This window comes from Malania oleifera, chromosome 7 (assembly GCF_029873635.1).
Source record: "Malania oleifera isolate guangnan ecotype guangnan chromosome 7, ASM2987363v1, whole genome shotgun sequence".
NCBI classification, from domain to species: Eukaryota; Viridiplantae; Streptophyta; class Magnoliopsida; order Santalales; family Ximeniaceae; genus Malania; species Malania oleifera.
Genome location: NC_080423.1, coordinates 94,760,782 through 94,832,870, shown reverse-complemented (window position 1 = coordinate 94,832,870; position 72,089 = coordinate 94,760,782). Strand labels below are relative to the sequence as shown.

At 36.0% G+C, this 72,089-nt stretch overlaps 1 protein-coding gene across 6 annotated transcripts; it reads left to right on the top strand.

Annotated features, from left to right (window-relative positions):
• Nucleotides 1-20,465: 20,465 nt before the first annotated feature.
• On the top strand, nucleotides 20,466-69,169 carry LOC131159923 (large ribosomal subunit protein bL17c). 6 transcript variants are annotated; one of them, XR_009137888.1, is made up of 4 exons: nucleotides 20,466-20,881; nucleotides 21,547-21,956; nucleotides 47,850-48,136; nucleotides 67,453-67,804. XR_009137888.1 is itself a non-coding variant. In XM_058115168.1 (4 exons), exons 1-2 carry the CDS (start codon nucleotides 20,614-20,616, stop codon nucleotides 21,954-21,956), a joined length of 678 nt encoding a protein of 225 aa, XP_057971151.1. In that variant the 5' UTR covers nucleotides 20,482-20,613; the 3' UTR covers nucleotides 48,099-48,136; nucleotides 67,453-67,804. The 6 variants fall into 6 exon arrangements, 5 of the variants coding, with proteins under 5 accessions (XP_057971151.1, XP_057971152.1, XP_057971148.1 ...); XM_058115168.1 differs by having other exon boundaries at nucleotides 20,482-20,881; nucleotides 48,099-48,136; XM_058115169.1 differs by lacking the exons at nucleotides 47,850-48,136; nucleotides 67,453-67,804 and adding an exon at nucleotides 67,825-67,872 and having other exon boundaries at nucleotides 20,482-20,881.
• The last annotated feature ends 2,920 nt before the right edge of the window (nucleotides 69,170-72,089 follow it).

Below are 72,089 nucleotides of genomic sequence, written 5' to 3'. Positions count from 1 at the left end.
ATTTTCTTCATCCAAAGCTTATACTCTTACTTGTTCTTTGTTTGTGAAAACTTATTTTTGAGAGTTAGCTTCTTGGATCTCCCATATATTTTATTGATAAATTTTATTGGAAGAAAATTTATATTAGTTATTTTTGAAAGACTTGAGCGCATATAATTTGTACTAGGAAAGTCTTATTGCAATCGTGCCTACACTCACACATACTATTTTTGCAAGTTCATTTGTAAGCAAAAACCCTAGATTCTCCTGCACTTTATTTGGGAAAAATATTTTTGGAGAAATATTTTGTTAGGGTTTAAATCCTTGAGCATCCATTATATATATTTTTATTTAAGGATTATTTTAGTGAGAAAATCATCATACTCACATTGAGCTTCATTTCATATCATACGTGAGGGCATTGTGCATATTGTGTACACATCTACTTAGTATAAAAACATTCATTGTTGTACGAAAAATATTTCATTTGAATATTGTTGTATTCCCGACGGGTTGTGGGAAGAGGAAGACTAGCCCTGTTGTAAACGGTGTCACTTCACCCGCAAGTGAGCAACTTAGTGGAATCTTCTTGCTTGTGAGCTTGAGGCGAGGACGTAGGCAGTATTTGACGAACCCCAATAACATATCGTTTGTATGTTTTTAATTTCCTGCACTTTATATTCCTGCGCATATATGTTATATTCAATAGATTGTGAATGTTGCTCATGATTTAATTTTTGCATATTATATTTATCTGTGCAATTAATATTTGCTTAAAAAGACTCTAGGTTGTATATTACTGCTGCTGGTTAAATTGAATCTTGGACAAAAATTTTAAATACCCAATTCATCCCCCCTCTTGAGAATACACCAATTCCAACATTTATTTGGAAAAAAAAAAACTTATTTAAAAGTAGGTTGAAATTACTTATAATTAATACTTTTTTCAGATAAATACTTTTAAAAATATATATTTTTTAAGAAAATATTTACTTTTAAAATACTTTTTTAAAACAAGTACTTATTTAAATGTAAATCAAACACCACTTATTAATACAAATGCTTATAAAAGGTTCTTCTATAAAATAAAATTAAAAAAATACTTTTTTTAAGACGTTCCAAATGGAGGCTTAGTCTTTCATTAGTCTACAACTAGTTGTTTCTCACACATCATAATATAATAAAACTTCTAAAATTAATTTCCTTTACCTTTTGTAAATTAGTTTGCATTTTAATTCAAATAATTAGAATATTTCACAATAATTCTAGCATCACTTTCCTTAAAGAATGTTAGAAAATATTGAATACATGTTGAGCCTTTATCGGAAATGTTTATTATAATTTTTTTAAAAAATAATGTACCATGATTGTGAAATATAAAGAGATATATGCATTATGCTATTATTATTATTATTATTATTGTCTGTCACTTGTATTGCACATGATTATATATGAATAACATTGTGCAAAATAATTTTATAGTTTTTAATCAATTTTAGATATATTTTTAAAATGAATTAATAACGTATTGCTAATTTAGTTTACAATTATTAAACTGTGAATAATTAAAGTTATTTATAAAAATTAATAATTTGTTTAATAATTACAAAATACAAATATTAACGTGAGATACTATTATGATACCATAAAAAAAAATATGAAGATGCAAAATCTTAAACGATATGACAAGAATACTCTAATCAAAATTATGGCATACATGAAATTTTAATTTATTTACATAAAACTACACATAAAAAATTAATAAGCAGATTTTATTTTATTTTTATTTTATAAAAAAATTTTAATATATGACTTCTTTCCATAAAAATATTAATAACTTTATATTATAGTTTCCTTAATGTGATTTGATATCTAAAATTTTAATTATTGTTATTTTTTTTGTTTATTTAACATTCAATTAATAAGTATTTTAATTTTAAATCAATTTAAATTTTATTGTTTGAAAGATACTTCTAGATTTACAGTTTCATTTTTAAACTTTATTCTTTAGAAATTATATTATTGTCTATCTAAATGATATTAGAAACTTCACAATAATTTTAGAAACATAAGAGGAATTTACCTAATTTATTTTGAGATGTAAATTTTATTTAACATTTATAGTATTATTGATTTATTTTATTTTTTAAATGAAATGAATTTTTTCAGGTCCAATCTTGACCAATTCAAAATAAAAAAAGTTAAAATGTAGATTTATCTAATGTTATTGAATTTAATTTTTTTCTAGAAATACTCGTCTTCCTTATAAAAAAAAATGATATTTTGTCTACAAAATTATTTACACTGTTTGTACTTCAAATATGATAACGTATATACACTACTTTTTTTGTTTAGGTTCAAATTTTAACATATCTAAATTAGATTTTATATGTAACAACCTGAATAATAATATTATTTGAATAATAAAGACGAAGAGAATTTTTCAAGGACCTCATCGACGAACACAGGGGATTCGTCGACGAGAAGATACCGAAAGGGGTTTTGGGCAGTCTGAATTTTGTCGACGAGGAGGTAAGGTTTGTCGACGAAATTACTTAAGGACTCGTCAATGAGGTGATGTGTCTCATCGATGAATCTGACCCTATAAATAGTGAAAATTCGGATTTTTATCCAATTTCAGTGCTTCTCTCTTTCTCTCTCTCCTACGGTCTCTCCCACTTCTCTCTTCATTTTCGGCTCCGTCAGTTGTCGGATCAGCGATCTGAAGCCACCACGACGTTCCTGGCGGACTTCTCTTCAAGTTTGCTGGAGCGGATTGTTGGTGAAACGAAGTTGGAATTCATCCCAAATCCAAGGTAAGGTCTTTTATTTAGTTTTTGGCTTTCTGGCAATTATAGGAAATGATGTAGGCAAAGAAATACTGATATTTTGTTCTGACAAATGTTGTTTTCAGGGTGTTGTGTAGGAAGCCCTGCTGGTGTTAGGCCAGTATACCATAGGGGCTTTCTAGTAGTCAGGTAAGGGAAATATGCTATGCTAGGTAATTTTACTATATTTCAGTATAAATTATAGGTTTTTATCTGATGATTATTCACAATGAAAATTTATTCAGTTTATTATTTATGTATAATATGTTTAAAAGTTATGTGTGGCTTGAGGATATAAGTATAGTAAAAAAACATGTTTTATAGTATTTTCAGAATATAATTTACAGAATATACAGCCAGTGGTTATGTTTTATAATAATTACAAAATATCATGATTATGTAGTTTTCAGTACCATGATTATACAGTTTTCAATACCATGATTATACAGTTTACAGTATCATGATTATACAGTTCTCGGTACCATGACATACGGATTACAGTTCAATTCAAAAATACAGTTGATACATTTATAGTTTATTAAGTGTCATGGTTTATACAGTTCTTTCAGAATCATGGTAAATCAACTAGTTGTATATAGAAATATATTATATAATATCAGACCCTGTTGGACCATACAGTTACAGAGCACGGTACCGTAGCTACAGATATTTCAGTTATGAGTGCAACTACCTATTTAGATAATACGTGGTAGTAGGTCGATTGTATAGTGCCCTAGACGTGGACAGACTCCCCATCAGATATGGGTTGAGGAGGGTAGATCAGACAGAGGGAGTATAATGGTTTACCCTGGTTGGCTAGCCAGGGTAGATCTTGCCTACGGGCCGCACAACCCTATCATGAGGGGTTAAATCATGACACACAATTATCCACAAGGAAGTTTTCAGTTACTACTACGTATATACAAATTTACAGAGACAGAAAATATACTTATGTACATTAGAAGTATTTTAAATAGTACCTAAAATATTGATATGTTAAGTAACATGGTAATGGTAGTGGTTTCTATTACTTGTACTGTATTTAGAGATCCAGTTATACATGACTTTACAAAAACAGATTTTCATAATATTGTAACTCATCTGCCACACACTAATAATAACATATTTCGTCTTACTGAGCATTGACTCATCCCAATTACTTTAACATTTTTCAGGTGATCCAGGTAAGCGAGCAGATCAGGCTCGCAGATAGAGGGGCTTCAGTATTACCATGGTATTAGAGTGAGTATTTTTGGGAATATTTTTGTATAGCCCTAGTCAGTTGAGGATATTTCTGGGGAACAGTTATATATGTATATTTTGGGAAACAACTTAGCACTCTAGTATTGTATGTAATTACGTATGGTTATGTTTATTTGATTTTCGCTTCTCGTTGTTTAAGTGAATGGTTGGGTTTAATCTAGTATGATATCAAAGCATGTTAAATGTCATAGTATAAAAAAAAAATTTAAATAGCAGGTCGTTACATTATAGATATAATTTTATCTAATTTTGGTAAAATTTATTTTATCTGAAAAATATTTTGCAAAGCAAACATAGGATATTTTTACTACAAAATGATTTACCTTATTCATACTTTTATTAACTAAACAGAAGTTTTTTCTTTAAGCTCAAACGTTAACTTTTAGATATTATAAATGTAATTTTATCTAATTTTAGTTAAATTTACTTTACATATATATATATATATATATACATATATATATATATTATATAAATTTACTTCTTTGAAGATGGACCTTGCCTTAGAAATATAAGAATATTTTTTTGATAAAATATTTTACATTATTCATATATCTATATATAATACATAATTTTTTAAGAATGTTAATCTTTAAAAATTTATTTTTAAAAATTAGTTTACTTTTTTCCCCAAATTGAATCGTTGTTATATCTTTTATAAATTTTTAATCCTTCTTTTAAGAAATATGGATATTTTTATTCATAAAATTGTACAAAAATTTGTCTAAATCCATTTAAATTCAAATTCAAGATCTGAAATTGATACTTCTAAACGTAGTATATGTATTTTTATCTATAGTATAGATATACACGCACGTATAAGAAAGTTTTGGTACCAATTCTTGGTATCTAACACTTCATTTTTCTCATTTTACCCTTGTATGATTTAACTATTTACTAGTAATTAAAGTATTATAAATTTGATTTCCCATGTGGCCATGGGTTGTCTTGTATCATTGCATAGGTGCTAGTGTTGCTATCTAACAAAAACAACTATTATGATAATGACAACTCCTCTGCTTTTATTATTTATTAGCTCTAATGGCAACATCAAAAGCTCCAACTCATGTAAAAGATCAAAATGTTTGGTCAGATCATATTGTACATCCTTCCATATTTCATATTAATTTTTATAATTTTTTTTAAATATATAATTATTTTTCCCATTGTGGCAAGTGGGTTTCACTTATAATAAGCATGATGCTAAAAGAGGTAAAGCCCACTCGCTATATGTCTTGTGTCTGAGAGAGGTAAAACCCACTCACTATACGTCTTGCGTATGAGCAATAATCACACGAGCATGTGTAGGGGCAAGCATATTTCATAATTTCCACTCTCAGTGGCACAAAAAGATCGGAATAGAAACATGTGATTGCTTCAAGAAGGGAAATACGACCATCATGTCCTACACGCAAGGTCCACTCAAGATGGCACAACTATTCACAATGAATAATCCATCATAATGATTCAGAATGAATGCATTATGAAAGGCCTAATCTTTTGCTTGTAAGCTTATCATTAGAACTTTAAAATTGATCGTACAACATGTGCTTTGTTATGTAAATTGTTACCGAACAAGATTTTGCATCTCGTAAAAAGTAAAATATGTCGATGTTCTCTGCAATAATGGTACTCATGAATTATTACATAAATCTCGAATCATGAGTATTTAACAAATATTGATGCTTTTATTCATATTGTCAATGAGAAAGAAGAAATGTGTTTTTAACTTTTGATATATAGCTTGGGTGGATTTTTTAAAAGCTCTTTTTGTTAAGTCAAAAAAGTTTTTTTCTTTTTTGAACTTCTTAGTTGAAAGTTTAACTAGTAAAAGAAAAATGAAAATGTTCGATCACATCACATGTTTTTTGTTATTGCTATTTTTATAATAGAATGAAATTAATGGTAATAACGCGTGGTTAGTTACTTATTTTAATTAAGGAGAAAATATAATAAGAACTTGCATTATAAAGTCTAGTATGACATAATTTAACCTCTATAAAATTGGAACAATAATGGGTAGTTAAGATTCTATAAAATAAAGATGTGATAAGTCATGCTCAATGAATGAATTATTAAATAAATATGAGGGAAATTTAAAATGAAAAGGGTCATGGACTTTTAGAATAACTTAATTGAAAAAAAAATTCACTCATATAATCAATACTTTAAAAAACAAATATGTAGGTGTATCAAAACATAGATGACAAAAAATATCTCATCATTATTGGAATAAGGGATTGACGAATTGTATTGTTCAATATAATATGGAAGTAGGAATTGAGCACATGCTATGTGTATATATTAAAAAAAAATTGAAATTTATTACTTATAGACACCCCATTTTGTCCGGGCATTTATATAGTAAAATTTAATTTTTTTTAAATTTAATTTTAGTGCCTTTTGGGGTCTTTTATTAGGTGTAATTTCTCATTCAATTTTGAATTTAGCATATGGTTTTGTAAATATTCATTACAATAAAAATGGAAAATATAGGGAAAATGGAAATAAGAAAAATTGAGTGCATGGAAAATGAAAAAAAAATGTAATACATTGAAAATGAAAGAAAAAAACAAAAACATAAAAGAAAAAAAATGAAACTAAAAATTCAATGGGCCAGCATATCCAAACTTACACCTGAAGGCACACAAGAGAATTTCAGTTAAGAAATCAGATTAAAAACTAATTAGTTTTTTTTTTTTAATTTGATTGAACTATTAAAATTTGATTAACGAAATTACTTAATAAATTAATTTTAAGTTTGATAGACCAAATCAAAAACTAATTGATCAAATAAATGTAAATGAGGGTTCTTCCCTTGGACTATAAATAAAGAGATTCAGAGAGTTGTGGGAGAGAAGAGAAATTGCTAATTGGGAAAATAAATTTAAAGAAAGAATTGTGAAAGAAAGGAGAATTTTGAGAAAGAATTGTGAAAAAAAAAAAAAATTTGAGTGATTGAGTGAAAGCTTTTGAAAAAAAAAACTAAAGATTGAAAGGCTTGAGTTGCTAAGATTGGGAAAAAAACTTGACAAGTGGAGATCTAAAAGAGTTCATTGGAAAATTGGTGAATTCAAAAAAAAAAAAAAGCCTAAAGAAAGAATTGTGAAGAAGAGAGAATTTTGATAAAGAATTATGAAAAAAAAAATTGAGTGATTGAGTGAAGGCTTGGAAGAAAAACTAAAGATTGAAAGACTTGAGTTGCTGAAACTAGGAAAAGCTTGACAAGTGGAGATTTAAAAGAGTTCATTGGAAAATTGGGGAATTTTTTTTTTTTTTTTTTAATGTTGGTTCTTTAAATCTAGTATCTAAGTTTAGGTTTGTGTAATTTGAGTTTGAATTTGAACAAAACTTTTAATCAGAAATCAATTTTAATAAACTTAGTGATTCCTCCTGAATACTCCAAACAAGTCCAGGTATTTGGCCAAACTTGAGAACCCGAATGCCTATAACCCAAGTTTGAGTACCCATATTTGAAAACCTAGACTCGGGGTACTTAACTCATATCTAACTATCCGCATCTAATATGTTGACTATATGGGTCATATCCTGTTTTGATTATGACAAATACTCATGTATTTAATGTCTATCAAGTTTGTGTGCAAGTTCATTTTAGCAAAGATCATTTGATGGCACATGTTAACTTGAAGCAAAAGAAGACCCAGAAGATTTATTGTTGTAATTTTATAAGTTTAATATTGGGTCTGTAATAGTAATATAGGAACGGTTTGTAATAATTAATGCATGACATGCATATAGGAACTAAGCTCAAGACCGTAGTTTGACTTTAGGGATCACCCTTCGGTCAACCGATGTCGAATTTTTTTGGTGTCCTAAAGAAGACCTAGACTAACCTTAGGACTCCTTATAATTTATAAAAATATGTTCTATCTTCTTAAATTTAATCATCATTTGAATAGGGTTTATATACAAAGGAATTAGAACTGAAATGCATTAAAAATGCATGTTCGGTCGACCGAACTTTCACAGTGTAAATCACTCGGTCGACCAAACCAGTTAGTGGTCAACATTTTGACCATAGCTCAGTCGACCGTACCTTGCCAAGTTCACACAACTTGGTCGACCGAACTCCCATCGGGTTAACCTTTGACTCCTCGGTCGACTGACCAAATTTATACAGGCAACGCCCTGGTCGACCAAACCCCCACGTGGGAGAATCCAACTTCCCGATCGACCGAACTTCATAGTTCAAAATCACTTAATCGACCGAACCGCGCGGAAATGGAAAAATCGCCCTTGGGACACTTAGTACGGTCAACCGAACTCTCAGTTCAAATTTCTTTCAGTCGACCGAACTTTGTCACTTGGTCAACTGAACCTCGCATCTAGTTGACTATTGCTCTTGGGTGGACATTATTTTTACTACGGTTAAATTTTTTAAATAGGGTTAATTATGCTTAAATGTTTTAAAACAATCCTAATAATACCCTACATGTCCTAAACAGTCATAATTTGCCCAACTTCTATATATAGGGGCTCATTTGTGAAAATTAGAAGCAATATTAGCAAGATCATTAACGAAAAATCTTCTTAAATTTAAAAAGCCTATTTTGCCAAATACTATCCCAAATACTCATCTATTTCATTTTCTTTGATCATCCAAGCCTAGAGAGAGTATTTAGATTATTAGTGTTCCATTCTAAATAACCCTATACTCTCATTGATATTTGTATTGTTTGATTTTTGTTGAGAGTTTGGCTAGGGTTCTTCTCACGGATTTAACTTCATAAATCTTGTGCTTGGAAAATTCTTTAGCTTGAGGATCTTTGCTTTGTCATTGCAAGATTCCTGTAATTATTTTTATGTGCTTGATACAATTTGAGAAAATATTTTTGAGTTCATTTGAATAATATTGCTAGCATCTTTGAAACTCTAATATGATATTGAGATTTGATATACTTTGCTTTCAAAGATTAGCTTATTTGAACACTCTTGTGCTTGACTGAGTATAATTATTATATTGAGTGTAGATTGCACATATATACCACTGAGCTTATAGTTCTTACATGTTTGGTGTGGATTGATTGTTACTTGTGCATATTGTAGTACTTATCTGCTTAGTGTGAGAAGCATATTTCCGTGTAAGCAAAATTTTATACACATTTGTTGTATTTCAGGCACGGGCCTGAAGAAAGAGACTAGCCCTGTTGAATAGTTCCGGATTAGCTTAGGCCTAGTTAGTAAAATTAGGTGCACCATCCTGGTAAGGTGTAGGTTGAGGTCAACCCCGCTAATTGACCTAGTTGTAAACAGTACCGCTCTATCCGTTAAGTGAGTTTTAGTGGAATCTTTGGGCTTGTAAGCTAGAGGTGGGGACGTAGGCAGTATTGGTTGAACCCCGATAATATATCGTGTGTGCATTTTATTTTTTCGTAATTTATTTATCGCATGTGTATGTTATATTGTGAATGTCACGTATGATTTAATTTCCACACATTTTATTTATCTGCGCATTTGGAACTGTATAAACAGACCCTAGATTGTGAATATACTGCTATTAGATTAGCTAATCCTAGGAATAAATTTTAAAATTCCAATTCACCCCCCTCTTGAGAATACACCAAAGCTAACAATTGGTATCAGAGCCTTGTTGCACTAGACCTAAACGTTTTTGCAAAAAGATGGCAATGGCTCAATTTGGTGTATCCCCATTCAAAGAGGGATGATCACCTTCCAGTCCTCCATTATTTTGTGGTATTGATTACACCGCCTGGAAACTTAGAATGAGCGTATTTATAAAATTAATGGACTAGAGGGCCTAACAGGAAATTGTCAAAGGAATTTGTATGCTTGTAGAAAATAATATTAATTTAATGCATACAAATTCACATGCCATGGACTTATTGTACTGTGCTTTAGATACCAATATTCTTCATGAGATTATGGCATGTAGTAGTACACAGGAGATCTGGGTTGAGCTGGAAAAGAGATATGGAGAGTCCTAGGAGAATGAGACCACCACTCAGGAAGTGATAAATAATAGGGCAATTGCATTAACAGATAGAAAGGTATATGTTCCCATTTCAGCCTCTGTAGATGATTCTGTTGCTGAATGTTATGATAAGTCAAATGATGAATCATCTATTGAATTTCATGATAGTTCTGTTGTTGATGCATGCGATGATTCTTATGAAAAATCTTGTGATATATCTTATAATGAGTCATCGACTGTTTCTGATAATGATATTGTACGCATTGATTCATATGATAGTTATAGAGATAAATCTTGTATTGAATCATGCTATGAGTTTTATGATGAAAGCATGTCATTGAATAGACAACTAGAAAATGATTCATTTACAATTCATAAGTCTCTAGTTTGAATGTCTTATCATAAAACATTTCTGAAAATTCTAAACAAAAGGTTGGCTAAACAATTAGAGGAATTAAAAGATCATCATGCCACCTTAGAGAAGAAAAAGTTGAAGAAAATATTAAAAATAATTTGCCAAGAGGGAGAAATGAGAGTTGATAAACCCTTAGGAATTAAAAGAAATAAATCTTCGAAAAAGGGTTCATACTTTAAGTCCCACAATCATAAAAATGTCTTAATGAGTAAAACTAGAATAAATAAGCACAATCTTTCACGAGCATATAAAACTTACTTATACATTGGAAAGATAGGGCACACGAAATATAATTATCCACCTAAAGGTGCTAAGGGCTTAGACAAAGAAATGAAATGGATAATCAGCAAGGCAAACCCCGTAAGACCTTTGGAAAAATGGATCTAAATTAATATTATATAATCATCTAATCCATCCTTAGTTCCTAGGTTTAAGGGTTAGTAATGTCAATAGGCTTGAGAAGTGGCTTAGGTTTAAAATATAGAAGCTTTATATACACATCCACTTCCAAATGGACAAGGCTTCTATGCCTGGTATATAATTCAAAATGCTTAACTCACACTTAAATATGAAAATCTTAAGGTTAAGTATACATTGTCCATAGCTCAAGCTTGTGGTTGAGGGGATCCATATATATCATTTAATCCTAAACCCATCCTTGAACTTAAAAGCCTTGAACAAGTAGCAGTCATTACTCTAGGCTTAAAGTACTATTGATCATAAATGACTAATATATATTGAGTGCTTATCATAAGACATCCCTTCTACTCACCAGCTATGTCGTTGCTTCATAATTATAATTATATCTAAATGATACATGCCACTGTTCAAAGAGCTATTTTTTCAAAATTCATACTCTCGTAGACGCTCTTTGCACATACTTGGACATTATTACTAGCAAAATTTTTTTTTGAAAATGTCCACTCATAATGAACACTCTTCGAACTTAACTTAAATTTTAATCCTTGAGAGTATTTTATCATATGTCTCTCACAAGTATTGAGATTCATAAGAAAAGATGCAAGGTTGGCTTATGACCTTGGAAAATACTCATTGTGACTTTTTGGTCCAATGAACCTAAAGCATTCACGCTAAGATTAAATCATTGAAAATAGTATAACATAGTATAACTATTGGTTATTGAACTTGAAGATAAAAGAAAAGGCATAAAATGATTAAGTGCGTAACTCAGGGGGAGCTTTTATCTTTCATATCAATATAAATTAAAATGCTCTCATATTCTTATATTATTTATGTCTTTATGCCTATATGTGTATAGCATTGCAGCATTATCCATGATTCAATGAATGGTCATAATCTCTTTAATGGATAATTTATGTTTTTTTCTCCTAGCACGAACCACTATTGAGCTATATTGAATATCTTGAGTTGATTATACCACTGGATAACATGTTTGTGTTGAAAGCCTCCTGCATGGCGGATGCAGTTGATGTGTATTGCATGCTAGTAGTAGATATAGGTTCTCGTGTGCCTTGAACTAAATTATAAATTTCTTATTTGAACCTATTGAGTACAAATTTTATGGGAAAACGGCCAATTTATAGACAGCATGCTGCCGAAATTTTGGTGGATTTTTCCCAAAAGTAAAACCTTGTACAAAAATGATTATGATAAAATAAAATTTAAAATCTTTTTGAAAAGATGAGTGAAAACTTAAATAGAAATATCAAACTCTCATCCTTGCATAATCATCACATATTTAGAGGAGCTCAGCTCCATACCTTGAGAAAGAGGATAAAGATCTCATATGCATCAATTCACTTTTTGAATATCGAGGCTCTTCTAAGAACCTTGAACATCATATCCCATTTTTAAAGCTTTATGTTTTGATATGGAGTATTCTCGATTATGTGCTTTATTTCATGTCTTAATATCACTTTTCTGATGCATGTGTGAATTATAGGGACAGTTATACTGGTTGCAATTTTCCAAAATGAATTAATCAATATCTAGTATAGTTGTCTTTTTGGAAATGACTTATACTACTGAGCATAATGAAATTAATCTTTGGTTAGTATAAGTAGATAAAAAATCTAAGCACGTACTCAAATTGATAGGGGGAGCATTTAAAATTAAAATGTCTATCATATTATGCTCTCAAATACTTTTAACTTAAATTTGTTATTGAATCAAGTGTGACATGTGTTTGAATGAAATGCGCTTTATTGAAAATCTTAAGCTGAAATATGTTAATTTACCACAATCATTTGATTTGCCATATGATCTTGCATGTGATTGTTAAATTGTTTAGGATCATTATGGTTGTGGTTTTCTAGTTATATTATGAATGTTCTTAATAGACAAACCAAAAAAATGTTGCTTGCTTGTTTTAAAATTAAAGTGTCTTTTTCAGCAAGCACCCTCGGTATTTATTGAAAATTTTAAGGAGATATATTTTTATACATATATATATATATATATATATATATTATGAAAGTAAGAATTGAACTTATATATAGAATATATTTTATGTCTTGCTTGTGTGCTTAAATGCCTTCATGACTTGTGCTTTCCTTGTATTAAAATTATAGGTCATGAAGTTATATTTTTTTGTTTGTCTAAAAAAAAATTTACTAAGGGTTTTGCATTGCATAATTGGTTCATTGATAATACATGAAATGCATGTGAACTAGTTAGATCGTTTTTATGCTTAAACCTTATATTTGGTATCAATATGCCGTGTGCTTTTAACTCAAATCTTTCATGGATCTTATGATATGATTTAAATTGCTATGGTTTGTGGATAATTCTGATTTAATTATGTTTGTTATGTCCTTGAACTTTTTAAATGACCAGTTATACAGTTTGTGTGCTTAATTGCTATATTTCATACCTTATGAGGTTATCTCTGTCATTCATTTCGTATTGTATGACTATTCATATCTCTTGGATGATTGAGTATTATACCTCTGCTTATTATATTGATCATACTAAACTATTTGAGTTGAGTCAATTATTGTAAATCATTTTTTGAACTTAATCAGGTCATTTCTATACAGATATTTTTTTGAGAAATGTTCTATTTTCAAACGGCATGCTACCGAAATTTTTAACTATTTCCCAAAACCATATTTGTATTTGAATGATAATTATCTTTTATTTGCCTATATATACTTAAATATTTATTTAGACCCATTTTCCTAATTCCAAAAAAGGGAAAAGTAGACAAGTATTTGTTATCATAAAAAATGGAGAGATTGTTGACCATATAGGTCATACCCTGTTTTGATTATGACAAATACTCAGGTATTTAATGTCTATTAAGTTTGTGTGCAGGTTCATTTTAGCAAAGATCATTTGATGGCACATGTTAACTTAAAGTAAAAGAAGACCCAGAAGATTCATTGTTGTAATTTTATAAGTTTAATATTGGGTCTATAATAGTAATATAGGAACGGTCTGTAATAATTAATGCATGACATACATGTAGGAACTAAAACTCAAGATCGTAGTTTGACTTTAGGGATCACCCTTTGGTCAACCGATACTGGATTTTTTCGGTATTCTAAAGATGTCCTAGACTGACCTTAGGACTCCCTATAATTAATAAAAATATATCCTATCTTCTTAAATTTGATCATCATTTGAATAGGGTTTATATACAAAGGAATTTGAACTGAAATGCATTAAAAATGCATTTTCGGTCGACCGAACTTTCATAGTGTAAATCACTCGATCGACCGAACCGGTTAGCGGTCAACATTTTGACCATAGCTCGGTCGACCGTACCTTGCCAAGTTCACACAACTTGGTTGACCGAACTCCCACGGGGCCAACCTTTGACTCCTCGGTCAACCAACCAAATTTATACGGGCAACGCCCTAGTCGACCTAACTCCCACGTGGGAGAATCCAACTTCTCGGTTGATCGAATTTCATAGTTCAAAATCACCTGGTCGACTGAACTGCATGAAAATGGAAAAATCGCCCTTAGGACACTCAATCCGGTTGACCGAACTCTCAGTTCAAATTTCTCCCGGTCGACCGAACTTTGTCACTTGATCAACCGAACCTCGCATTCAGTCGACCGATGCTCTCGGGTTGGACATTGTTTTTACCGCAGTTAAATTTTTTAAGTAAAGTTAATTATACTTAAATGTTTTAAAACGATCCTAATAATACCCTAGATGTCCTAAATGGTTATAATTTGCCCAACTTCTATCTATAGGGGCTCATTTGTGAAAATTAGAAGCAATATTAGCAAGATCATTAACGAAAAATCCTCTCAAATTTAAAAAGCCTATTTTGCCAAATACTATCCCAAACATTCATTTACTTTATTTTCTTTGATCATCCAAGCCTAGAGAGAGTGTTTAGATTATTAGTGCTCCATTCTAAATAACCCCATACTCTCATTGATTTTGTATTGTTTGATTTTTGTTGAGAGTTTGGCTAGGATTCTTCCCACGGATTTAACTTGATAAATCTTGTGCTGGGAAAACTCTTTAACTTGAGGATCTTTTCATTGTCATTGCAAGATTCCTTAAGTAATTATTTTTGTGTGCAAAATATTTTACAAAACTTGTTTTCAAACAACTCTTGTGTTTGATACAATTTGAGAAAATATTTTTGAGTTCGTTTGAATAATATTGCTAGCATCTTTGAAACACTAATCTGATATTGAGATTTGATATACTTTGCTTTCAAAGATTAGCTTGTTTAAATACTCTTGTGCTTGACTGAGTATAATCATTATATTGAGTGTAGATTGCACATATACACCACTGAGCTTATAGTTCTTACATATTTGGTGTGGATTGATTGTTACTTGTGCATATTATAGTACATATTTGCTTAGTTTGAGAAGCATATTTTTGTGTACACAAAATTTTACACACATTTGTTGTATTCCAGGCATGAGCCTGAAGAGGGAGACTAGCCCTGTTGAATAGTCCCGGATTGGCTTAGACCCGGTTAGGAAAGCTAGGTGCACTATCTTGGCAAGGAATAGATTGAGGTCAGCCCCGCTAATTGACCTAGTTGTAAACGGTGCTGCTCCACCCGTTAAGTGAGTTTTAGTGGAATCCTCGGGCTTGCGAGCTAGAGGCGGGGACTTAGGCAGTATTGGCTGAACCCTAATAACATATCGTGTGTGCATTTTATTTTTCTATAATTTATTTATCGCATGTGTATGTTATATTGTGAATGTCACACATGATTTAATTTTCGCATGTTTTATTTATCTGCGCATTTGGAACTGTATAAACAGACCCTAGGTGCGAATATACTGCTATTAGATTAGCTAAACCTAAGAATAAATTTTAAAATTCCAATTCACCTCCCCTCTTGGGAATACACCAAGGCTAACATAATAACTTAGATCAGAATAATCATATTTAACTTGGGTTAACTTGACCCAGATCCAAGAATATGGACTTGACTCAGGGTCCAAGTCAACTTAACTCGGACCCCTTGACTTGCTAACTTGAGCCCATTCTCAAATTGAACCTTGTTAGGCTGTTTGGCCAAGCCTCATCTGATTTAAATAACCTTGGCCTAATTGTCTTAACTCAATCCATAAGAGCAGCGACTGTTTTTGCTATGAACAAGAACAATGAAGCTTACAAACCTAAACCCTTCTAGGCTTACATAATAATCATTATATAATGATATAATCCGTACAACAAACCTATAGTTGATCTAAAACACTTCTGTAACAATCCCCCAGAGGAAATCCCTCCGATAGCCCAATTTATTGATCTCATATTTGAAAATCCATAACGTCTGTGAGTGAAACCACCGACGGTTTAAGCTAAACAGTTGACAGTTTGAAGTAGAAAAGAACACCATTTACAGCACAGCCTAAAACCATCAATGGTTACCCTAAACCATCGACGGTTTGCCCTCAAGGTTGCACCCTGCACCTCTCTCTTTCTCCCTCGCTTCATGATACTTTCTCGCAATACATGCGTTCCACTCAAAATATAAGTCACATCCCCAATAATCTCCACCTTGCGTATATTCACCACCTGGAGACATAAAGCATGTCCAAGCCATGCTTGAAATTGACCGTGGTAATAGGATTAGTCCAATTTACAAGAATATTCACCACCTGGAGACGTAAAGCATGTCCACTCAACAATGAGAATCAATGAAAACAACAATCAAAATACAAGAATTTACGTGGTTCGGTAATTTGCCTACGTCCATGGGAGCAGCGACTGTTTTCACTATGAACAATGATGCTTACAAGCCTAAACCCTTATAGGGTTACATAATAATTATTATATAATGATCTAATACGTACAAAAGGCCTATAGTTGATCTAAAACACTTTTGTAGTAATCCCCTCGAGGAAATCCCTCCGATTAGTCCAATTTATTGATCTCGGATTTGAAAATCCATAATGTCTGCAAGTGAAACAGTCAATGGTTTAGGTCAAACCGTCGACGGTTTAAAGTAGAGAATAATACCCTTTGCGGCATTGTCTGAAATCGTCGACAATTACCCCAAACCGTTGATGGTTTGCCCTCAAGGCTGCACCCTGCATCTCTCTCTTGGTCCCTCGCTTCACGATACTTTCTCCCGATAGATGCGTTCCACTTAGAATATGAGCCACATCCCCAACAATGTATATGCTATATCTTTTCCTAAAAATCCTATGTTAGCAAAGAATTCTTATTTGGTTATATGTAGTATAGAAATAAGTATTACTCTTTATAAAAATTTACTTTTTTATTTAAGGATATTTTGTCCACAAATTGATTTACAATTGTATCTTTGTAAGAGTTTTTAGTCTTAATTTCTTTTAAAAGTTAAAGATATTTTTATCCCTAACATCTTCATCTTCACTGGGGAAAGAGGAAGGCCTATCATAACAATTTTCAAATAAGTTGAAATTTATTTTTTGTCCTCTTTTTGAATATGTTACCTTTTTTTTTTCCTACACGCGTATATGGGAAAATAAACTTACGATATAGTAAAATATTTATGATAACTAAAATTAAAAACTCGATATATTTATTGCTTTTATGCATATATAAAATTGTAATACAAAGAAAAAATTTGCCAATAGCAACCTTATTTAGTTTAATATTGCATTCAAATAAAGGGCATAATTCATGAAAGTGTCAAAACTCATAATATTGGGTAATAAACCTTCTTTTTTTTTGAAAAAAAAGTGCAACATTAATTAATAAATAGCATCAAGAAGAGAGAAAACTAAAGACAAAACCATCTAAAACACATAAAAAATCAAAACAAAACCTTTTAGGATTGAAAAATTACGAATAGTATGGAAAAAACCACTAATTTTGGTGCAAAGAGTTGATGACCCGTGAGACGAATTGAAAATACGAATATGAATGTAAGTGAGTTTTGCAATGAACGAACGTAAATAAAATGAAAACCTTCCTAAATTGTTGTTCGTTTCCTAGTCTGATATTATTTCTTATTTGACTTCTCTTCTACCATTCTTTGAAAAATTAACAACTCCCTAGTGGGTATAAGAAACTATTAATTTACACAAAAAGCATAAATGAGATGATAACTAGTGCTCCCTCTGCAACAATGTAATTGAAAAATATAAATGTGATCACACAAAAATACAATTTTGATATAGGGGGAAAGTGTTGATGAACCCATAATTCTTGAAATGGAGCATGTACTTCACTTTGAATGTTCACCAACTATTAACCTAATTACTTAAACAAATATAAAGTAGTATTTTCTAATTACATTGATATATCTCGCTCCTAGGGGTGAGCATAACTCGGGTTTAATCAAATTAACTGACCAAGTTCGGTCGGCTCGGTTCGGTTCGATTACAAATTTGGATAATTTTAGGTATTTAATTTTCGTTTCGGGTATGGGAATTTTAATTCGGTTAACTGAATTACCCGAATTACTACTTAATTAAAATTTAAATATAAATTAGCAATATTAAATATAACTGGCATATTATATATACTATATATATGTTCGATTTTCTTAATTTATTTATAAAATCAATGTCATTCTCCTAATTCAGCTCTTACAATTAAAAGAAAGGATGAACATTAATTTTATAATTAATTTTAAAATTTGCAATCATATTTTGTCTTTATAATTAATTTTAAATTATTTTGGTCAAATTCGGTTAACCGAATTACTCGAAAAGTTGGTTCGGTTATGTACAGTTCGATTGCAGCACCTAATTCAGTTGGTTCAGTTAGAGATTATTGTTAACTGAAAATTTTGATTAATTCAATTAATTAAGTGAATTTGACCGAACCAATCGTTTGCACACCCCTACTCGCTCCTATAAAATTTGCTAACAAAGTTACAACTATTTGAATTCAAACCACTTTAAAACATACAAAAGACATCAACCACAAAATTATGTGCAAGTCCCTACAGTATTTTGTATAGAAAAAATTGTCAATGCTACTAAAAGACCAACTATGCATTCTTCGTTGCAAAGTAAACACACAAAAAAAGTAAAATTAAAATACTCAAACACATCAATATTCTTTAAATTTTGGCTGAACTACGACCTCATATTATTGATCAAATAACAATGCCCCTAAATTTAAAAATCACAATAAAAATCACATGTTTCAAGGAAGCTTACAAAAATCGTAATATCAAACATCAATTTTATTTTTGGAAAAAATATGCAACACTAATCATTAAATTCCAATAAAAAGGATGAAAATTTAACAAATAATGACACCATAAAATAATACCTTTTATTTGGTGCATGTTATTTGCAAAGAATATTCAAGGAAAAGGTTTAGTAGCCAAAAGAAGGGTATAATTGCATAGGTCAAGAAAAAAAAAAACTAGATTGAAACTTTCACAAAAAATAATTATCCCAAAGCAAAGTGTGTATTTAAGAAAGATACACAATTATAATACGTTTACTTTTGGTACAGCTCTAGATGATAAACATCAAAAGTTTCGATACAAAGATGACTTGTAATAAATTTATGTTTATGCTTGAAAAACAATTGAATTTCAAGAAGTGCGGAAGGTTTTGTCCAATGAATTTATATAAGTAATAAATGATTGAATTTAAAGTGTGAAATTTCAAAATTGGTAAAATTAAAATAGTTGAATGTGCAATTAAAATAAACTAACGTGAATAGAATAACCAAAATCAATATAGTGCAATTGGCATGTAAGATCATTGTCACAATAAATGAGAATTTGAGTGGTGCAAGCATTCAATGATGTGGAAATTTAAATGATTGTGCGAGAATTAAAGGAAAGAAGAAGAGTTGATGACGAGAATTTTTATTTTTTTTTGAAAAGAACAAGAGAAAACTATGAGAAAAAAAAAAACAAACATAAAGAAACACTTGAATTAAATATATATAAAAAAGAGAAAACGAAACTCAAACATTTGGCTTATTAAGATAACTCTTTGTAATATTTGTTCTCCTTGTTCTTGAAATATCCTTCTTTTAGAATTTTTTTTCAAAGAAAATAAAATTATCAATATCAACTAATGGAGTAAATTTATGTTCTTTAAAATTATCACAATTTTTTGTTACAATTTAAAAAAAAAAAAATCATAATTTCAAGAATGCACTTGAATTATTTGTCCACAGCTAATAAAATCTATAACAAATTTATGAAGAAAGAAATAGTAGACAATTGATTTTATAAAATTTAGAATAAAAGATATTGACCTCTCCTAATGTTTAATAAAAAGACACAAACAGTGCATAAAATTTCAAAAAATTTACAAATCTTCTTTAAAATCTGCTAAAATAGACACAAATCTTTTATTGTATTTTGTAAAAAGACAAATTTTCTACGAAATATAAGTGTCTTAAAAATAAAAAATCAATAGAGATAAATGACATTTTTGAAATTTTAAAGAAGTCACAAGATTTTTAAAATTTTCAAGAACAGTTCTAATTTTTGTATCAAATCTTAAACAAGATTTGTCCTAAAACTTAGTTTATTCATTGGATTTTGGTTTGGATCCGAACCCGGTTACACATTCGAGTGGAATTCGGATCCTCAGATCCGATCATCCACCTTCTCAGTACCCAGTAGCCACTGGCCCACTACTCAGTACCCCATTTTTATTTCTTGCTGGAAAAAAAAATAAAAAATGCAATGTTATCTCATCCGCTGTCGTCTTTCCTCTTCCCCTGCTTCCGCCTCTGTTCCTCACTGTCCGCAATTCACACTGAATAAGCACGAATTCGAAGTTGGAGGGCAATGGCGTGTGTTGGTATTGGGGCGGCCGCTTGTAGCAGTAGTACCAGTTGTAATATAGATAGAAGATGGAACATGGCGTCGCTAAGAGCTGCTCTCCCTTCGATGGTCTCTACCGCCTGCGCTCCTCCGACCCAGGTGACGCCCTTTCGATTTCCGGTTGCGTCGTCGTCGGTATCATCTCCTAGGCCCATCATACCCCGCCACAAACCCCAATTCCTCCGCTCATTTACGGGTCTCTCTCCTGTGAACTCTCTCCTCTCGCTTGGTGGTATGGTTTCTTCGCCCCTTGGTCTTCATTTGGCTGCATTTTGATATTTCACTCGGATTATGCTCCTCTTTGTTTTTGTATTTCATGTTGTCTGACTGAAATAAAAGCCTTCGGGATTTCTCATTGTGGACTGATTGTTCGTTTTGTTTAATACGCGATGAGCTAATTCAGTTTGGTTGGGAATTTGTCCCCAACTCATTATAGGATTCGCTCAAGTAGACTTTGAACTACGTTATTGTGATTTTGGCTGTGTCATTCGCTATAGCAGTTATTGGCCTTCCGCCTGTTGGAATGTTGGGTCATGGGTGAATACCCATGTTGAAATTTATGTGTTTTCTGACATCTCTTGGAGTTTTGAATGTGCTATATGTATGTTGTATTTCGTTACCCATCACCTAAAGAACAGTGTAAAATGACCATTGATTTGCATGATCTTGGCCCCTTTATTTTCTTAACTAACACTTATAAAAAAGTTCAATATGTCGATGTTGCTGATGTATTTGCTGCCTGTTCCTCCCTGATAATAGGAGTCTGGTACATGTTTTAAGCTTTAATTTTATTGTTTAAACAAGCAATCAATAAAATTTATTTGAAGGAGTTGTTTCTTCTCTCAGTTTTTAACCATTAACCATTCTAAGAATACTGATCTGCCTTCTGGTTAACAGGGTACTCTAGCTTCGAACAAGGTTTCACTGTTGTTGAAACTAGCGGTCGTTTTTATGCTATGAGACATGGCAGGCGAGTGCCTAAACTCAACAGGCCTCCTGACCAGCGACGGGCTCTACTGCGAGGCCTGACAACACAGCTTCTTAAACATGGCCGGATTAAAACGACAAGAGCGAGGGCAAGTGCCATGAGGAAGTATGTTGACAAAATGATCACTCTGGCAAAGGATGGTTCTCTTCATAAGAGGCGACAGGCTCTTGGCTTTATTTATGAAAAGCAGATTGTCCATGCCTTATTTGCTGAGGTCCAAGACAGGTATGGGGATAGAAATGGTGGGTATACAAGAATCATGAGGACACTGCCAAGGCGGGGGGACAATGCACCCATGGCATATATTGAACTTGTCTAGGTATTGACTTTTGTATTCTAATCCAGTGCCATATTAATATGGTTGCTATTTTATTTGGCTTTTAATGCTACTGGAATCAAATTGTCAGTTTAAGTTGATGACAATTCATATTTGTGCTTTCTCACACATTGCATCTTGAGATTATCCAAGCTCTAGCTTAATGTTTTATTTTTGGTTGATCAAGCACTACCACTTATATGAACAACTTAAGCCAGCAATATGGGATTGTGGTGCCAATTTCCCCAGGGTTATGGCTACTAATCAAATAAGAAGTTAATTGTGATTCTCTGTTCAGTAGTGATAAGAATCCCTCTCTTTTTGGTCACAAGGCTCGAACTAGGATGCTTTGTTCCCTTTCCCACCCTATTTTTTTTCGGATAGCAGAAGAAGAATTTTGTTCATATATTAAGAATTTACAACCAGGAGAATAAGACATCTCCTTCGCAAAGGTTGGAGAAATCCAACCAAAAACAGAGAAAAAAAATAAAAATAAAAAATAAAAAGAACAAATAAAACCAGCGCAATCTAGCAACCAGGCAAATACCGCCAGTCACGCTGAATATCTAAAAAGCTCAACCACTTAAAATTCCCGTAACCTGCACACCAAAGAGAAGCCAAATAATGTGTCTTATCCTAAACCAGCAAATACAATGATTGATTCACTGAAAAGATATGCACATTATGTTCCATTCGCAGCTGCTAAATTACTGCAAAGAAAGCACCTTTCCAGAGCACTGCCTTTTGGTTTTTGCCGCCAAAACCAACAGAAGAAATTGCCAAGAAGTCCTCCACCGACTTTAAACTCACCCAACCTTCACCTACAAAACAAATAACTTATTCCATACCCTCCTAGCATAATCACAATGTATAAAAAGATGCAATGCAGATTCTGAATAGTTAAACCAAATACACAGACATATGGAGAGAGGGCCTTCAAAGGTATCCTTATCTGCAGCAAGTTATTGATGTTAATTCTATCAAGTGCAATCGACCAAATAAAAGCCTTGATTTTAGAGGGGATTTTGGCCTTCCATATGGATTTATATAGTGGAAAAATAGAATTGGATCTAGTCATAAATTCACATAAAAGATTTGCAAGAAGATAAACCCCTGAAGGACTCAAAGACCAAGATCGACGATTCTCCAAAGAAAACCGGCTGTTATTCAACAGGATTAGCAAAGAAGATAACTCTACCAACTCCCTATCATTCAACAACTTTCCAAAGTGAAAATCCCATGGAAGTAAATGACTACTTGGATCAACAACAAAAGAAGAAATGGACTCATCCTGCCTTGAGCTCAAGTGAAAGAGATGAGGAAAAGTGGTGGACAAAACTGCATTCTCCAATCCAGGATCTTTCCAAAGGCAGATATTACAGCCCCTACCTAACAGGAATTTAGGATGGGGAATGAAAAGGTGATAAATCTGAGAGATAGCTTTCCATGGACTCTTTGAAGAACACTTTAAACCCAAATTAGTATCCCACCCATTCCCATAAAATTCAAACTTACTTTATACAACTCGATGCTACAGGGAAGAATTCTATAGCAGAAACTGCCAAAGCCATTTAGCTAGGAGAGCTGTGTTTTTAGACACCAAATTTCCAAGATCCAAACTATCCTCTCATTTAGATTCGCACACCACTTCCATGCTTAACAAATGATCCCTAAAGCCCTCTACCCACAACCACAAGAAATCCCTCATTATTTTCTCAGTCTTGCTAGCAACTCCATAGGAATCTTAAAAATAGAGAGAAAGTATGAAGGAATACTAGAAAGACAAGTCACAAGCCTGCAAGACAGTAATTCTTTCGCCAATAGAAAAAAAGCAACCTTCCAACCATCTAAATGGTTAGAAACTCTTTTCATAGTAGGATCCAAAAGCTAGCAAATCCTGGGTTATCCCCCAAAAGAACCCCTAAATAGGCCTACACTACGTCCCACCACCAACAACCACTCCCTAACACTCTCAAGTCTCTGTAGACACATTGATAATTGCAATACTGCTTTTCCTCATGTTGATCTTAAGCCCATAAATCTTCTCGAAGATATGGGGAAGATTCAAAACATTAAAAAATAAGGGTCTATGGTCCTCTAAAAAGAAGATGGTATCATTAGCGAAGGTGCGAAACCATCACTCCGTGCCCCCACCTCCAACCCTTTAACTAAACCTCTATCCACAGCCCTATCCACCAACCTACTCAAAATGTCAGCCACTAAAACAAACAAAAACGAGGTGAGCGGTGTAGACATCCCAATTTTAACCAGATAACCCTCCTAAGAAGACCTAATGTAATAAAGTTTGACTTTAGGTCCGATTAAGCAATGATTGTTCTATTTTCATTCAGAGTCCTGGTTATTTTCAATTGAGTCCTTTTCAAAATTTGAGTGCCGTCTAGAGTCCTAGCCCTTTCAAAATGGTCTTGTTATTTCAGGTTGAGTCCCGACATTTTTGGAAAAATTTTGAGTCCCTCTATAGTTGTCTTGGTAAAAATTCTTTAGTTGCAAAATTAATCTCTTTTCTTAGTCTAGGGGTTATAAGGTAAACCGTGTATTTTCAAAAAGTAAGTTCAGGTGTTGGTCATTTTCAGATTGAGTCCTTTCAATCTTAAAGTCAATTTCATTTTTCGAAAATATGCCTGTTGTTGGGATCTCTACTCAAGTCTTCGGCATGTCAAGAAAGAATTCTGAGTTATCACTAAGCTTTTTAATTTTAGTTGAGATCCCTTAATTTCAAAATAAAAGTTGTGTTTTCCATTTTAATTATAAATTTTTAAATTTGAATTCTTCTAACTTTTAGTTAAATTTCCTTTCACCATTGGAAATTGAGTTTTAATGTGAGTCCTAGTTTTAAGTTAAGTCTTTTGAATTTGAGTCTTTTTAAAATTGAGTCTTTTAAAATCAGGTAGGTCTTAAGGTCATACTTTATTAACTAGGTATTCTTAGGCAGGGTTGATTAACTTTGACAATTTGGATTTTACTTGGTGTTAAAATAATGTGTCCCAACTGCAACGCTGGGTACACGCGTAAGGTGCAAATACATAATACATACAGAAAGTTACAAAAAATGCAAAATGCCAAATGCAGGGATTGTTACAAGAAGAGGTTGCAGTACAGGGAGGGTGGGGGTACATCAGCATACAAAAAATACATAAAAATTGCAATATTAAATACAAAAATAATAAATTCAAGAAGCCCAATCCACAAGTGCCACCTGGAAGCATCTCCTAAGCCCTCCTGCGCACCAAAAAGAGAATCAAACTGTTAGAGGATAAATAAAAATTCAGAAATTCATACGCGTAGGAATGAGTTTATTAAAAGACATATTCCCTGCCAGCTTAGCAGAATTTGGTTAAGAGGGGAAGAATTTGGCCCCAATCAGACCCCTGAGCTTCCCTATAAATAGGGAGGCTCGCACTGTAGATAGGACCACAATCAGAGCCTTAAGAAATCCCTGTTGAAATAAAGAGAAGTGAGGAGAAACTATGTGGAATTTGAGAAAGGGAGGGAGGCTCTGCTGAAACTCTGCAGAGAATTGGAGCATTACAGAAAGGAAGCATAGAGCAAAGAGAAAAGTAGAAGAGTAGAGCAGTGGAGGAGTAGAGGAACATCTCCCTCAGAGCCTAGAAAGCAGAGCTGAGGAGCTAATTTAGACCAACCAGACAATCAGACCGTACACTCAAGAAGGGGAGAAGAAGACCGGAGGAGAAAATATTTGAGTTAAGATTTATTAGTCCTTCCTCCCCTTCATTTCTATACTTTATGCGCAGTATCATTTGACTCTGAATACAGGTATTTCCTCTCAGGATTCGGGTTCATATTCGAACTTGAACTCAGAGCATCCTTGATCCAACCAAAATCCCAGTGTCTCGGACCCTTGACCAAAATTTGAATTTGGGTTCGAACCCATGTTGAGAAAACACCCATACTTGAACTCGAGTTCGGACCCCTAACTCACCCCATAACCAATCCGGACCCGAACTAGTTTCGAGTCACCTCCCGTATCCGAACCCTGTTTTGACTTGACACTCAAGCCTGTTAAAAGGTTTTAACTCAAGCCTATAAAATGTTTTAAACCAAGCCCAACTTGTTTGAATTCCCTAAGGCCTATTGCTTTTAAAACTCACCCCTGGGCCCATTTTCAAACCAAGACCCAAACCCAATTGTTTTTAACACCTGACCCGTTTTCAAAAACCATCAATGCTCAGAAAAGATTTTTTAAGCCCCAAGGCCTGTTTGGAAAACCCAACTCAAAGCCCATTTTTTAGAAAACGCCCCAAGCCCATTTCTGGACTCACCTAAAGCCCAAACACTCCCACTTAAGCCCAAAACCCCACGTGCCGAGCCACACATATGGCTCAGTCCACAATTCACCTCGGGGTGACTCGTGCGAGTCAACTCGACACCAACTCGTTTTCTTCCCTCTACTAGAAACCCTAACCGAGCCAAAATTCCTATCCCTAGAGCATAACTAGTACACCCCAACCAAACAAATCTAGGTCTGAGACCCAGATCATCACAAAGAAGTTCGTACACATCACACATCAACAAAAAGAAAAAAGTAATGAAATAAAAAAAATAATAAAAATACTTAGCTTCTGAAAGAAGTTTTCGGCCGAGTTCTTTCTCTTGTCCTGTACTTGAACTTCGCCTCTTCAAGCATTCTTGAATGTTCCATGCACCCGCCCTGTTGAGGACAGATCAGGCACATCGTCAGTTTAACAGAGAGTAGGGAAAGATGGAGGAATACTTTGGATGATGATAAAGAGATCGAAAAGAAAAAACTTAGCTTTTTAGGGTTTTCACAAAGAACAAGGGGTTGAGAAAAAGAACATGAAATTCTGGGGGTTCATGTTTAGGGTTGCAGGTTGCAAGCATTCGAGGGAAAGGAAGAAGGCAGAGATGAAGGAAAAGAAGGGTTTCGAGTGAGAGTAGAGAGGTGAGCGAGGGATCGAAAGGATCTGAAGTCCAGAAATCAGAGAGAGAAGGAAGAACTTGAAGGAGGAGATTGCAGAAACCCCTAGGGTTTCTGTGTTTCAGAGAAGAATAAAACCATGAAGAAGAAAGAGAGGGAGTGATAGTTTAGGGTTCTTGGGAGTTAGGAACTGGTAGGTTATAGAAAACCAGAGAAAGGGGATTCGGGTTGCGGTGTGTCGTGAGGTTGAGGAAGGAAGGAATAGGTTCTGCTAGGGTTCCTGTTCGTGAGTTGGAGAAGAGGAAAAGTGGGTGGTAGAGATTAGGGTTTCACAGAAAGAAAGTGAAAGGGAAAGAACGAAAGGAAGAAGGGGAGAGAGCTGCTCAAGAACGAGGGTGTGAAAGTGAAACAGAAACAAAATTTTTGGTTTAAGTATGTGCCCCCCCGGAACCGTAGGATTTCACCACGTGGCGTGCCGCTGTTTGTTCGATCAAAAGCCACGCGTCCCTCTCATCATTGTTCCATTTGTGCTTCTTGTGGACATCCAGGATTGGGACATGTTAGCAATCCACATGTTGTCTGCTGCCCACCACACGATCATGGGCTCTCCGCACGGTTGAGATTCGGCTGCGTCAGCGATCCTGACACGTCCCACTAGCTCCATCAGATTTTTGCTCTCACCAACGGATGCGATCATCTTGAATTAGAAGCCCCATCAATGTTTGCTGCGATGAACGGCTCTTCGATCTTTGCTCCTTCGTTCGTTGGTTGACACGTGGAGCGTTTGCCTCCCACACATGCAGAAAGATGCATGTCTCCCCCGTGGCCGTCTGATCATCGTCTCGGTGGACGCTGGGGATTGGGCCACGTCTTCCATTTGCACCCACCTGTGCACCCTCACCCGATCACGGACGCGTGGCAGCATCGTCGCCATCCAACCAGCGACACATTGAGTCCCTGTCTCCGCCCGCACCCATGCCACGTGTTACTCCCAGCGTCGCTCGATCCGTGGTCCTCAGTGGACGACTGTGATGCTGCCACGTCTCTGTCTCCACTCGCATGCGCCCCTAATCAAGCCTTAACACGTGGGTTGGTCTTGACCAAGACCTTAAACTGATTTTCCCTCGAACCAGTCAAATTTTGACCGATTTCCCCCTCCCGAATTGGTTTTCACTGGTTCTTATTTATTTCATTATTTAAATACTCAAAAATTCAGATGAATTCAACAAAATTCAAAAAAACTCACAAAAATTCAGATAAATTACAGAAAATTTCGAAAAAATAGTTTTCTTTGTTTGTTCCTCCTAAAATAATTTTCATGTTGAAAAAACACAAAAAAATAAAAAATGCAGAAATTCACAGAAACACCCTTTAGAGCTTGGAAAATATTTTCACACTTAGAAAATCATAGAAAATTCAGAAAAACTTAGGAGAAAATTTTAAAAAATATTTTTGAGACTCGATTTGCATTATTTTGCCTTATTTGTCTTTTGTTATTTCAAAAATCGGAAAAAAAAAAAAAATGAAAAACATAAAATTTTTTAGAAAAACAAAGGAAAATTAGGAAAAATATTTCGAGATTTCGAAAAACATTTTCGGCACTCTTTTCTATCCCAAATAAATTCAAAGCCTCGTGGAATATTATTTTCCTTAGAAAAATCCTACAAATTTCCAAATGTTGGGAGTTTATTTTGTACCCTATTTTTTCGATTTTACATCTTGATGATTTTAAAGGGGAGGCATGAACTCTTCGGAGCACGGTATGCCCCGATTATGATGGAATACTTATATAGTATTTATTTTGTGTATTTCTTTACAATTTTTGAAAGGGAGTAATTTCAAAGACTTATTAAGTTTAACTTGTGGGATAATTTTCGATTAATTAGGTACCGTTCATGAGAACGGGCGTGTAGGGGGTGCTCATACCTTCCCCTCCCGTAACCGAACTTCCGACCCCGATTCTGGTAACGTAGACCGATTCTACCCTTAATTGGGTAGTAATCAAGTATTCTAACCACACTAAAAGGTTAGTGGCGACTCCATACACCATGTTTTCCACGAAAATATCATTTTTAAAATCTACCTTGTCCAAGTTCGCGTTCGGGAACGACGCGACAAGAGGTTTACCTTGCCTAATCCCTCTCATAGCCTTAAACCAAGATTTAGGCTCGCCATTCACTAAAACTGAGTAGTTCACATTATGCAAGCATCCTCTTATCCATCAACTCCATCTCTCTTCAAACCACTTTCTTGCAAAAATCTGATCCAGGAAATTCCAGCTTTCTCTGTTGTCTACTTTCTCAAAATGAAACTTAAAAATGAGCCCCTTCTTCTTCCTTCTCTGAATATCCTCCACAATCTCATTGGCAACCAAAATGGCATTGACAATTTGTCTACCCCATTTCCCACCTTCCTTCAACCCTAACATAGGCTCCAGTTGTGGGATAAGAAGCCCACATACCACTGTTTTGTGGATTCATATGCATGATTGATACAATAGCTTCAATTTTTTATTTTGCTAATTCTATGTTTCTATTTACTAAGTTCAAGGGGTTGTATGTGAGGCAACACTTTCCAGTCCTGGAATGGTGAGTCAAATTATGAGACTCACTTCAATCTAATATAATGACTAGAGTGTGAGTAGGAAACTCAATCTTATATTCCGAGTCAAAGGCTGATCATTCCTTACAACTTGTTGAGCCTTGATTTCTACTAGGTTATTGATGAACTCATTAATATATTCCTAAACATATTGGAAATCCTAATGGCAGTCATAGAGATTCTGGAATAAATGCTGTTCACAGTTTGGGGGTATCAATATGGTGAACAGCATGTGCCTCATTTGTTATGTTTTCATCAGATCATCAGAAGCTGCTTCCTTTGCCAGTATCAATTGATTAGCAATTCTACAAAGTTATCCCATGCTGCAGCACCTCGCTTTAGTTTACACCTTGCTTTAGTTTACACTCTGCATAATTCACTTGTTTATCTTTTGGGATGCCTCCATACACTGTAGCAAAGAACATCTCAAGTTCATGGATCCAATCAAGGAACTCCTCTAAATCCAAGTTCCACTAAAACTGGGTAAATTCTGTTTATATGGTTTCTTGCTTGCCTTTTGTTGAGCTATTCTAGCCTTAGGTTCCATCCTTTTGTTGCGCTATTCTAGCCTTAGGTTTTACGTCCTCATCAAAATCATCATTGAACGCATTGTGGAAGCTAAGGGACTTGTGGTTTCTTAATCCACAGTGTGGGAAAATTTGATCATACTCAAGTCGGAGACCTTTCACATGTCTTGCAACTTGTTGAACCTTAGTTTCTACCAAGTTATACAACCTCAGGTTGAGGAATTCATCAATATATTCCTGAGATTGAAAATACTGATGGCAATTCTGTAGATTTGGAATAAATGCTGTTCAAAGACTGTGAGCAAGAACTTGGTGAAAAGCCTCAGTCATTGCCTTTGCTTTGGCAGCATAAATTGATCAACTGTTTAACTCAACATGTTGCAGTGTCTTTCTTGTGCTTGCACACCACATTTTCACCTGTTTATCTTTCATAATCTGTGTGTAGTCAAAGAACACTACAAGTAATATGTGCAGGGTTTCTCAAGTTCTCATCAGGACCGATTATGAGCCTGATTTTCTTAGCTTGTAGATGTGCAGCATTTTCCGATTCTGCCGCAGAACTCCATGAACTCAAGTTGTAAGATCTTTATTACCCATATCTCCATTGCTTAGCTTCAATTTGGGCATGCGTATTTGGATACCACAAGTGGCGTAGTTGGCAGCAGAAATAAAGGTACTAATGCTAAAGTAGTCAATCCTATCCCTAGATGAATTATGATTTTAACAAAAGCAGGGAGAATGGGAAGCTGAAGTTTATTGATGAAAGTATGAAAATAGCCACTTTTCAAGGCTATTTTTAATGCTTCAAAAATCTGAAAAAATTCAACATCCTTCTAGAAAGCTTAGAAAATCCAAGAAAAACTAAAATAATCCTAAACACAAAATAAGATGACTTGAAGTGTCATAAAATTTGGACCAGGTCACTGTAGGAAATGGAAAAAAAAGGGTGTCCTTGGGCCACAAGGCTTCCCACTTTGCAAGTAGGGGGAGGGTTGTCATAGTGTTCGCAACCTTGCCCTACTTTTATGCAAAGAGGCTGTCTCCTTGGATTACCTTAGGAAATGAAGAATCACACACGAGTGGAAAGCTGCCAATAGTAACAAAAAATCTATTACATTCTGAAGAAATGACCAAATTTGACTGTCCAAATCAGTCCCATGCAGGACCGATTGGCAGCAAAGAACTTGGCAAGGAAATGATAGAAAAGCAAGAGAAAGGCGAATGAAGGTCATAGAAAATAAATGGGAGAAATAAAGAGAGTGGGAAAATAAAAAATCAAAGAAAAACTCAAGGGTCGTTTGGTATCACGGTTAAAAATTAGAGAAACGAAAATCAAAAATCAGAAACAGAATCTAAAACTTGAAACCAGCAACCTCTTTGGTTAACATTTATAAAACTAATATAAATTAAAAACTTAATTAAAAGATGCTAATTTTCATCTTTAAATCAAAATATAAAAACATATGATTAAAATAATAAAATTACAAATACAACAACAATAACAAAACCAAGCCTTAAGTGCCACTAGGTGGGGTCGGTTACATGAATCCTTTCGCCAATTTATGCGATCATGGACAATTTCTTTTGACAAATTCAGAGCTATCAAATCCTTACTTATTATCTCATTCCAAGTTATTTTAGGTCTACCTCTACCCCTTCTACTAGCCCTCATAATAACTAACCTACTCTTCCTCACTAGCGCACTGTATGGCCTGCGTTGCAAGTGCCCAAACCATCTGAGTCGTCCCTCCCTTATCTTATCTTCTATAGGAGTTATGCCCAACTTACTACGAACATGTTCATTTTTTAATTTATCATTCAATGTTATCCATTCATCCATTTAAGCATTCTCATCTTGGTAACTTTCACTTTTTGGATATGTTGTTTCTTAGTTGTTCAATATTCTGATCCATATAGCATACTTGGTCTTATAGCCGTCCTATAAAACTTTCCTTTTAATTTTAAGGGTATTCTATGATCACAAAGCACACTTGAAACACTTCTCCATTTTACTCAACTTGCTTTAACTCTATGCATATTTGACAATGTACTCGGGCGCTGAAATGTTGTGTCGCTTCGGGGCGATGACCTAGCTCACCCTCATCCACTTTTCGCTACATTCGAGTGATATAAATCATATAAGTGCAATTCGTTGCTCGTAGGGGACACCCCAACGAATATTCGGTAAGGATTCATATCGTAGTGACCTGACAAATTTTATGTTAGCTGTCAGCTACCTAACGCAACCCTTCTTCTTAACCTGGGCTTGGGACCGGCTGTGTGTGAAAAGATTAGGACATTAAGTGCATCAAAGATGGAGTTAAAATAATAAAATTACAAATAATAAAAATTTTAAAAATGACTATAATAAAAATAAAAATTATTATAATTATCCGACTTAATTGTTCTACTTTCAAATTTTACTTTACAATAAAAAATTTATTGGACCCTGCATACGCGGGAGCTTTGTGCACTGGGCCCCTTTAATTTAAAAGTGTGTAAAATGAATAATTTAATGCAAAAAAATATTTTTAGATATTAAAATTTTTGGCAAACAGCCAAAAACCGACAACAGAAATAGAAAACTAACAACAAAAACAAACGTGTTTTTAGGATATGTTTTTTCACTATGAAGAAACAGAAACAGAAAATAGAAAATAACAACGATACCAAATAGGCCCTCAATTTAGGGCTTAGTTTCTCAATATTCAGATCTGCTCCCATGTCTGCACATCAAGCCTTTATATAATTCTTTTCCTAATTCTAAATGAGGGAACAATCTCTTGGAAATAATAAGTCACTAGTGAAATATATACTAGGTTGAAAGGACAGTTTGTAATACTGCGAGGAAGCACTAGCGGTTTGTCGAATGGTCGAATCGAAGCTCTTCTTTAAGTTCTCTCTAGAATGCTTGAAGTTTTTGGGTTTTTTCTCAACAATGGGCCTCTCTCTCCCTCTATCTCTCTCTCTCATGCGTGAGCGAAAGAATTCTCTCTCTTTCTCTCTCTCTCTCTCTCTAATGCACGCGTGAAAGAATTTTCTCACTCTTTTACAAACTCAAACTCAATCAGTGATGTCCTACTAGTAGATAATGTTAAAGCATTCGGTGCAGGTCAAAGGTAAAGCCTTCGATCTGAATCTGGAGGAGGGGTAAGCCCCATTTTTGTGCTTGCTCGAGAACAACGTTTCTTAGGCACTTCATGGGTTGCTGATGGATTGTTAACTTTCGTTTGGCTGGGTATGGGATCCAGAAATATTTGTGAAGGAAATATTCTTTTCTGCATGGTGATTAGATGGATGAAGGTGGGGAAGTTTCTGGAGTTAGGGCTGAGGGAGAAAGGGAAGAATTTTTGGTGTCCATTCCTGAACGCGTAAATGCTATTGGATGGTGAAGCTTTGCAAATGTGTTCTGTGATTTCACAAAGGAGTTTGGTCCCAAGCTTGAAGGAGCAGGCGCTGCAAGCCTGCAAGCTTGTCAGCTCCCAGATCATGGAGGCAGGTGGTTTCCAAATGGAAGTTAGTTGAAGGCTGTGTAAGCAGTACAAAATAACAACTCTAGTTGCTTGTCCAAAGGAGATTATCCATGAGGAGGTAGTGTGCAGGTCTCCAGTAGTCGCTGCAAGTGTCGAAGAGATGATTAGAGGGTTGCAATTGGGGAAAACGAGGGTTAGAAGGTTGGGCTGGGACGGATGGCTCTCATTTTGGATTTGGGCCAAGTATGGGGGAAAGGTGGGGCTTCCTTTTTTAGCAAATTTGGGACATTTAATAGAACATGCCTAATGTTTAAATAATAAAGCTATGGACCTCTCTTTGGTTTCTAAAAAGGGATCCCCTCAACAGTGGAATACTCAGTTGGTTTTTGCCTCTAAGGAGGCCCGATGCAGTGTTATGGACAGCCAGTCAAATAAGGGGGAGGTGGATATACAGCCACTTAATGAATTCCAAACTCCATTTTTAGTTCTTCAAGAAAAATACAAAGGGATTCAACTTTCAGTGTGTCATCAGGATGAAATTAGTATAGTTTCGAGAACAGATTGAGAAGAACTGAAGAAAAGGCCAAAGAGTATAAGGAGAGATTCGGCAGGGTAGTTGAGTATCATGGAAGATGCTCTAGATAAGAGGAAGGATATAGGAAGTAAAGGAGTTTGCAGTTAAGAAATAGGGAGATTTTTCAGATAATGATAGTGATGACTTTAGTACGCTCGAGTGCGATGGGGGTTTGCTGTTGGATGAGATTCGAAAAAACATGGTTATGTTTCTGATTCCTAAGATGATCTTGGGGCCTATCATATGTTCATCCAGTCCCATTGGAAGGATTGGAGGGGTTTTCTATTTTTTTAAAAATGGATTGGATAATTACATGCAGTATAATGGTGGAATTTTACCTACACCAGTGGAGTTGATTCCTAGGAAGGATTTAGAAGTCCGAGAGATATTGGATAAATTAGATTTAAAAATGTGTGATGCTGGAGGAACATAAGTGTGTTTTGTTGGGCGTAAGAACAAATCGAAGAAGGGTCAGAGGGAGCTAGCAAATCTTAAGTGCTTAGTGAATTATGATGGAAAGGGATTGAAAAGGGGTTTTCTTGGTTAATTGCTTTTTTTTTTTTCTTTATTATTATTTTTTATTTCTTTTTTTATTTATTTTATGTTTTATTATTTTGGGCAGATATCTTGTCCCCTTTTATTGTAACTTCTCTTTCACAATATTATAGACATTCTTTTATTATTTAAAAAAAAAAATCACTAAATGCTGAAATTGCATAATTAAATCTGAATATCCCTAATTATGCCTACACATATGGTAGAGGTGAACATCTCCATATGCCTTAATTTTGCTCATATGTGACCTCTGGACAGTTCCCCCTAGTTGGAAAAAATCAACCTTGAATTCAAAGCATTTGAAGGACAATGAAATGACAAATCTCTGAGAATTGGAATTGATCGATATAATCCATATATTCCAAAAATAAGTATCAGGAATGATAAATTCAACCTGCTCTCTCTCTCACTCACATCTTCAGCCTGGAATATAACGGACTTACCCTCCATGGATGACTTAATCTCTGCAATTCCCACCTCCCAAAAGTTCCTTCATGGATTCTTTGGGCTTATATGTCAAATTTGGAATGTCCTTTGCCCTCAGATCCTCTTGTAATGCAACTGGTTGCTGCTCTGGTTCTGACACAGGCTCACTAAGCATCTCCATAAACCTCCCTTTGTCTTCCTTGACAATAAACTCTTTTTGGTCAACCATATTGTGAATATTAACAATAATGGGTTGATTGCTTAGCTTGGTAAGTGTCAAAGTAGTTTGTTTAATTGTAACTATGACTCTTTTATCCACGTATCTAAACATGACATGACTTCTGTGAGTTCACTGCCCATGCCCGCAATTCCCTTCTTGTAATATTGTAGCTTCAGATTTCTTTATTCTACAAGGACACGGATATCTCTCTAGATTTTCAATTTAGCACATTTCTCTGAACTGGCTTGAGTTGGTCGTGGTCAACATGCTTGTTGGCAAGGATTGGGTATGGGTGATGGCAGTTGGGATGCTGGAGTGATGGTGGGCTGATGATAACAGCAGCGAAGATTGAATTGAGGTTTTGGTTTAAGGATTTGGGAAGTTCTCATGTTCAATGGCACACACAGACAGAAGATGGAAGAGCCATGAATATGTGATGTGCCACAAGCATCTTGCAGTGTTGTGACAATCACTGGCAAGGCTTTGACAACAATGTTGCTCTGCTTGTGGCCCACAATTGAAGGAAAGGAGATTATGGTAGATGATTTCAGAGCTGTTCAGCAAGGAAGATCTGTTGGTTGTGTGCTGTGGGTGTCGGGTGCTTGTGTGATTGCAATGGGCTAGGGTTTCAGCTATGGATGGTAAGACTGAACTGATACTTGTCTGATGGCTGGGCTGGCAGTGGTGGATGGTCGTTTGATGATGGTTGTGACTTGTGAGAGAGGATCAAGAAGCTTTGACACCAAATTGATGCTGGACTGATTGGCAGCGGATAATTCATCAAGAAAATGTTAGGAAATTGAATGAAAACCAAAAGAAGGTAACATAAAATAAACGTGAGAAATAAATAGAAAGGGAAAATCAATGCAATACTCAATTTAGGGATCAATCTCTTGGACATATATCATATCCAATAAGGAAACTCTAGTACATAATAGCAAATTTCTAAATAAGGAAATATAATTTGGGAAATAATAACAAGTCCCTAATTAATAATACATGAATATAAAATCCCTAAATGCTGAAAACTACACGATCAATTCCAAATATTCTAAATTATCTAATGCATATGGTAAACACAAACATCTCCAAATGCCTCAATCTTTCCTATACGTGACCTTTTGACATTCCTTATCACCAGTCTTTTAGATGACACTGACCACACTGTAGTGCTGTTTTGTGGCTTTCCATGCTCTATATTATGGGCCTCTATCTCCTTTGTGAGCAAAAGTTACGACCATTTCAAGTTGGGTCTATATTCTCACTTCTTTTGAGAAGGCTTTTCACTTTCCTGCAGTCCATGAACTCCATTGTGGCTCTTCTGCATTTCCTTCAAAACGCCTAAATTATGTTGGGTATTATAAGATTGCCATGTTTTTGTATCTTATCTTGTTCCATCAATATTCACTTGATTTGAAAAATTATTTGTATTTTAGTATCGTCCCACTATTGTATAAATTTTTTATTCTAGTTGATAAACTTTTCATTTTTGAATTTGAATTATTGGAAGAGAATTTTTGAGAGCCAAGCTTGTTTAGGGGCATTATGCTTGCCTATGACTACTTGTCTTATGTACATAGGATGGGTAACCATCATGTAAATAGTAGTATATGTTTTATTCATTGAATATGATAATGCCTTTGTGTAAAACGGGAGGACGACTACTTGGACAGTTTGATGTTTCCTAGTTTAGAGCTAGAATAATGTCGAAAGATCTTGAAGGTAGGGTGAGCATTCATTAGTCATTGTAAAACTCACTAGCATTTGTAAGTGTGTTTAGTTTACTTGCTTCCCTTGCTAAATAACAAGTTGCTTATGGAGGAGTTAAGAATGAATTACGTTGCTTTATTGTTTACTACATGACTCTTGCCTACTTGCTTACTTGTTTATTGTTTCTGCTTAACTTTGCATTCGATAGTTAATTTTTTCATGTGGTTAAACTGTGGTGTACTCTTGGCTGGCTAATTAAGTAAGAGTGCTATAACTAGTGTTGTGCAACTTTTCACAAGGTGTGGAGTATTCGGCCAATGATGGTTTGTATTAGAGTTTGATGAATTGCTTCATGAATTTGGTTGCCTTCATATTGTGGGAAGCATTAGTAAGAGGCCATGCCAACCAATATCGAGAGAATTAAGGCTCTAGATTCACAACTGAGACAACCAATCATGTGGTGATGGAGAGGGCCAAACTTGCTAAAGGTGTTGATGCATTGGAGGGATTGGAACAACATCAACAAGCTTCTATCATTCTATTGTAGAAATGTTAAGAGGACTTTCGTGATATGGTAGAAGTCTTACAGTTCCAAATGGGGGATCTTATTACTTGGATGAACTTGATGATTCGTGCTGTTAGAAATTCCAACTCTACATGGGTAGAGTACGGAAGAACAAGAGTGCTAGAATCTCGAGTGTATGAGGATGTCTATATTGCTAAGGAGTTAGAGAACTTATTTTACATAGAGCAATACTTTCGTGCAGTGAGGAGCAATCTCGAAGAAGGCAAAAGTATCTGTGGTGACGATGTACTTGAGTGATTATGTTAAGCTATGGTGGCATACCAAATACGAAGAGATCCCGAATGGACAACGTGTTATTAATAGTTTGGCAAACTTGAAGAGAGAGCTCAAGGTCCATTCTTTCATGAGAATGTCGAGTACAATGCTTAACGCAAACTGTGAAACCTTAAACACACTAGTACAATAAGGGAGTATGTCGGCCCGGGTGTGCGTCTAGAGGGGGGGTGAATAGACATTTTGTGCGGATATTGAGTTTAATTGCAATCACAAAATTATTTGGCAAGAGACAAGAGTATTATACCACAATATATATATATATATATATATATATATATATATATATATATATATATATATATATATCAAAGCACATAAAACACAATCAAGCAAAGCAAAGATGAGGAAAGAAGACTTGACACCGCGATGTTAACGTGGTTTAGCTCCAAGCCTACGTCCACGCCTTGAGTCCAACTTAAGGATTCCCAAATCCACTATATGAACTCCTTTCAAGTCGGAGAAGCCTTTACAAGACGGGACACTGCCCCAGCTGCTCACCAATAGCTACCACAAGGTGTTCACCTAGAACCACCTTCCAACGGTTCACCACGAACCTCCAAATTCAACTATTTGAAAGCAAATAGATACAATATGGAATGCTCCTTCTTGAGCTGATAATACAAGTATAAACCTCATACTACTCTTTGTTGCAAAAGATGTGTAACTAAGAATAAGTAGCAAGAGAGCTTTGAGCAAGTAGAAAACTAGAATGAATGCTTCACTAATAATCTCAACAACCAAATGCTTCAATCAATATATTCAATGAATGCTCAACGGCTATATTTATGGTCAAGGAGATGAACTAGCCGTTGGCCATTTATTGAGGCAAGACAAATAAAAAACTAGTTGTTTTAGTGCATTTATTACAATCTACCTCCGTACAAAACCATCGACGGTTTTTCTGGGCTTTCCCAAATCGTTGACGGTTTTCTGTAGGACAGCCATATTTTGACCCAAACCGTCGATGGTTTTTTTGGGCTCTCCCAAACCGTCGATGGTTTTTTGTAGGCTAGGCCCTTTTCAGAAAACCATCTAAGTACATGATTTGTTCCATTTCCTTTGGGTGCTTTAACCTTTGTTTAAACAAAATGGGGACCGAGTTTGTAAGATATTAAATTACTAATCTTGTTTAAAACTTGTCCTTATAAGAATTTGTTTAAGTATAGGATATCTTGTAAAAGTCTATTTGAAAACTTATGAAGTGTGATAATGATATCCTATAAACTATCATGCAGATGCAATTGCTCAAATCTTGCTAAATATTCTTACCACCATCATGCCACAAGAGTTACAGGAATTTCCTACCTCACACACACAACATATTATACATATAAAACTTCATGTAGTTTTTGGTTGGTTGTGCCTTGAGTATTCCTTGTGTATGCTTTTGCTCATTGCTTCATCAAAGTTCGTCTGATCCTTATGCTTGCTTTAGTATCCACTTGTTTATTTGAATTGAACTTGAGAAAAAATATTAGCTAAACTAAGAACCACTAATGAGTTGTTATCATCAAAACAAGCTGGAATGAAGAACTTTAGCCACTAGGGCTAACATTCTCCCCCTTTTTGATGATGGCAAACCATTGGTGTTCTTTTGAAAGATTTTTCTTAAAAAGATGCTCCCCCTCAAAATATGCATACATATTTGAAAAATAATGTAACAATTTCTCCCCCTTAATGTATGCACTATATGACCATCATATCATATTTTATTTTGGAAAAATCAAACAAAATTTTGGCAGCATGCCGTCTGTAAATGGAGCATTTTTTCATAAGAATCATGCATACAAACCCGATTGATTTAAGCAATTCAGCATACTCAACATTTCAGCATTATTCTCAACTATAAGCAAATTAGTATGTCCAATCTCAATTAGTTCAGTATGTTCAACCAGACAACCAGTTAAGCAATAACTAGTATGTCTCAATAGCAAAGGAACTTCTTTAGAAGTTAAGCAGTTCAACATGAGAATCAAACTATGTTTACCATCTCCAAACAAAGCATGAAAGATCATTTTAGCATAGCGGTATCCTCAAGAGTGTTTGTTTACCAAGAACATGTACCATGCTCAACAGTTCAACAGTTTTCATCAGTTCAAAACAATGTATCAAAAACAACCAATGATTCCAGTACAAAAAGAAACATACAAGTACAAACATAAGTACATTCCAGTACAAAAAGTTAAATATCAGTTAGTGCAGCAAATACACAACACCAAACTTTCTTTTCCAAAAGCACCATTCCTTTTCTCCCCCTTTGCCATCATTAAAAGGAAGTGAGAGGTTCCTAGGGGTTTTGGTTGAGGCGATCAAGGATGGCCGCAAGAGTGGAGTCTATGGAGTTAAACCTAGCATGATTTTCCAGTTCCATCCTATCAAGGCATTGCATAATGGACGCGTTTGTTGGCTCAAGGTCCTCTGGTATGTCCATAAATGCATTAGAATCTCCTGCCACAGTGTCCTCCTCAGCCATTGTTTCCTCTTCCTCAATCATGGGCACTTGCTGCTGATGTGGTTTTATTCATATTGATGTCCGTGGGTCCCTGACAAAATGCATACGGCGCAAGGTGACTTCCGAATATATATCTTCTAATCTAGGATTTTCCACTTTAGTACCTGCGCAGCGTACATTATAATAGAGGAAGATAGTTGTAAGAAGGTGACCATAAGGTAGACATCCGGTCTTTTTGTGCAAGTTATCTTCCATGACATGCACAAGGAGGGAAGGTAGATCGATCCCATGGTTGTGCCACACACAATACATCGTGAAAATGTCGGCCAATGTCACCATGTTGTGTCCACCATGTTTAGGGTGGATGTTGTAGGTGATAATATGATGCAAAACTCGAAATTCTACAGCTAAGTCCTTGGCTTTAGGTTTTGTTACTTATGGGATTTGAGGATTTCTAGTCACTAGTTTTAATGCTGCATGAGGGTCGAACCATTCACTATGCATAGGCTAGCCTTTGCTGGGGAGACTGGTAATATCATAGCAGTCACACTTTAAGTATTTCACAAAGTGACTCTGTGTCCAGAGAAATTTGCTCACGCCTAACCATAGAGTGTGCGGGTTCTTCAGGAGTGCCGGGAACAAAATTTGCATAAAATTCGTTAACTAACTCAGGGTAAACGGAGTCATGGAATGTCATCAAGAATTCCCACCCAATTTTCCTAAACTTATCAATGAATATAGGAAAGTGTGTTTGCAAAAAAGGCAATGGAACAATTTTGCCACTTACAATGTTCCGTTTGGATATAACGGATTGGTATCGCCGGCGAGCTTCCTAGGATGAAAAGAGGCTCTGCCATTCCTTAGAGCACTTCTTCCATTGTTCTGTAGCTTGAGGAGAGTTATCAGAATCCTCAGATTGTGAGGAGTAGGAGCTGGAAGGTGGAGAGGCTGAGGGTTCCCGAGCAACAACTTTGGACTTCCTCCGAGAGGAGCTGGTTTCGCTTTTAGCGTGCTTGGGAGCCATGGAGGATGCATCTAAGGACGTATTGGAGGAGTGTGGAAAGGGTTTGGAGAGAGTGGAGGACGAGAGACCAAAATATAACCTGGTGAGGGTTTTAAAAGTTTGGATTTTTGCAATTTAAAGACTCTCGGCCTATCTGAAACCGTCAACGGTTTTTCTGGGCTTCCTGTAACTGTTGACGGTTTTTCTGGGTTTCTTGAAACTATCGACGGTTCGGTCCTGTATTAAACCATCTTCTCTTCTTGCAATACTCTTAAAGATCCTCACTATTTTAAGAGATGTCTTGAGGAGTACACATTCCTAGTTCATGTCTGATTTTACAGAATCTCTCCTCATTAAGGTGTTTTGTTAAAATATCGGCTAGTTGATTTTTGGTATTTACATATACTAATTCAGTGTCCCCCTTTTGTATGTGATCTCGAATAAAATGGTGCCGGATTTCAATGTGCTTAGTCCTAGAGTGCAGGCACGGATTTTTCGAGATGTTGATGGTACTAGTATTATCACAATGGATTGGTGCACCCTTTATTAAAATTTTGAAATCCTCTAGTTGCTGCTTCATATACAACGTTTGAGCGCAACAACTACCGGCTGCTATATATTCAGCCTCGGTGGTTGAAAGAGCAATTGAGGTTTGCTTCTTGTAAAACCATGAAACTAGTAAGTGTCCCACAAAGTGACACGTACCACTAGTGCTTTTTCTATTTGTTTTGCACCCTCCATAGTCAGCATCTGAATAGAAAGTGAGATCAGAAGGAGTATTCTTAGGGTAAAAGAGCCCTAAGTCATGTGTTCCTACTAGGTATCTAAATATTCTCTTAATGGCATGTAGATGTGACTCTTTTGGACATGATTGGAATCTAGCACACAAGCAAACATTGAACATAATGCCTGGCCTGCTAGAAGTGAGGCATAGTAAACTACCAATCATCCCTCTATATAATTTTTGATCAACATTCTTTCCTTTTTCATCACTGTCAAGCTTTGTTGTTATGCTTATCGGGGTTTCTTTGGTTTTTCCTATTTCAAGTCCAAATTTCTTGAGCATGTCCTTGATGTACTTGACTTGATTAATGAATATACCATTTTTCAATTGTTTAATTTGCAGACCAAGGAAGAAGGTTAATTCGCCCATCATACTCATCTCAAATGTCTCCTGCATAGTCTGGGCAAATTCTTTACACACATTTTCATTCGTGGCACCAAAAATAATATCATCTACGTAAATCTGTATGACTAGCATATCATTTTCCTTATGTTTCAAGAACAAGGTAGTATCAAATTGTCCTCTTGTGAAGCCATCTTCCAAGAGAAACTTGCTTAAATGTTCATACCAAGCTCTTGGTGTTTTCTTAAGTCCATATAAGGCTTTTGAGAGTTTAAATACATGTTCAGGGTGAGTATGACTCTCAAGATCTGGGGGTCGCTTGACATAGACTTTTTCTTCTATGTATCCATTTAGAAAGGCACTCTTTACATCCATTTGAAATAATTTGAAGTCTTTGAAACATGCAAAAGCAAGTAACATCCTAATAGCCTCAAGTCTTGCTATAGGGGCATAAGTTTCATCGTAATCAATTTCTTCTTGTTGATTATACCCTTGTGCAACCAATCTTGTTTTGTTTCTCACAATATTTTCATCTTCATCTTTCTTGTTCCTAAATACCCATTTTGTGCCTATTATCGATGTGTTCTTGGGCTTAGGAGCCAATTCCTATACCTTGTTTCTTTCGAATTGTTCAAGTTCTTCTTGCATGGCAATGATCCAATTCTTGTCATTTTCAGCCTCCTTGAAGTTCTTAGGCTCTAATTGGGACACAAAGGCTATATGATTGCATTCACTCTTCAAGTGAGACCTAGTACTAACTCCTTAGGATGGATTACCTATGATGAGATCAGTTGGGTGATTTCTAATGAATTTCCAAGCTCTAGGGAGTTCCTGATTTTCTTTTTTAGGTCTTACAGAATCTTCCTTAGGTGATGACTCTTGAGGATCATCTTTGATTTCTTGGGAATTTTCATCTTGTTCATCATTTGTCTTAAGTTGCTCAAGTTCCCTTTCAACTCTCATAGTAGTTGCATGATCATCCAGGTCCACTGTTACTTTGGGTGCATATGGGTTAGTTTCATAAAAAAAAACATGCGTTGACTCTTGAACAGTTTGGGTTCTTTTGTTAAAAACTCTATAAGCTTTACTGTTCATCGCATGCCCTAACAAAATTCCTTCATCGGATTTTGAAATTTTGCTAAGTGGTCTCTATCATTTAAAATGAAGCATTTGCATCCAAAGACCTTGAAGTGTGAGATGTTTGGTTTTCTACCCTTCCATATCTCATATGGGGTTTTGCCTATTTTAGATAATAATGATACGGTTACTAACATAGCAAACTGTACTAATGGCTTCAACCCAAAAATATTTTGGAAGTTTATGTTCATTAAGCATTGTTCTAGCCATTTCTTGGAGCGTTCGGTTCTTTTTTTCAACTACTCTGTTATGTTGTGGAGTTTTAGGTGCAAAGAAGTTGTGTGAATAACCATTTTCATTACAAAAATCTTCTAATTCTTGGTTTCTAAATTCTTTTCCCCTATCACTCCTAATGTGGACTATGGACATACCTTTTTTCGTTTTGTACTTTTCCGCAAAAGTGAATAAAAGCACTGCATGTGTCACTTTTGTTTGCTAAAAAAAAGAACCCATGAAAATATTGAGAAATCATCAACAATAACCAATGCATATAACTTTCCATTTATGCTTGCAACATCATTTTCGCGACGTTCCCGGCCATGAACTGGGACAAGGTGGTTTTAAAATGATATTTTTGTGGAAACCATGGTGTGATGGAGTCACCACTAACCTTTTGAAGTGTGGTTAGAATACTTGATTACTACCCAATTAAGGGTAGAATAGGTCTACGTTACCAGAGCCGAGATCGGGAGTTCGGTTACACGAGGGGAAGGTATGAGCACCCCCTACACGCTCGTTCTTACGAACGGTACCTAATTAATCGAAAATATCCCAAAAATTAAATTTAATAAGCCTTTGAAATTACTCCCTTTCAAAAAAGTGTAAAGAAATGCACAACATAAAATATTATATTAGTGTTCCCTCATAATCAGGGCATACCGTACTCCGAAGAGCTCATGCCTTCCTTTTAAATCATAGGGAAGGAAAAATCAGGAAAATACCTTACAAAATACACTCCCAAGTTTTTGGAATCTTATAGGAATTTTCTAACTGCAAAAATACTATTTTGGGAGGTTTTTGGACTCATTCGGGATGAAAACAATTTTTTGGACCTCAAAAACATTTTTTTTCTGATTTTTCTGGATTTTTGGTGATTTTTCCATATTTTCCCGAATCTTCAAATAACAAAAAGTCAATTAAGAAAAGATAATCAAATCCAAAATATTTTTCCCAACTTTTCTAAATTTTCTGTGGTTTTCTAAATATTTTTTATGATTTTTCCAAATACAAAAGCAATTTATCAACCTAGAAATGTTTTTTGGGATTTTTATAGTTTTTTTCCAATTTTTATGACTTTTCAAGTATCAGAAATAATTTTCTAACCTCATAATATTTCTTAGAACCTTTTTTGCAATTTTTTTTGATTTTTGTCGTTTTTTTCTGAAACTTTGCAAGTGCAAAACATCTCTTAAGCTTCAAAATATTTTTGTGATTTCTTTTTGAATTTTTATGCATTTTTTATGACTTTTGTTGAATTTATTTGAATTATTAAAATAAATAAAATAAACAAAATAAGAAGAACCAGTGGAAACCAGTTCAGGGGGGAGAACCGGTTTAAGGTTTGGTCAATACCATATCGGGTCAGGAGGAATTGGTCTGAGGTCAACAGTTTGTGGGAACTGGTCAACGAGTGGGGCGACCGGTTTAAGGTCGGGTCAGGGCCTTGACACGTGTTGTCCCACGAGTGGGTGAAAGCAAATGGAGAGGATTGTCGACGTGGCTTCATCAAAACCGTTCCTAGGGAGCGTTGATTGGACGAACGTCAACAGGCCATTGCTGACCATGTGTGGAAGAGATGACGTCCACGTGTGGGCTGGCGAATGAATGAGAGCATGCGGGTTAGATCTGCGACGTGGCTCAGTCTCGAACGTCCATCAAGTAGTAGAGATCGAACGGCTCCGAGGCAGCCACGCGTCCCCTTGCGTGCGTGAAGGAAGGGTGAGTGATCCACATGTTGAAGACTGAATGGGCGAGCAGCTGTCGATGCCGACCACTGACGCGAAGATCCTGACCGTTGATGCGGAGCAATGATCAGACGGTTGCAATGAAGCTGCTTCATGCATTTATGGCGAGGGGGATAGGAGCTATGTGTGGGCTAATGGGCGGAGGAGCGTGCATTAATGAGGGCTCTTGGTTCGGTGCGATCGCGGCCATTGAAGGAGATCAGGGATCGGACGGTAGTGGTGAGACGTGTTCGGATGGATGATGCAGCCAAATCTCAGCCGTTTGGAGAGGCCTAGATTGTGCGGTTGTGAACAAGGTGTATATACGTGGCCAAATTTTGACCGTGTGCAGAGAACACAACGTGGACGGCTGAGACTCGACACGTCGCCCCCTCATCAAACGGACAGAAGAATGCCACGTGTTGAAATCCTAGGGTCCGGAGGGTTGTGATACTTAAACCCAAAATTTTCCATTTCCTCATTTTCATTCTTTCATTTTCTCGAGCACTCCCTCTCTCTCTTCTCTCCTCTTCCTTCCGCCATCTGAAACCCTAAGATCAAAACCTAGCTTCTTCTGAAATCCTCCCTAACTCGTCTCCCTTTCTTCTCTACAACTCAAAGTACTCCGAGGCTCCTTCCATCTTTCTTCTTTCTTTCTCTAAGTCTCTACCCTATCTCTTCTTCTCCCTCTTCTCCTCACGAAAATCCTAATCCCACTAAAATTTCTCTCTCCAACCCCCTATTCTTCTCTCATCCCCCCCCCCCCCCCCGGGTTCTCTGCAAACGGGAACTTTAAGTTCCCTCCTTCCTCTTTGCCTCTTCTGCTTCTATTCTTCGTCGAGGGTTCTCAGAAACCCTAGTCCTGCAATTCGACTTCTTTCCCCCCACAAACACTCTAATCTGCAACCTTGCGAGCAGATCTTGAAATCCCTACAACCCCCTCATTCTAACCCACTCTCGGATCCTAGTATCTCACCACCGAGAACTCTTCTACTTATGAGGTTCGAAGAAAAACACTTCTTCTTCTAAGATTCGAAGAACCTGACCTAGGTTCATGCTGCCGTTGGTTCATCTTTTTAAGGACAAACAGTTGCTCAACCAAGAATGTTCAACACGAGGAGCTCAAGGCTCAACCCTAAAGAGTGTAAGACTATGATTCGCAAAGCCACATAAGATAAGTGGTTCTTCCTTCCCCCTTTTTTATTCCATTTTCATGATTTGCGTGTGGATTTTCTGTTTGGGTATGTGATTCAAGTTTTGATGGGTATGATTGTGAGTACAAATTTGTTAGTTATCATTTTGGCGATTCAGATCGTAGATCTGGGTTTATTTAGGGTTTCTGGCTATTGGGTTAGGGTTGAAGACGAGTGAACTTGTCTTAACTTAGTGAGTGAGTGAGCGAGTCAACCCAGCAAGTTGTGGACCAGGTTTGACCTGAGCGAGTTAAGCCACGTGGGTGGCATGGCACGTGGGAGTTTTGATGAGCTTGGGTCTCGATTGTGTTAAAAACTGGGTATGGGCTTGGTTGTTTTTTTAAAAAAAATTGGGTATGGGCTTCGGGTTAAAAATTTTGCAAGCGGGCTGGTTTAAAAATTAAAATGGGCTGGATTTTAAAAATTGAAAAATGGGCTTGGTAAAAAAAAATTGAAATGGGCTTGGTTCAAAAGATTGAAACAGGCTTGGTTCAAAAGAGGCTTGGGGGTTGGTTAAAAATGGGCTTGGGGCTTTTAAAATCAGAACAAGGCCCCGAGGGGGTTAAGAAATCTAATTAGGCTTTGGGCTTTTAACAACAAACGGGCCTGGGGTTTAAAACAGATGGGCTTTCATTTCAACTCAAACCGGGCCTGGGGTTTAAAACTTTAGCATGGGCTTGGGATCTTGAGTCTGGGTTTGATTTGAAATGGGCTTGAACCCGGATTTGGGTTCGGGTCAAGTGGGTATCAAAGAAATAGGACCCGAGTTTGGGTTCGAGTCAAACCTGAGTTCAAGTTCAAGTGAGAACCTGAACACTGAGAGGGCACCTGCAATCACGGTTCACATACAACACAATTTAAGAGGGTAAGCATTTACGCCTGTATTTTACCTCAGATCCTTCCCCTCCTCCTGTCTTCTTCTCTGGTGGGTGTGCTTGTCTGTGCTTGCTTTATCTGGTACTTTGTGTGGTATGCCCCGAGTGACTGATTTCCTGCTCCTTTGCTCTCAGCTTTTGCAGAATTTCTCTGCTCTCTCCTGCAATCCTCCAATTCTTTCTCTGCTTCTCTCTTTCTCTGTTTCTCTGCTTCTCTGCTCTCTACAATTTGGTAGAGTTTCTTCTCAATTTGCAGAGAGAACCTCTCTCTTCTAATTCTCTCTTTTCTCAATTTCTGCAGAGTGTTGCTATGCTCTCTGATGGTGTCTTTTGCTGCAGTGCGAGCCTCCCTATTTATAGGGAGACTCGGGGGTCTGGTTGGCACCAAATTTCTTTCAGCATGGCTCTCTTCCAACGAAATTCTTCAACCTGTCAGGGAATACTTCTTCCTAACCAATTTCATTCCTTTTATGCACATGTGAATTTTATTATTATTATTATTTTGAATTTTATTTGCTAACTGACGCATTGTTTCTTTCTGGTGCGCAAGTGAAATGGAAGATGCTTCCAGCTGGCAGTCGGGGACTGGTAGGCTTTTATTTCTCCTGTACTTTTATTTATCTGCGTGTAATTTCCTGAGTGTATGTACCCCCATACCTCACTGCCTGTGACCATTCTTTGTACGCCTTTGAGCTTGCCTGTATTTCTCATTCTGTTTCCTGCATTTTCCTTTTTGTATGTACCCCCGTACCCTTTGTACCGCACCCATTCTTTGTACACCTTTGAGCTTGCGTGTATTTCTCATTCTGTTTCCTGCATTTTCCTTTTTGTATGTACCCCTGTACCCTTTGTACTGCACCCATTCTTTGTACCACTTGTATTTTGTACTTTTTATTTTTTGTATTTTTTGTTGCAAGCCTTCTGCATGTGCCATTTCCTGTATGTGCTTTCTCGCCACGTACCTGCAGTAGCTTGCAAACCCTTTATGTACCAAAACTTTGGGCACGTGCCCATCCTCTTTTAATGAAATTTGTGACCTCATGCATTTTCAAGTTTGACTAAAATCCCAGTGTTGAAATTAGACAGTTTTGCCCCTAAGAAAAACCTAGTAATTAAAATATGACCTTAAGATTAACCACAGTACCCGGTTTTGAAATTAAAGGACCCACTCAATTTAAAATCTAATTAAAAGTTTGAAAGACCCAATTTCACAAATTAAAAATTTAAAACTCAATTTTCAACAAAATGGTATTTAATTTTGAAATTTGACTCAAGGTTGAGAAGAACCAAGTTTTGAGATTAAAAGGGACCCAATTTTGAAAATACCACTTTCGTTTTGAAATTACGGGACTTCAACTAAAATTTAAAAGAGATTAATTTTGCAACTAAAAGAATCTATACTAAGAAAACTGGGTCAACATGATTTCTAAAATTAAGAAACTCAAAAAAAAAAAAAAGAAAAAAAGAAATAAAAGGACCTGATTTTTGAAACTCAACTAAACCATTAAGATTAAACCCTATTCGAGGAATTGACTTTGAAATCAGAAGGGCTCAATTTAACACAGTTTATTTTACAATCTTTGGATTAAGGAAAGAGATGAAGTTTTGCAACTAGAGAAACAACTATAGTGAAGGGACTCAAATGTTTTCCTAAAATATCGGGACTCATCCTGAAATAACAAGACTGTTTTGAAATGACTAGGACTCTAAACGGGACTCAAATATTTGGAAAATGCTCGATGGAACATAAATGGGCTTCCGATGACCAATGCTTAGACTTAAGGTCAGTTTCGTCATGTCGGGTCTTCTTAGGATTGTTTGGTTAAAATTGGGGTGTCCACAATCATTTGGCCCAAATAGATCAAGGTGTATTAATTCTAAAGGTCTTGATGTGGAAATCATTTTTTTAGTTTTGAAAGGTGATTTACTTTGTTTTCCATGTTGGCAAGCATCACATACTTTGTCTTTAATATAGTTGTCCTTAGGTAAGTCATTCACTAGTTCTTTAGAAGATAATCTATGCAAAAGGTCCATGGTAGCGTGACCTAACCTCCTATGCCATAGCCAACTAGTTTCACTTTTCACGGCCAAACATCTAATATCACAAGAATTAATATCATCAAATTCAACGGCGTAGATGTTTGATTCACACTTGCCGGTTAAGATAGTATTTCCATTTAAGTCATTTATTAAGCATTGTGCAGATTGAAATAAGACATTTAGTCCTTTATCGCATAGCTAACTAACACTCAACATGTAACGCCCTGAACCCGAAACTAGGGTCCGGAGTGTAATTTAAAATATATCTCTGATACCACCTTGTGACGCCCTGAACCCGCCAAGTGGGGCTCGGGTGCCACATGTTCCAATTACCTGTATCTGGTTCCATATCATCAATTATGCAGCGGAAATTATAATAACTCCTCAATAATATACCAGAGTTTCTACATATATCTATTCTCAGAAGGTATTCTCCAACATTCAGTATTCATAAACATATATATATACATCTTAGAAAACTTAAATATAATACAACCCCAAAATATACAACTCAAAAATGTAACCAAAGTTTATACCCTCTCTCTCTCTCAAAAACGCTACGCCAAGCCCCGAGCTCACTGAGCTCGATCACGTGGTCCTCCTAAAAAAGATAAAATTCCTTATCGGGTGAGACACATCTCAGTAAGTCAGAATAGATTAACACCCGTGTGTGGCTAACATGAGGTTTGTGTACAAATATATATAATCATCATTTATAAAAGTATCACAGTTATGAAACCATTCTCTGTCTCTACTCACATACATGCAAAATATTTTACCAATGAGAGTTCCCAAGGATTGGGGTGATTACCTGCCCATACAAGTAGCACCCCTCTACTCTGATACCTTATGCAACCTATAGCTACAACTGAAGCTTATCAAGGCACTTACCTTACTCAGTAAGCCCTCAGGTGATTCGTTTATCTTGTACACACACACATTCACACAAATGTTTACTAGCAGAAGTTCCCGAGAATAGGGAAGATTACCCGCCCATACAAGTAGCTTCCCTCTGCCCTAATACGTTATGCAGTTCAGTATAGCTACATCAGATACTAATCAGTGCACTTGCCTTTCTCAGCAAGCTCTCGGGCGGAGTGTATATTTTGCTCCAAATAAATATAATACTACAATATATAATAGATATTTACTTTACTCTGTATCTGTTATCTTTGTATTACTCATCTTTTCATGTTTTCAATATTTCACATTACATAATTCACTTTCACATTTCACATCACGTGAATCTCACTTCCACATTTCACATCATCCACATTTCATATTCACATTTCACATTACTCTGATTTCATGTTACTCTGTATTCACGTCTGCATTCACATATTCTATTCTCATATTATTCACTGGTTGAATTAAACAATTATGCATTTAGAACTCACTATCAGATAGATAATCATTGTCATGCTTCCCCCCATGATGGGTTGTGTGGCCCGAAGGCTGGACTTAACCCTGGTCAGCCCACCAGAGTTAAATCAGAAAACAACCTCTTCATTCTGTAAGTCAGATTGGCTTTCCCACACTGGTCTATACTCCAGGGGGAATCTCTACCTTACATAGTACAATCGACCATCCCATCTCCACACTCTCCATGAGACGTGTGGGTGCACTAATCTTTGCCAAAAATCACACGCAACAGTACTGTGCCTCACTATGGTCCACCGGAGTTCTCAAATCATACATTGCAATTTAACATTCACATTCAGCTCTGATTAACAATACACATGCAAATAATCCCAGTACATTTTAGTATTTCCAACATGTCATACATACACATATATCACAACTCAACTTATCTCATTAAAATAGTAAGTCAACCCATATTCATCATCCATTTTACTGAAGATACACATCAAATTATCTTCATAATTTCTAGAAAATACATTATTTTAATCATTCTATTTTCACAAATAATAACACTAACCCTAGGCTCAAAAACCACAGTTCAAACGATTGGCTTTCTTTTAAAACTCACATATTTTTAACCGGTGAAATTTACAAATCAACTGGTTTACTCTATTCCCCTTACCTGTTTCCAGAAACTACGCTAGCAAGGACCCCAAAACGATGCCTGCGGAGCTCACCCGAACATTGATTCAATAACCCTAGTTCAATCAAATCAACCCTAAATAAAATACTATTTTAACATTTCCTAGGCCCATAAATTCCCAATAAATAATTAAACTTCCAAAAATAACCAATATTCTTATTTCCCTAAATCTTGCCCTCGCTTTGGAGTGGTGCTTAGGACTCCCAAATTGAAAATTTTCTTCGACCAAAATGATGAGGATGGGAGCTAGGACCCCGTGATGGTGTCCGATCATCGATTTAACTAAAGATTTAAAGAGAAATTGAGGAAAGAGAGGGAGTATACCTTATCCCAGGAGTCGTGCCTACGTCGCTTCTACGACAAATCCACTCCGGTAGGAATGTCGGTGGCGGAGATAGGAACCTAGCGGTATCTTCCGTTTTCCGATCGGCCGAATATTTATTGAGAAAATGAGGAGAAAGAGGAGGAGGGACGGAGAGAGACTATGAGACATGAGAGAGATGGCACACGAAATTTCAAGGGGGGGTCCTGTCTGCAGGAATTGAATAGATTTCAATTTGAAATCTATTGGAAGTTCAGCTTCCTATATATATATATATATATATATATATATAACCATCATATTATTTAATTAATTTAATTTAATAATGTTTAATTAATTAATAATTAATCTTAATTATTTTTTTATTTTTATTTTTTTTCTGATCACTACACAACAAGTTATGCTTAAGTGTATCTACAAGTGCAACATTATCTATAGAAAGAGATGAATTACCTATTTTATCTTTACCTATGATTCTTCCCTTGGTGTTGTCTTCAAATGTCACGAGCCCTTCTTTCTTGTAAGAAAGAGAAATGAATTTGCTGGCGTCTCTCGTCATGTGCCTTGAACATCCGCTGTCAAGGAGCCACTTGCTCTTCATCGAAAAGGTCTTCAAGCCAACCTGCAAATAGAGTTAGGTGATTTGTTTTGGTACCCAATTTTCCTTGGGTCCTATGGGATTAGAGTTCTTGATCACCCATACGTACTTCTTTTCTTTTCCTCTGTTTCCTCTAAAAAGACAAGTGAAGCGTACATGACCCTTTCTTTCATAGTATAGGCAAGTTTTATTTGCATGCAAAGGGTTTAGTTTGGGTGCTGGATTTTTGCTTAGTAATGAATTTCTTTTGACACATAGATTTGTAAAGCCAATATATATGGATGATGAAAAGCCATAACCTAAACCTTCTTTGAAAATCCCAAATCTTTGAGCTCCAAGTAATTTGTCAAAATTCTCCTTTCCATTGGTAAACTTGTAAATAGTCTTGCTTTGGTCCTCAATTTTCTTCTTCAAAGACAAGTTTTCCTCCACACTTTCATGAATTTGATTTTTCAAATTTTTGATTTTCTTTTGGAAAAACTCATGATCTATTTGAGAACTTTCATTAAGTTCTTCAATTTTTGTTTTTAAAGATGCATTTTCTTCTTTTAAAGCAGAACAAAGACATACCTCTTTTTTCTTGCATTTTGAGTGTGTTTCTTCAAGATGTTTATTTCTCCTTTTAGTTGCAATTAATTCATTATAGAGTTTTCTACAAGTTTCTTCTAACTCATCATATGAAGGAGAGTATTCGTCATCAAAATTTACCTCATCTTGCTTATCCGCCATGAAGCAAAAGTTTGCAACTTCTTCTTCGTTTTCTCCGTCGATAGAGAGTCCAACAAGCTTGTTCCACTCGGTTGCGTTCATGGCCTTATATTTCTTTTTATCCCCCTGTTGATTGGTGCCCTTTTTGAATTAGGGAAATTCAGCTATACAGTGACCGGGCTTCTTGCAATTGTAGCACCTTATGCTTGATTTTCCTTTATCCTTTTGCTTACCACCCTTTTTTCAATAAGAATCTTCTTATTTTCCTGGTGATGAGAGCTATTTCTTCATCATGGCCGCTCTCTTCTTCTTCTTCAATAATTTCCTTCTTGCTTGCTGTCTTTAAAGCCATATCCTTGGTCTTTTTTGGCTTTTCTACTTCAGCTGCAGCATTCTTCTTCTTGATTTCATAAGTCATGAGAGACCCGATGAGTTCATCAAGTGTGACCATAGGTAGGTCCTTTACTTCTTCAATTGTTGTAGACTTTGCATGCCACGATTCGGGCAACGAGTGAAGCACTTTCCGCACATTGTCTTCCATAGAATATTCCCTACCAAGTGCTTTCAAGCCATTTGTTATATGTGTAAACCGTGTAAACATGGAAGTAATTGACTCACCTTCTTCCATTTTAAACATTTCATATTCTTTAACCAACATATAAGTTTTTGACTTTTTAACCTGAGATGTACCTTCATACGTTACTTGGAGCTTTTCCCATATTTCCTTTGCGGTGTTGCATTCGCAAATACGGTTGTACTCTTTATCACTCACAGCACAATAGAGAAATTTTTTTTTTTTGAAATTTAGTTGAACCAACCTTGAGTCAGTGTCCGACAACTTCTTGATTGGTATGAGCTCACCTTTGTCATCTTTAAATACGTAATCTCCTTTGGTGATCACATTCCACATTTTCAAGTTGTATGATTGGATGAAGATTGTCATTCGGTCTTTCCATGCCGCGTAGTTGCTTCCGCTGAAGTTTTGGAGGACGATCAACGGATTGTCGTTGGGAAAACATATCCGCCATTTGATCTTTGCGCTCTAGATGTTACTCCGAAGGTCAAGCGACTTGCTCTGATACCACTTGTCGGCTCGGGTGTGCGTCTAGAGGGGGGTGAATAGACGTTTTGCGCGGATATTGAGTTTAAATGCAATCACAAAATTATTTGGCAAGAGACAAGAGTGTTATACCACAATATATATATATATATATATATATATATATATATATATATCAAAGCACATAAAACACAATCAAGCAAAGCAAAGATGAGGAAAGAAGACTTGACACCGTGATGTTAATGTGGTTCGGCTCCAAGCCTACGTCTACGCTTTGAGTCCAACTCAAGGATTCCCAAATCCACTATATGAACTCCTTTCAAGCCGGAGTAGCCTTTACAAGACGGGACCTTGTCCCAGCTGCTCACCAAGAGCTACGACAAGGTGTTCACCTAGAACCACCTTCCAACAGTTCACCACAAACCTCCAAATATAAATATTTGAAAGCAAATAGATACAATATGGAATGCTTCTTCTTGAGCTGATAATACAAGCATAAACCTCACACTACTCTTTGTTGCAAAAGATGTGTAACTAAGAATAAGTAGCAAGAGAGCTTTGAGCAAGTAGAAAAGTAGGATGAATGCTTAACTAATTATCTCAACAACCAAATGCTTCAATCAATATATTCAATGATTGCTCAACGACTATATTTGTGGTCAAGGAGACGAACTAGCCGTTGGCCATTTATTGAGGCAAGACAAATAAAAAACTAGCTGTTTTAGTGCTTTTATTACAATCTGCCTCCGTACAAAACTGTCGATGGTTTTCTGTAGGACAGCCATATTTTGACCCAAACCGTCAATGGTTTTTCTAGGCTCTCCCAAACTGTCGACGGTATTTTGTAGGCTAGGCCCTTTTTAGAAAACCATCTAAGTACTTGATTTGTTCCATTTCCTTTGGGTGCTTTAACCTTTGGTTAAACAAAATGGGGGCCGAGTTTGTGAGATATTAAAATACTAATATTGTTTAAAACTTGTCCTTATAAGAGTTTGTTTAAGTATAGGATATCTTGTAAAGGTTTATTTGAAAACTTATTAAGTGTGATGATATCCTATAAACTATCATGCAGATGCAATTGCTCAACTCTTGCTAAATATTCTTACCACCATCATGCCACAAGAGTTACAGGAATTTCCTACCTCACACACACAATCCATTATACATATAAAACTTCATGTAGACTTTGGTTGGTTGTGCCTTGAGGATTCCTTGTGTATGCTTTTGCTCATTGCTTCATCAAGGTCCGTCTAATCCTTATGCTCGCTTTAGTATTCACCTGTTTATTTGAACTGAACTTGAGGAAAAATATTAGCTGAACTAAGGACCACTAATGGGTTGTTATCATCAAAACAAGTTGGAATGAAGAACCTTAGCCACTAGGGCTAATAGACTATGTGAAATTAGAAAAAGATAAGTTCTATTTTCTTGAGGGGTTTTAATTGTGGACAAGCACAAAATTTCATTGACAAATAGTTCAAGACTAGCCTATTGCACAAGTTGCCATGGAACACTTGACTGACTATACTGGAGAGAGTTCCAGTGTCCAATGAGAGTGGCATGTTGGGTGGAAATAGTGGAAAGTTTTTTAAGAAGTGCAAACTCAAAAGTGGGGGAGCTGACACCATAGCATCAACTTTAGAGGAAGTTCATTATCTTGGTCTTTCAACACACCTAGTGTTAAGGGAAAGCTGACATGTGCCTTATTTCAAGGTCCTTATAGAGTTGCTGATTGCCTTTATAAGTCATTGCTCAATGCTTTGCAAGCTTTCATTGTGAAAGAGTGCAAAGAGATGATGAGGATGATGAGGAAACCCCAAGTATGGGTGCAATATGATTACTCAATGTGTTGGAGAGGTAGGAAAAATAACCAAAAGTACCCAAGTGAAAGGGTTAATGTTTGTGGATCTATGGATAACGGAAAGAGCACCCGTGCTATGCTTGATACTAGGGCTACCCATAACTTTGTCTCATAGGCGGAAGATCAAAACTCAAATTGAACTTGAAGAAAGATTCAGGACACATGAAAGCAGTTAATTTTGTAGCTTAGCCTACTTTGGGTGTAGCCAAGCAAATGATTGTAAAGCTTCAATGGGTAGGACATGCCAATTTCATAGTCGTGCCAATGGATGATTTCCAAATGATACTTGGACTCGAATTAGACCTGGTAAAGCAAATTAGGTCGATAATCCATGGCAAAATAGGCAGATTATTGTGTAAGGAAATTACAATCCATATCCGACTCAATTAAGTGGAGGATTTATGGCAGTTCGAATTGAATAATTTGTGGCGAATGATGGATGATATGTCATTCTCATCCTTAGTATAATTCTTGCTATCATCTGGTGAATAATTTATTTTATAACATAACAATTGAAGTTATTTTAAAATTATAATTTGGTAAATTGTTAAACATTTAATAACCAATCAAAAAATAATAATAATTGTTTTAAAAAATTTCTAGATCATGAATCTAGAGCTTTTGTTTTGATCATGAGAATTGAGTATTTGGGCTTGAATTTGAATGTTGGCATGGGGCAGACTTAGAGGAGTGCAATAGTTGGAAATGTAGGATTGGCCTTGGCTAATTGTAACTATGCTAGTTGGGCTGATGCCTCATAAGCATGGGTATAAATTTGAACATTAATTAACAGATAGGCAAATATCCTTTGGATAAAACCTAAAATCCACCAATCGACTCTTTTAGAAATGGATAAAAAATTTTAAAACCATATTCACTCATTTAATGTGTGGATTGGTTATGAGTTGGTTTAAGCGGGTCGGATTCTATTCGAATTAATGGTTTTTTATCCGTTTTGCCAGGTCTAAATGGAATTCTCGAGGGAGACTAAGGTGGTGCTAATACCGCTTGTAGGTTCCCTCTGTCTGATGGGAGATCACCCTTGCATGGTGAAAGCCATTGCGAAGAAAGGGGATAATGAGAAATTCCTCTTAGCCAAGCAACTCTAGAAAGAGTTGAGGAGTAAGTAGACATATCTCGCCATATTGGTGTTGGAAGATGTAAGTTAAGAGTGAGTACCTATTGTCATCCAAGATGTGTTGGATGAGTACAAAGTTGTGATGCTCGATAAGCTGCTGCACGACTCGCCTCCACGACGGGGTGTGGATCACAAGATCGACTTGTGACTAGAGGTTTTAGCCTTCTGCTAAAGGTCATTACTAGATGGCACCTCCAGAGTTAGTAGAGTTGAGGAAGCAACTTGATTAGTTATTGGAAGCAGGCTATATATGTCCTTCTAAAGCACCTTTCGGAGCACTAATGTTGTTTAAAAGGAAACATGATGGGAGCATATGGATGTGTGTGGACTACCACGTGTTGAACAAGGTGATTGTTCGCAATAAGTACCCCATTCAACTAATTGCCAATTTGTTTGATCTGCTAAGTCATGCCAAGTACTACACCAAACTTGACTTGCGATTAGACTATTATTAGGTGAAGATAGCATATGTTGATGAGCCAAAGACTACTTGTGTGATAAGGTATCGGGTGTATGAGTTCATGGTGATGTCCTTTAGGTTGACATATGTGCTAGCAATTTTTTGCACATAGATGATGAGGTGTTTTTGATCGCATAAATTGGCAGAAAAGGATTCATATAGCCGACCCCACTTAGTGGGACTAAGGTTTGGTTTTGTTTGTTGTTTTTAGATGATTAGGTGTTTCGTGACTACCTTGACAATTTTGCTGTGGTATATTTGGATGACATTCTTGTCTGCATTTCCACTTTGGAGGAACATGAAGAATCTATGAAAGGTGTTCGGTAGGCTGAAGGAAAACAACCTTTTCGTGAAGAAAGAGAAGTGCTCTTTCCTCAAAGGGAGCATTGAATTCCCTGATTATGTGAGTGAACAAGGTAGTATTTGGATGGATATAAAGAAGGTGAGAGCTATTCAAGAGTGGAAGATCCCAATAACAGTAAAGGAGCTGCATTCCTTTCTTAAATTCGCCAACTATTCTTGCAATTTCGTAGAGGGTACTTGAGGAGAACTGTCCCATTGACAAAACTATTGAAGAAGGGTAGGTGGAACCAAACAGAGGAGTTTTAATGAACCTTTGACAACTTGAAGGAAGTCATGATGCAAGATCTGACACTTGCTCTTTCGAACATCATGAAGCCCTTTGAGGTACAGGCAGATGCATCGAACTATGCTCGTGGTATAGTCCTATTACAGGATGGGCATCTTGTGGCATTGAAAAAGAATGGAATAGCTCAAGAGAAGGAGATGCTCGTGGTGATATGTCGTCATCATGAGTGGTGATATTACCTACCTGGGTTGAAGTTTGTGGTGGAAATAGATAACTTGGTTGTCGATCACTTCTTTACGAAGCTTAAGTTATCCCATATATAAGCATGTTAGCAAGAATTTTTTGTGGAGTTTGATTTCTCATTCGAGCACAAGGCAGAGCGGATGAACCAAGTTGTAGATGCACTGAGCAAGAAGATTAAGCTTGTGCCTTTTTAAGGAGAACCTAATAGTAAGATTACCATGACAATGTGGGAGCGTCTTAAGGAGAACCTTGTTAAAGATCCAGTTGCCCAAAATCTTATGCAATTGGTGGAAGAGGGCAAAGTGTGTTGGTTCTGGTTTGAAGATGGATTGTTGATGACACATGGCAACTGACTCTTTGTGCCCCGAGTTGGAGATCTAAAGAATACAATATTGAGAGATTGTCATGAGACCATGTGAGTAGGGCACCAAGAATGGCATCACACTTTGGCATTATTGAAGCAAAGTTCCTATTGGCTACACATGCGTGATGAGGTGGTTGAGTATTCTCGAACTTGTCTAACTAGCTAGTAAGATAAGGTCGAGTGGAAGAAGATTGCAGGGGTATCAGAACCTCCTCAAGTACCAACAAAACCGTGGGAGAGTGTCTTACTTGACTTCATCAACATACTCTCTAGAGTTGGAGATATAGGGTCTATATTCATGGTTATAGACAGGTTTTTGAAGTATGATACATTCATAGTCGAGCCAAAGTACTGATCGGCAGAGGAGACAAACCCACTTGTTTTTCAAACATGTGATGAAGTATTGGGTTTTTTCGCAAGATATAGTTAGTAATCGAGACACTCGATTCACAAGGAACTTCTGGACATAACTTTTTAGAAATCTTAGTTGACAGCGTAACATCTCTTTGAGCTATTACTACAGACAAATGGACAGAAGAAGAGATTCAATAGGTTACTAGAGCAATACTAGCACCATTTTGTCATTACTAATAAAAAGAATTGGGTGCAACTACTTAATGTGACTCAGTTATATTTCAATGCCCAAAAAGCTCAACTACCAACAAGAGTTCTTTCGAGCTTGTTACAGGCCGGCAGCCACACATTGGATGGGTCATACAGAGGAAAGAGTCTGAGAGCGTAACTCTTCACCAAAGATAGAATGGGGAGATTGCTCAAGCATACTTAGAGAAAGCTTCTAAGTAAATGAAGAGGTGGGTAGATCATGGGAGAAGACCGTTGCTGTTCAACATGGGTGATTTGATGCTTATTAAGCTCCATCTAGAGTATATGAAGTTATTGAGGTCGAGATAGGAGACTACTTTGCAAATATGCAGGACTAGTCCCCATTTTGGCCAAATTCAGGAAGGCTTCTTACAAGGTCGATCCTCTAACTTGGATGAAGGTGCATCTTTTGTTTCACATTAGTTGCCTTGAGGCATTCATCACCAACATTAAATATCCAAGTAGAAATTTGTCAGTCAGGGCATTGTTGAAGTCATCGTTGTAGATAGAGAGTTCACATCATCAAGGAAGAAGTGACACAAGTTCTAGTGAAATGGACAGGCCTTGAGACAAAGAAATTAGTTGGATATTAGCGGAAGACATGGAACCATTCATAGATAAAGTTGAGAAGTGCTCAACGTCAAAGTCTACAAGGATGTCGATCGCATAATTGGAGAGAATGTCATGTGCCAAGCATGTTTAGGAAATTATGCTTGCTTGTGACTAATTGTGTTGTATACATGGTATAGGTAACTGTCAGACTCTTGATTAGCTTGAAATTGCCAAGGCACATTGTGTGGGCAAATCATGTGCCAAAGCAGTAGCTTAGGATAGCTTGTCATGGGTTATCTTGACATTCGGTGATTTGATATTCTATGTTGCTAAAAGGGAGCACGTAGATGCTAAGTTGCCTACTTGACATTGTTAGGGATGGACATGGTTGGGGCCATGGTCTTTGTCGTGGTTTCGATTGACATACTCAGATGGTTAATCTGGGTATTTTAAGTGTTTTGTTGACATGTGGCCTTGTTTGGACGTGGAATTAGTCATGGTTAAGGGTAAACCATATTTGACACAGAATGTTGATCCGTGGGTAGTATGTAGTGTCAATGTCAGATACTGCAGTATTGACATGTTGACCTGGCAGGGCAGTTGGCATTTTTCATTGTAAGGCTAACATACAGGCTTGGTTGAAGGATGAATTTGTGGGTTGACATTTGGGCATGTTTGTATCCCCATAATTGTAAACATAATCTATTTAGGCTTGTTGGCAGTTGTAGGCTGCATCTAGCACAACATAGGCAGTTGGGGTTGTCAATTATAGACCCTAGGTAGTTGGCGGTGTCAATTGTGTATTAATATGACATATGGGTGGCATAGGGCACTAGAGGAATTCGTGCATGGTGTTTTTGCGCATGTAAAGAGTACATAACCCCATGTTTTTGAACAAAGAATAAGGTTAGGAGGTGTTGCTCCTGTAGATTGTTGCTTGTATGCCATTATTAATTGTGAATGTCATACTTCTTATACACTAATAGGATTAACCAACATGTTTGTGAGATTGTGTGTCATTGGCTTTAGCAAGTGTGCTACTTGGTGCCATCATAGTGTTAAGTTGTGTGCTGCGAATTTAGATCGAGTGACAATTGGTATCAAAGCCTAGTTCGGTAATGACGAACTTAGGTTGGTGGGATTGATTGGATCGTTTGGAGAACTTCCTTTTGGTTTCCGAAGATCAAAGACGCAATTCCATTGGCGGCATAGTGTGAACGCTTAAATATGGAATTGGTTGAATTGCAACAACATGTTGATTTCGTGATTGCTACAGAGGCCAAAATATCGTCGTTGTTGAGTGATATAATGACCCTTACAAAAACCTTGAATAGTAGATTTGCAGATGGTGAAATCACTCTTGTGAAGAGGGCCGTCTCCTTATGTTCTGGTGGGGTGAGGCCTCTAGCAAAATTTGAGTCCTTGAATTGAAATCTTTTGTAGGAAGTCGCAGTACAAACAACCTTAAGATTTTCCTACGGGATATGGAGCAATACTTCAAGGCCACTCACATTCAGAGAATGAAAAGTTTGCCATAACATCGATGTACTTGTCAGGCGATGCTAAGTTATGGTGGTATACTCAGACAAAGGACGATGCAAATGCAGGCTGACCCTAAATTGAGACGTGGGAGACCTTGAAGAAGGAATTGAAAGATTCCTTCTTTGCAACACGGTGGGTTTGTAAGGAATGCCCTTAAACAATTGCAGCAGATCGGAGCCATATGGGACTATGTCAATGAATTCAGTTCCTTGATGTTGAACATCAAGAACATGTAAGAGAAAGACAAGTTATTCAACTTTATTTCTGGCTACAATTGTGGGAATGAATGGAACTACAGCCATTGCAATAGTAGATGGTTTGGTTGACTTCAAAATCAACGTTGAAACTGAGGATCCCAAGGCAAAGCCTAAAAAAGACAAGGATAAAGGTAAGGCTAAGGAAGAGATGGGGACGAAGAGGGATAAATGGGAGAAGTACAAAGGTGAAGGCAACAACCAGAATAAAGTGTAGGATGCTTCCCAAAGTTCCCAAAAGTCTAGTTGTTTCATCTGCAACAATCCTTATCGAGCTCGTGGCTGTCCTAAACGGGAAAAGTTGAATGCCTTGGTAACCTCAAATTTGAAAGATGGTGATTCTAAGGAGAAGTGGCCATCGCATGTCAACCATCTACAATTGCTGAATGTGATCACTATTGTGAAGGTCCTCACTCAAAAAGGCTTAATGTATGTTTGTGTGAAGATCAATGGCATTAAAGTTGATGCTATGGTGGATTCAGGGGCCATCCACGACTTTGTTGCAGAGAAGGAAGTGGCAAAGTTCGGCCTCAAACTCATTCAGAATCATGTCGGATCAAGGTTGTGAATTTAGAAGCAAGGTGTCATAGATCCCCAAGTTAAACTCAATTAAGGGGCCGTGCGGCACTTGTCGAGGCTCTCCCTCGATAGAGTCAACCAACAACTAACTATTCCAACCTACATTCATGAGCACCAGAGAGGCTTCGAAAGCCATTCGTTATCGTGAAATATTAGTTCCAACAATATTGAATCATGAAGGCAAGCGACATTCATGCTCAATGACAAGTGGATTTGTTTGTTTTATTCAATCAACAAGACAACCACACAAGACATCATCCGAGTAATTTGACACCAAGTATAAAAATACCTGGCGAGGACAGGTGAACGCATCTCTCCTCCCCATTTAACCGAGATCACACTGTCAAGCCCTAACACAAGGCCTATTCAGGGATGGCCATTATTGCTCTAACCGTGGGATCATGGGAAGGGAAATGCAGTCTGCTAATAGTGCCTTTAGATGATTTTGATGTGATATTTGGTATGGAATTCTTTGTGAAGGCTAAAGTAATGCTGATGTTGCACATTGCTGGAATGCTAATCTCAGCTGAGAAGACATCTGGCTTTGTTCCTGCAATATACAAGGATCCAAGCAAGAAGTGTGGTAGTGGAAGGTGGTGTTATTTCAGACATACAATTGATAACTGATTACAAAAAGGGGATTCCACATTCTTGGATGCACTTGTGGAAATCAAACCAAACCAATTGGTGGAAGTCGTTGATGTCGTTGTATATCTTTTGGGAGATTTCTTTAATGTCATGCCTGCAGAACTCCCAAAATTTCTTCCACTCAAACATGCAACTGACCATCGGATAGAGCTGGAGCCTAGTGTTAACCTCTTGCACAAGCCCCATATGAAATGGGACCTTTGGAGTTGGCAGAATTGAGGAAACAGTTGGATGAGTTGCTGAGTACAGGACTATTCAACCCTCCAAGGCTCCTTATGGTGCTCTGGTATTGTTCCAAAAGAAGCAGGACAAATCACTGCGGATGTGTGTAGATAACCGGGACTTGAATAAGGTTACGATAAAGAATAAATATCTAGTCCCCAACATTGAGTTGTTGTTCGATCGATTGGCGAAAGCATCATACTCACAAAGTTAGACTTGCAATCATGCTACTGGAAAGTGAGGATTGCAGAGGGGGATGAGTCCAAGACAGCTTGTGTAACTAGATATGGCTCCTACAAGTTCTTACTAATACCAATTAGGTTCGGCCAATGCCTCTGTAGCTTTTTGTAATTTAATGAATTATATTTTTCTATGAATTTATATATCAATTTGTTGTTATTTATTTGGATGACATTGTTCTACAAGAATTCTTTGGATGACCATGTGCAACACTGAGGAAAGGGTTCACTAAGTTAAGGGAAAACCAATTGTATGTCAAAAAGGAGAAGTGTGAGTTTTGTCATCAAGAAGTTAATGTTCTTGGGACACTGGGTTAGCAAAGGGCAGATGCATAGGGATGAAAGGAAGATAAAGGCTAGTCTTGAATGGTACCATCAAAGGCGGCTGAGTTCGTTCGTTTTAGGGTTTGGCTAACTATTACCAAAAATTTACTCAAGTGTACTACAAAAGAGTTGCCCCATTGACAGAATTGTTCAAGAAAGGCAACAAATGGGCATGGATAGATGAGTGTCAGTGTGCCTTTGATGACTTGAAGCTGGCAATGCCATCAAAACCAGTGCTGTGGTTGCCTATATTTGATTTGCCTTTTGAGGTACATGCATACACTTTTGACCAAGCTATCAGAGGAGTCCTTGTGCAAGGACAACTGGTGGCCTTTGAGATTAGGAAGTTGAATACTCTACTCATGAAAAGGAAATTTCTGCAGTAGTGCATTGCTTCGAGACATGGAAGCATTACCTACTGGGAACCCAATTCATCATGGTGATTCATAATGTGGCCAATACTTTAAACATTAGAAGAAAGTCTCACCAAAGCAAGCTTGATGGCAAGAGTTTCTGGCTGAGTTTGACTTCGAATGGATGCACAAACCAAGGAGGCAGAACAAAGTGGTTGATGCCTTGAGTTGAAAAGAAGTGGAGGCATAGCCCTTAAATAGTTCAAATGCAGGTTCTTAGACCGTGTTCAAGATGTTTTAAAGACACACTCCGAGTTCAATAGACTTCAGCAGACGGTGAATGATGGAATTGTACACCGATACTAGTTGGAGGATTGATTGTTATACACAAAGGGTAGCAAGGTATACATTCCTTCTACCGGTGGACTTCAAAATGAATTACTGCGACAGGTGTATGATGCACAATGGGCTGGTCATCCAGGAAGGGAAAGGGCATTGGCGCTACTAATCTGATCATATTTTTGGTCTAAAATATGGAGGAAGATGTTGAAGCCTATTTCAAGACATCTAACAGAGGGAGGCAGGGTGCTGCAATCTCTTCCTATTCTAGAAAAGTCATGGGGACATGTGTTTATGGATTTTATTGTTGGTTTACCAATGGTAAAGGACATGCGGTCCATTTTTGCATCACAGTGTCTTCACGTTAAAACAATCTATGAAATTTTCTCTTTAAATTACATTAGTATGCACAAACGCGCATGTGCACTCACACGCACATCTAAAACTTGAAATTCTTTAAGATTATGACTCCAAAAGAAATATCCAAAAAAAAAGAAGAAACTTGAGACAATACTACTAATATAAAGATCCTTTCCCTTGATTTGAAGGAGTGCTTGGTTAAGTTAGTTTTAGAATCTTGGAGTTTGATTTGGTTGTCCCCAAGTCTCAAGATTGGAACCACAGTATTCCTCCGCCATAAGTGAGGGGTTTTCTAATAAAGATAGGAGGTGCCACCCTCTTTTCCAAAAAAAAAAGAAAAAAAAGAAAGAGTGGTTGGATTGATATATGTATGAACTCTTGCATTATTTTCTGTCTAATAGGACTAAGATAAAAACAAGTAATCTTGTAATATAGAGACGTTGAGTTTTCAAACAGGATACGTTACTACTAAAGGCCATATATAAAATCCTAACTTTGTAATTAAGCCCAAATCCTACTAAGAAAGACCTGCAGACAGAAATTATACTACAGTGTTATTCCAGAAAATATAAAATTTCAGAAAGGCCCCTGCTCAACAATATAGTTGAAAACTATGAGAAAACAAATTCACTGATTTACCAACACAAAGGAAACCCTAAATAGGACACCCAAACTAAAATACAAAAGGCCCCATGTATGCCAACTAAAAATCAGATGCCAAACCTATGCGTGAGCATTGGAATCAGCATTGCCATGCCTTATAAAAGCCTTTAAAGGTTGTGGCAAGTGATCTCCAAAGAAATGGACCAGTCTCTCCTCCAGTTGTTCTCAAACTATTTACCACTCTACACAATAGATTTATGATTGGAAACCTGTTCCTTTCATAAACACACCACATTGCCTCTTTAGGAACCCTATGATAAGCTTTTCCTATGTCAATATAAAAGTTTCAAAATATAAAAAAGAAAAACAGCCATTTCTGCATGTTAGAGACAACAGTTACTTAATGTAGTGAAAACATAAAACTTGGTCTGTAACTAGAATAGGCTATAAAAGGTTAGAAGTTAGCACTATTTCAAATTTAACCATGACTCCCTATTTCTTTGGTTTCTAAACTTGTTCTTTGTCAAGTCTCAGTGCTCTTTGGTCTGGATCAAGACAACTGTGTGACGCGTAACCTGAATCAAAATTATGTACATCTTTCTGTAGAAAGATTGTCACTCTTGCTTTTGATTCTCTCTTTTTTAAGCTGGTCTAAACTTTGCATGATGTCCACTTTCTGTACTTATTAATACATTGCTTTCAATTCAAGCACTTGCATGTAGACTTTGAAATCCAATCTTATCAAGTGGAAATATTTCTTACCTGTGAGGAGCTTCCAATAACTAGACAAATTATAATTCCTCTGATTGAGGATACATATGTGATTTGGGCCCCTTATCGGATAGACTTATAAAAGCTTTATCTTGTTATAAGAACATTCCTTTGTATTTTCTCTCTTTCTCAAATACTATATGGAATGAAAATTTATTCAGAATATGATTGACAGATTGAGAAAATCAGGGGTTAATGGCTTCTAAAATAAAAATTTTAATCATTGACATATATAAAGGGATGGTTTTATGTCCAATTTTAATTATGATGTCAAATCTAGCGTGCTCTCTTTAAAAGATTGGTCTGCCCTGTTTCTTTTCTTGGTTTGAAAAAATTGTAGGTTGAAATTAAAAGGTCCAATGATGATATTTGTCACTGTTATGCTGGGGCAAAATGGATTTCCATTACGTTTCCAATTCATCACAAGCATAGATCTTCAGGGCATCAGATTAATGGACCTTAGGATAGATTTGGAGTCATGGCCCCTTTCAAAAAAATATATGCTTTAAGTTTTCACATCTAGCAAAAATCGATTTGGAAATGTCTTCTGTTTACAAAAATCTGATTTCCATAAAGCCCTTCTCAATTTTCAAAATTCATGTCTTTTGAATAATAAACCTAAAATGATATAATTAGTGGCTTTGATGGCAGTACACAGAGACTATATCTCTCGATAATGTTTTTGTAATTTGTTGATTCAGTTGGATTTTTTTCTCATGCAAGGGAGGGTGGAGAATTTAGTACATCATTTGGTGTGTGTGTGTGTGTGTGTATTTTTATTTATTTTTTTATATTACCTTTGGGAGCCTGCAAGACGTGGGCTACACTCCAATCCATGCTCTTGCCCCACCTAATCCCAAGATTTGAGTTGAAGACCTCCAACATGGATCTCTCATGCTCAAACGATTGGGCTGCCCCTTAATGGACGACATCATTAACTTTGGTAGTTGGTGATCTATTCATGTATTCATTATAAGATGTGTAGTGCGGCTAGCGTCTGAATGATATAGATTCTGAGTGACTTGGCTCGTTTTATATTTTGATTTTCTGCTGTTCTTTTGTTACAGGCAATCTTCACTGTAAGATAGAAGTTGTTTTATGTTCTTTTTATGTTTCCCTGGTGCAACAAAATTCTTGTAAAAGAGCTGGCTTCTTACGTTGTTAGGTCTCTATCTTCTTGTGAAGAGATTGTTGCATGCTTGTGTGATCTTCTTGGGTGGGATGTTCCTAATTGTTCCCATATTCTTCTACTTTGTATGTGTTTAAGATGGATCTCCTATTGTCATTTGTAAAGTTCAGCATCACTAATATTGTATGTGGCATTTTATTCCATTTGATTTTGTATCCGATTATCAGATGTTATAGGCTTACTGAAGGCACCATTTTAGTAAATGTTGCTGGAACTGTATTTTTGCTTCATTATTATTCTTCTTTTGTAGGGCATTTTTTTCGTAATCCAGATTTAGTTTGAGAGAACCCAGAACCAATTTTAAGTGTGAGGATCTGCTTGCTGTAATTGAGTTTTGTTGTTCTTTTTATTTCTATTGTTTTGATCGATTAGGAATCGATGTCTAGTGAAAGAGAATGTAATCAATTGCCTGGAGTAGTGAGGAAACAGGAATTGCGAGTGAAAATGCCAATTCCAATACAGCATATTATTGTGAATTGCTCTAGTATGACGAGGGACTTGTGTGGCAACTTCAGAGATCTTGACCTGACTGTGAAGGGAAAAAAAAATTGTTTGGACGTAGGTTATACTTTGGCATTCAATTATTATTATTATTATTATTATTATTATTATTATTATTATTATTATTATCTTAGAATTTTCTGCCTCATTAACTAATGCCAAAACATATTTTGGAATTTGTGCAGTGCATCTATACCCACATTTATATAATGCGTTTGGCCGACCATTATTGATGGAGTCTTTTATGATTTGATTCTGATTAACTGGTTTTCTTGTTCCGTCAGCCATTAAGGTAGCGTAATTAAGGATTAAGCATCCAAGCTGGTTAATCCAAGTGGTGAAAAAGTGGGTATTATTTGAGATAGTTGTGTATGAAAGTTCCCCAGCCAGTATCAAAACCCACATGTCACTCTAACATTCACCGACTAGTTTTTAGTGAGATTCGTTTGCAGGTAGGGATACCTATGAATGCATCCACAATGAGTTCTCACAGCTTAGTTACTGTCTTCTTCTTCTTCTTTTTCCAATTGAGGAACACCAAAGTATCCACAAGAGGGGAATATTTCCTGCGATAAAAAGCAATGGACTATAAAAGGGTGAGTGGAGCAGGGGAATAAAGAGGAAATTGCCTTATTCTCTTTGGCCGGTGATCTGCAATTCACTAATTTTCCAATGAGCGGAGATTAGTGAATGTCCTGCTTCTCAAGAATCTTGCCTTTGTCTTTTTTCCTCTATAGAAAATGCCAATGAAAAGCAGCATCATCGGAAAGTTTTGAAGGGACAAAACAGGGGGCAGGCCCCCTTTTCCAGTTTTTCCCTTCTTCTTTCTTCCGTTGGTTGGTGGGTAGACGGTGCCTGTCCCATTGCTTTCCAGCCACGTCAAGGATTCAATGGTTCTTTCATCTTTTTGTGGAGAGGAATGATTATTGTGTCCCATCAGGGTGTGCATGTGCACTTGACTTGTATGCCAAGCTTTCGTCGTGAGTTATGCTTAAATTTAGTTTTCAATTGAACTTTGGAAATGTTTCTTTCCTTGTAGTGGAATTAGATGTTTAACTAATTTATTTAATATAATTATAAAAATTAAGAAAATATTTGATGAATGGAGGAAAAATACTTCCATACCTGTATACAAAAATAAAGAAGATATTTAAAACTGGTAATAACTATTATGGAATTAAACTTGTGAGTCATACGATGAAACTGTGGGGAAGGATAGTGAAACCAAGATTAAGGTTAGAAAGGAAGGTCTCAGAAAATCAATTTAGTTTTATGTTTATAAGATTTACCATAGAGGTTATATATCTTTTAAAAAAATTAATGAAAAAGTTTAAGAAAAATAAGAGGGACTTGCATATGATATTTATTGACTTAGAAAAAAATATATGATGAGGTAACTAGAGAAGTTCTATGACGAATTTTAGAAAAAAAAAAATAATATGTATGTTGTAGGTATACTGACGTCAATAAGGATATGTACGACATAATAATGACTAATGTAAAGATTATAGATGGAGAAACTAGAGGATTTTCAATTTTCAATTACCATAGGTGTACATCAAAGATTTACTTTGAGTCCTTATCTTTTTTACTTTAGTGATGGACCAACTGACTAAGAACATTCAAAATGAAGTTCCATGGTTTATATGTTGTTTGTAGATGATATTGTATTGATTGATGAAACTTGGGGCAGAATAGAGACTAAGTTAGAAATATGGAGAGAAGCTTTGGAGTCTTGAGGTTTTAGGATAAGTACGGAATATATGAAATGTAATTTCAGTAACGGTAAGAGAAATATTGGAGACAAAGTTAAACTTAATGATGAATAAATAAATAACACTTATAGATTTTGATACCTTAGATATATTATACAAGCTGAAGGAGAAATTGAAAATGATGTAATGTATAAAGTTAAATTAGGTTGGGTAAAATGGAGAAGTGTTTCATGTGCGCTTTGTGATCGAAGAATACCCTTAAAATTAAAAGGAAAGTTTTATAGGACAACTATAAGACCATCACTATACAGATAAAAATATTGGGCGACAAAGAAACAAAATATCCAAAAAGTAAAAGTTGTCGAGATGAGAATACTTAAATAGATTAGTAGTATAATATTGAAAGATAAATTAAGAAATGAACATATTTGCGATAAGTTAGGTGTAGCTCCTATAGAAGATAAGATAAGGGAGGAATGACTCAGATGGTTTGGACACTTGCAACGTAAATCACATAGTGCACCAGTGAAGAAGAGTGTGTTATAGTTACCGTGGGGGTAGTCCAAAAATAATTTGGAATGAGATAGTGAGTAAGAATTTAATAACTTTGAATTTGTCAAAAGAAATGGTTCATGATTGCATAAATTGGCGGAAAAAGATTCATATAGTTGACCTTACCTTGTGAGACTAGGGCTTGGTTTGTTGTTGTTGTAATTACAAGATAGGAAATGATTTTAAATTTCACTATAAAAATAGAGAAATACTTGAAAGGAACGATTCGTCCACGTAAAATTTAGAATTCACCAATTGTGAAGTCCCATGCTAATACTAATTTCTGCTCGTATAAATAATAGATATTGTTAAATGTAAGTCCAATTATGTGGGTCTCATAGCATTTTAGTGGGACTGAAATATTAATACAACAACTTGTAATTGTTGGATTGGAGAAACCATTTCTTTCAAGTATTTTTCATAAAGATTGCTATAACCATCTTATTTTATGTTTGATGGAATAATACAAGCTTTTTTTTATGAATGACTTCTTTTAAAATTATATTGACCTTCTCGTGTACTTCATAATAGATTTTGATTTGTATAGATATGGAAAAGATATAATATAAAATCATATGAGTTTCTTCTAATTATACACAAGTCTAAATCCAAGGCATGAAAGAATTTGTATTGCATTCTTGTCTTATTTATTTTGTTCTTAAGCAATACTAATCTGCCTTTAGGTCTTAGAAGGTATCCACTCAGGTGCTAATATCTTTCTATCGAAGAACCTAGTCACTGAAGATCCTACAGCGGATTTGCCCAAAAGCTCCTTCTTGCTAGAAGCTTTCCAGGTCACGAATCGTGTTAACGTAGGTCGGATCCTAGTGTCGATAAATGCTTTCTAAAAATTGTTTAACCTAAGATTTCATTAGACTGGATTAGACTAAATAGGATTATTTTTGATAAATATTCTATTCCATGTTTGGTCTTCTTTATGCAATAAAAAATATTTTTTTTTTTGGGTTATGGTTTTTATACCTACTCGGACATAGGAATTTAGGTGAAGAATAGAGACTGATCAGCTCTAATCCATGTGTATGGGTTTAGGATCTCTTTCATAGTCTATTCATTCCCATACTTTTTAGTTTATTTTTTTGAAGGCTTTAATCACTCCATGTGAATAGTCTATTTTACACACTCATTTTAAGTTAAATCTTAGACATGTAAATTTGAAATCTAACTATTAGTCCGAACCCGAGAGTTTAGGTGAGCTTAAACTCCGACATCCTACAAAACAAACAAATTCAAGATATTGAGGGGGAATGTGTACAAATTCCTTTGGCCATTGCTTTCAAATTACTGCCATCATCTCATTAAAACTTTAACCACTTTGTTTTTTTGGGTCTTGGGTCAACTTAATCTGTAAAGTATTTTGTAATGAAACTGTTTGCATATAATGCAATCTTCTTTAATAAATTATAGGGATTAGGGAAGGCAATCCCATTTTGGGGTCCTATTGATTGGCTACAAGTCAATTTTGAGGTCAAGAAATTGGACTTTTTTGTTTGCTTTTAATTTATTTTATTTCATTTGGGTCCACATGGCTTCCTTGCATGTGTGCAACAGACATAGTCTTGTTTAATTAATATATGTGTTTGCATCTCATTGGTGGATCTGGATTTTGTTTAATATGCAGTGATTTGAGTTTCAACTTCTAACTTTGAAATTTTGGTTGTGTGTGGAAGTTCCACATTGCCAAGATAAAGTAAATATAAGCCCTAGGAAAAGTCTCTTCATGCAATGA

Coding starts and splice junctions, on each gene's coding strand:
- LOC131159923 (XM_058115167.1), top strand. CDS start 20,614: ATGGCGTGTGTTGGTATTGGGGCGGCCGCTTGTAGCAGTAGTACCAGT. Junction 20,882..21,546: donor CTCTCTCCTCTCGCTTGGTG/GTATGGTTTCTT, acceptor TCTGGTTAACAG/GGTACTCTAGCTTCGAACAA.